Source organism: Idiotropiscis lumnitzeri, chromosome 2, assembly GCF_059441095.1.
Source record: "Idiotropiscis lumnitzeri isolate Australia: NSW breed Sydney's pygmy pipehorse chromosome 2, RoL_Ilum_1.0, whole genome shotgun sequence".
Classification (NCBI taxonomy): Eukaryota; Metazoa; Chordata; class Actinopteri; order Syngnathiformes; family Syngnathidae; genus Idiotropiscis; species Idiotropiscis lumnitzeri.
Window position 1 is genome coordinate 25,901,155 of NC_142392.1, and position 72,089 is coordinate 25,973,243.

Genomic DNA, 72,089 nt, shown 5'->3' on the forward strand with positions numbered 1-72,089 from the left:
CTCTATGTCATTCACAGTGTCCTCAGCGACCAATCCCAATTATAAATACCAAATACAAGATGCCTTTACAGCTAAAGAGCTAGCTCTAGGAAGTCATTCCTACCCAGTAGCCGCCCTCAAGACGAAATATCATCACCTGAGAGAGTTGCCAATCCCTGAAATAAATAATGCACAACCACTGCTCCTAATAGGGTCGGACCATCCACACCTCATCCTACCAACAGAGCGTGTCCGGCGCGGACCACTTGACGGTCCAGCTGCAATTAAGACAGCGATGGGCTGGACCCTGCAAGGTCCTTCCAGGTACCTGAAGCATTCCCCCCACTCCGCGCAATGCCATTTCACCTCCACTCAGCCACCCCAAGCCAATCTTCTTACTCATGTCGAACGTTTATGGCAGTTGGACATCTTGCCTTATCGAAGTGAGAGGGTGGTTACCAGGTCCAGGGATGACACTGAAGCACTCGAGACGTTATCCCAAAAACCTGTCAAGGGTGACGTAAATGGTGCCTCCAGATATGCCACACTCTTGTCGTGGAGAAAGAATCTGCCACAGCTGGTCGCACCCAAAGAAGCTGTTCTACCTCATTCACGCAGTATGGAGAAAAGGTTAACAAAGGATAATAGTAAGTTGAGAGCTTATAAAAACGAGATCAACAAGCTACCCACCTTGGGATACATCAAGAAAATCACACCTGACGAAGTCGATTCCAGCGAAGGTTGGTACATTCCCCATCACACGGTAACGCACAATGCCAAAAACCGAATAGTGTTTAACTGTTCACTCAAGTATAAAGGACTATCACCGAATGAACATCTGCTGCCCGGCCCCAGACTCACCTCAAGTCTTTTGGGGATCTTGTTGCGGTTCAGAAAGAATATGGTGTCCATTAGCAGCGACATAAAGGGAATGTCCCACCAGATCCGTCTCCTTCCCGAAGATCAGTCGTACCTGAGATTTCTCTGGCGGAACACAGTGACTGAACCCCCTGAAGTGTACCATTGGTTAGTTCTGTTGTTCGGAACCGTCTCAAGCCCTTGCTGTGCTACGTTTGCTTTGCAAACTCATGTGACAAATAACAGTCAACCTAATGAAGATGTGCATGCGGCAATTGAGCGTCGTTTCTACGTAGACAATTGGCTGAAAAGTTTACCATCAGTCGAGAAAGCTAAGTCACTAGCCAACAAACTACGAGATTTGCTGGCAGAAGGTGGATTTGAACTCAGGCAGTGGGCAACCAGTCACCCAGAAACGCTTGAACACCTTCCCGTTGAGTGCGCATCGGAAAGTACAAAACTTTGGGTCACTCAAACCCATCATGACCCATCTGACATCGCAGATCCCGATCCCATTACACCAAATACACTCTTGACGGGGCGGCATGATTCATCTCTGCCACAGGTGGTGTACCCCGAATCCGATCTTCTGAGCAGGAAGCGTTGGAGACATAGTCAAATTCTCGGTGACCAGTTTTGGAAATGCTTCACACAAAATCACCTGCCCGCCTTAAAAACTCGTAACAAATGGACAGAGGACAAGGATGACCTCAGGGTCGGATCTGTGATGATGTTGGTGGACCCACAGTCTCCGAGAGCCCTTTGGCTTGTCGGAATAGTTAAGACTACTATACAGGGAAGAGACAATAGGATCCGACCGGCAGAGGTTCGCGTGAATGACAAAATTTTCGTAAGACTGATGTCTCGCCTCATGAAGTTGCCCGCCTTTCCACCAGAAGAAGACAATTAACTGGCTTCAAGGGATACAAATCTGCTTCTCAGATTTGGGGGCGGCTGTTAAAAGGGTCAGGTTGTTTTGTAGTATGCCGTTGTAGCACCCTCTGGTGGCTGGCCTGTTCATACAATTGAATTTTAGATGGGCATGTTTTTAGCCACCTATTTTAGGACCCACGAAAGGTAACAGACAAGGGATGTACAGTCATTCTCTCCGAAGCCATCCAACCACAAGGTGTGTGTGCATTAGCATGTAAGTGACCCAACATAAAATATCCTTTTTTGTGGGAACGCGATTTGTTTGTGGGCATTTCAGTTAATGTTGCTTGTGCTGTTTTGTTGATTTGTTATGGTTATGACTACGGCAAATTAGTATTGTGTTGATGAGGTTTTCCATTGTATCCGCTCATGTTTTCTTTTTATTTGTTCTACAGAAACCACACACACATCCATATCGAAACAAATTAAAGATTACATGGACCAAACTGGTTTGATTATTCCTCATCTGGACAATATTGTGTTCTAACTGGACATACTGCAGCGGTTATCAACTCCTGAAAATCAGTCCGACAAGCAAATATTTTACAGTCATTGATAAAATAGGAATCCTTCAAGCGAAGTACGTTTTCAAGTATTTCTTTTTGCATTTATAGATAGTTTCATCGTGGGTACTTTTTGCTTCCATTATAATCTGGATCCCTCAAAGAATTAAAGGGGCCCTGGAATCAGAGTCGCTATTTATTGCATGAGTAACGTTTGTTTTTTTTGTTGTTTTTTTTTACCCAAAATGACATTTATCCTGCTAGTACGTTCTGACATTACTGTTTTTATTTTTATAAAATTTCTGTTTCTAAATAAATTTTAAAACAAGATTACGTTTGAAGAGTAAAAGTTCTTACACATAAGCATTCAGCAACAACACTTTCACTCTGACTTTCATGTTGACATATTTGAATAATGACTGTATATTTTAAAGTTATCCAATATGTATTCAAATTTGACGAAGATACACCAAAATATTTTAAGAGTTCACTGAATTATTTTGTAACCGCAATGATGTATAACAGCCATAGGGTGTCAGTAATGAGTAACAAAGTAACACAACACCTCCCATTGTTCCGTCATCATTGTCATTTGCAAAAATTACCAGGAACTATAAGTTGCGGGGGAGATGCAAACCACCTGGGCCACAGGAACTTTATCAGGAACTAAATGTTCCTGGACTTGTAGGTAGAAAAGGGGGTTGTGACGTTCTCCCTTTTTAAGCCCATAGCAAGCCAAAGATGCAGATGCATTCCGTGCAGCATGCGCTTGATCACTGATGAGAACCGTGCAACCCTGGATGGATGCATTCAATGTATTTTAAATGTTTGGATGGGGTGAAACTACGCACATGTGCACAAAACAGTGCAGGGCCACCGGAGGTTCATTGACCGAGCCAGTAAAAATTTCATAAATAAGACCAATACGTACTTGATTTCTTAAAAAAAACTTAATCCATTGTGTTATAGCCACTAAAATTCATCACCCGCCATTGATCATTTTGCCGCAGTGTGCACAGTTTTTATAGTCCGGTTGAATCATTCCATAAGGAATTGCTTGAACATGATATGTCAGAGTTTTTGTCAAAAACGAGACAAGCCTGCACAAATGAATCATCCAGCCAAGATTGTCTTTGTCACTTGCGAGGAGCAGTCCGGCAAAGAGAAAAGCGTTCCCGCTCCTGTGCGGCCTTTTATTGAAGCACAGCAAAGCATTTTGAATATGCAAACTCATAAAGAATGGAAAACCATGAACACTTTGACTTTATCACACCCATCCACACTCTTCCTGTTGTTTGAACGGTTTCAGCTTACAACACATGTTTGGGTCACACTTCTGTTAAATGCGAGCTAAACGGTTTCCTGTCAAACACGGTTCAAGACGTGCATCTGTTTTTGTGGCTTCCTGCTGCCAGGATGGCCGAGTGGTCTAAGGCGCCGCGTTTCGGTCCCAGTCTCCCCAGGAGGCCTGGGTTCGAATCTCGAATTTCCCCATTGTGCGACTAATAAAGGGAATCTTATCTTATCTTAAACTGCCAGCATGGACACAACTCTGTTACCACTGAACTCACGTTTTCCTGTTTAAGAGGTCCATGTTTTTGTGACCTTCTATTAACCCGTAAGCATAGTTTTGAAACATGATGACATGACAAACTTAATTTCTTTCACAATAAAATAAAAACTTTCGCAGATATAGCAAAAACAAATTGGAGAAGCTGTGGAGCAGAGCACAACATCAGTCAGACCCCGGGTCCACAACCCCTCTGGCAGAGACGCAAACAGAGCTTTTGCTTCAGAGTGACCCATTCACTGCCTACCATAGTGCCGAGAAATTCGGAAAACAGAAGAATTCGGAATGGGTGCTGAAACACCACACCCTGCTCGTGACATGGGGTATTCTACATCTGAAATTAACCAAAAGTCTTCACCAATGGGCTGAAATCTTGAGTATGATGATGCGCACAATAGTGAATGTGATTTGTGGCTCAGCGAACAGAGACAATTCATAGCGTTTCCTCTGCTCTGGGGCAAGGCACACATGCGAGGCAGCACCGGTAGACATCACAAATACATAATCCTAATGCAAGATGCACTTCTGACCCTCGAAATTGGGTGAATGCATCCTGACAAACCAAATCATCAGAACTCAGTGTTCAATGCAAAGGACCAATTGGTGGTTTGAATGGGTGGAGGCGGCTACACCACGCAGACCAGAGCAGGAACAAGACGTACCAGCTGCGGGAGGATGGAGATCCTGGTCTCAGAGCTGCCCAGTCTACTGGAACGGAGGACAACATATGCTTCCCCCGACGGAAGTGCACAGTCAAATTCAGTCCCTTCTGGAAATTTTAGTCCCATTCGAATTCCAGTGTTTGTTTCACAGGTGCGGGTTCGGTCCTTGGCAGTGACTCAGCCAATCTCAAGAGTCCTACAAGCGTAACAGTGTTGTTGCTCACTGGGATATGCAGAAGGAGCTTGCAAAGCCTGGAATATCTTGTTCCACCATCAAAAACTGTTGTCCATCAATCGTCACCGGAATGCCAAGACCTGCCGGTCGTTGAATGCTGAGGCTCCGCGGGCACCCCTATCGTGGAATGTGGTCCCAATCGGGTTGAGGCGTCAACTGTGCGTTTGGAAGCCATAGAAGCGTTGTCGGAGGAGCGGGTAGCGGTGGCGCCCCTGTGCTAGTGGACCTCTTTGTGACAGGCATGGCGCTGGACCACAGGATGGCACATTTCAGGAAGTGGCTCGGTTTGGACCGCTCATCACCCAGTGACCCCACAGCAAAAGCACGTCCCACTCACAACCCGTCTATAACCACCCCTACTTCTGTTACGTGACCTTGTTGACCGGCAGGTGCGGACAACAAGCCTGCTGTGGCACTGCGTCACCAGAACCTGGCCCAGGAGCAGCGGAAACGGAAAGAGCAGACGCAATGGGAGCTGCATGCGTCGGCTGCTGCATTAGCTGCTTCCCCCCTGCTTTATTTTATTTTTTTCCCCCCATATTCTTTTTTCCGATCCCGGTGAATTAGCACTCTTGGCGCCCTGGACCCGCAAGTGTAACAATTCTTATTCTACATACAATACAATATTTTCTTTCATCGATGCAAAAACGGGGGTTCTACTCATTCTGATTAGCAGTTTCTCATTGACGGACTGTTTCGCTTGATGTCAGTAACTGGGAGGCGCACGCCCTCGAGGACGGCCACCAGCACAGCTGTGTGGTGGTGACACTATTGGACGTGTCACTGGCGGAAGCTTCAATCCATTCACGTCTCGCCCCGTCTCCCATAAGAGCTCACCAACTTAATCCCTCATCATATTTTACAAATGCCAATGCCAATTGGTTTTGTCTTCTGTTTATGATTCATATTCAATCCCCATAAACAGGTCAATTATAATGTAGCTATTCTTTTTTAACTAACTAATATAACCCCGTTTTCCTCAACCAATGAGTCAGTATTCTTTGAAGTGGATTATGCGCAGACTAAAAATTTCAAATTTAATTTATATCAATTTACTGTATCTCAAAAGTCCGCTCATAACATGATAATTCATGACATTCCTGTCATTTCCATCTCAAAATGTTGTTCCATTAATTGAATTACCGTAGTACATCCGTCGCCAAACTGAAGTATGGAACATTAGATGTTTTTTTTTCGTTTTGCATGACCTTTAACCTTGCATGTTCCGTTTCAACAAAATTGTATCTTTTATCAGTTTCCCTGTTTCATGAGTTGCTGCCGGGGGCACAAAGGAGGAGTTCAGAGAGGAATTTCACCCTCAGGGACAATCCCAAACTTTTGTTTCCAGGACATTGTAACACTCTAGGCTGGTTTATTGTTCTTCTTATTGCAATTTTACTGCGTTCAGTCTTCTTCGAGACTGAATACGTTCTCGTGTTTGCCAAATAGTTAATCCTAGTTTCTCACTTTAGCTTTTCACAGTCAAGATATGAACTGTTTCAACTCCACAATCACTTCATTGAGGTCTAATTATCAATTGTTTACCATAGTCAGACTTTTGCAGTCAAAGAGACCTGTTCCTTCACCGTACGTTAACGTTTTTATCACTCAGGGCGTTTCCGTGTTGTAAAATCACATTCCACGGAACATGCATTCATCCTTTTATGATCTTAGATTTCTCTATTTATATGACCGCTTCTTGCAATGAAGAATAATTTCACCCCAATGATTATGTAGCCAATTATCTTTCTCATTCTAATTTTGCTTTAGTTATTATGCAAATTTTTAAACAGATTTTTTATGCTGCATCTTTCAATGCACACTAGGACGCACACGCGTTAGTTGAACTGATAAAACGGAATATTAATGCAATAACATTTGGGTTTTAGAAGGGGCATTTCTTTCTACAAAGAAGGGACTGGCACCGGTTTATAACTATCACCCCTTATCTCCTGCGTGGCGGCTGCCTGACTTACTGGTCCCACAGTAGATGGAGGTGAGAACACAGCGCTCTGCTTGCATTCTTCCTGCTGGGCCCAATCTTCAACTCTTTCACCTCTGCATGATCATTGTTGACATGTCATATTAAAAATCCTTACATGCAAAAAACAATTATGAGAACAAAATACTGCACCTATCTCCCCCCTTTGACACATGCCCCACATGTGTCAACACAAATAACAATAAAAACAAACGAAGCAGCAACCCCCCTAATTAGGCCGAACTTCCACGTACTTTCATCTCATCTCTTCACAAACCCCTGCGTACATCCTGTGCCAATACGGGGCGGACCACAGCCAGATTTTTGATTTTGCGTGGCCTTGACCAGAACACGATTAATCACAGGGAACGTATCTGAACAGCGGAGTCAAACCGGCCCAGACTTAATTCCTTACTCTTGCTACGTACCAGCAAAACCGTCGGGCCCTCCACACAACGGTACGCCTCGATCCTTACTGTGTTCCATGCCACAAAGTGCCCAATACGATACGTGGAAGCGCGCTGCTCTTCATTATTTCTATTTTCAGCTCATCATTTTCCTGCTAAAATTTACACCCTGGCCAGGGTCTGTGCTCAAACTGAGCTTATTCACGACTATGTTGTCTATAGCTATAATTGTACACTTCTTATTTCTCATCTCTTTAACCACAAGACCTTTCTTTTCTTTACCTTCTGCACATTTCTCCCGCGCTAGTCCCCATTTACATAGTTCCTATCATTATTTTTTTTCATTTATTTATTTATTTTTTATACATTTCCGTATGTTCTTTCACAGTGCGGTTACTTTGACATCTTTTAATGTCTTAATCAGTCATGATAGAGGCCTCTTGTTAAAACAATAATTGAAACTAACACAGGGACATTTTCCACGACCAATCAGCCAGCAGACCCACATGCACAAGCTCTCTTTAATGACCCCAAAAGCCCCGACCGCTTGGACATAGGCGCACAACACCCATTGTGAGTAAAAGCATCTCACCTAAAGTTCAGCCGGCCGGCTGTTGAACGCCTGCGCCCCAGCACCCTGAGACCCTCAATGGAGCAAAATGCCAAAAATGAGGTATATTTTGTTGTTGTCAGCTTCCCTCCGGACAGGTCGCCGAGCATGGCAGAATTGGTGATGGAAAAAGATTCTCTGACACAGTCATTTTGGTTAGAAAGAGATTTTATTCTCGTCACATGCTGATGTCAAAAGAAGTCTCCCCAAAAAGAAAAAAGGGAAAGGTGTCCCCTTTCTCCGGCCTTCCCTTCTAATGGCCACACGGGACATGAATATTGAAGGTTTGTATTACGATTGCTGGCATTATTTTAAACACTTACGGGACAAAAGGTCAATTATTTAATTTAGCAGGTTCATATTTACTGAATATGTTCAACATTGATTAAACAAAAAGCATTTATCAAATGAAAGTAGAAGTGCAGTGCATCGATAAGATTGACTGGGATTGTAGTCATGGTGTTTACTGATGCATTCATATGCTAAATTTATATGACTTAGTTTAAATGTAAGACCTCAAAATTGCACACATCGTATTTTCATGACCCACACTCTCATTCAGAACAAACAGATTCAGTCTGCTCAGGTCAAACTGATGACAAACCAGATAGCACTTCATGGACAAATACAACAAAACACATTCTCCACATAGGCCATCGAAGATTCAAACATATCAAGTTGGGCCGGGGAGGACGACACAGGGACGCGATCAGGAACACCAAAAATACATAATTTGATCTGGGAAAACATACACCACACAATCTGTACACTGACGAGATTACAGGGGAATGTGAGCAGGAGAGACGCAGAGACTGCCGCCTGCCTGAGAAGGTCAGCCTTGGACGTGGAACGTGGACCGGGGGAAGGAGCAAGGACGACCGATTCAACCTACATGACCCTTGACATAGGAAACCTATAAAATGTGAGGCTGGGCTGAGATCAGCTCGCCATTTTTCGATTGTGCTCGTCTGATTATAGTTTCTCGTGAGATTAAGAAAAAGCCACCCAGATATCTGTATTTGTACTATTTCCTGAACGCCAGAAATTGAAGAAACTAAATTTCGGAACTCTAATCAGTTGTTGTTGAGTCTTTATTTGACCCTATTCTTCTTGAGTACAAAAAACGAACATGCATTGGAGTAAGTTTGGCTTTGAAGATTCATTTACTAAATGTTTCTCATTTTCTCGGTGGCTCAACTCCAACAGTGGATATAAACATAAACTACATCTGTCAGCATAGTTTTGAAACCTGACATGACAAACTTAATTTCTTTCACAACGTATAAAAACCGGAATATATAAAACGTTAAATAATCAGTTCAAATTTTAAACTGGGAAAAAAAACACGGAGTTTACCCCCCACTAATGGTTATTCTTTGGCATCCATTTTCTGCACTGATTTCATTTGGCATAAACAAATGTTCAGCAAACCGGCAAGTAAAAGGCAATATTTAAAAATAAAGCGGCAATAACCTTGGACGCATTTCCCCAAACAACTTAATGTTGTGATGCATATTTTTAACGATAGAAAGTCGTTCTTTACAAAGCAAATGAGCGTAAGACGTGTACAAACCTGCTTTGTGTAGCACAACACGAGGCTGGTTGCAAACTTCGCCCAGCAGTTGAAGATGTTGCTCGTTCTCTTCTTTTATTCCACAAAGTTCATCTTTGTAATTGGGTGTCGTTCTAGCACACATTTTCAAATGATAATTCCAAAAAATCCGCACTTGGTCTCTGCTTGGCGATAACTCGCGTGCTTCTCTTTGTTCGACGAGACGAATGAAAGATGGCGTCGTTTTTTTCCTTCGAGAAAACCGCAGTCTGGACCGCACTAGAGCGGAAGAACAGGACACACCCCGCTGTGATATGATTGGCTGCTGGCTGTGTGGAGCACTGTCACCAACTCACCGACAGATGTCGCCATTTGCGATGCAAATCATTGTTATCTTCTTCTAAACATTGGAAAGCGTACGATTTGAACCGTGTGCACATGAACAAAGATTTTTGTTCCCAAATATGAACTTGAGAGATGTATTGAATTTTACTTTTGTTGCTGGTTTTGTTTATACATCTGACACCATGTTGTTGGTTGGATAGTATTCCAAATGTATTTCCCTTTTATTATCAGTTGACATGATAAAGTGATACTTTATGTCAACATATTTGCCTTTTTACAGGGTTTTTCACCAGGTTGTGATGTGGTTGCGAATTTTAAATTAAAATATGTCACTCTTTTATTACCTAACTGTTATTGTGTTCGAAAATGATTTCGGTATTTATTTAAAGTACTTTAATATTTCATTATTCGTTTCAGTATTCATTAAACTACAATAATTCACTATTAATTTCAAGATTCATTGAACTGTTTTAGGAATAATTTTGTATTCAATGTTTAATCGTTACAGTATTTAATTTTTACATTTTTGTTTCACCATTTTGTTCAATCTTAATCTTATGGAAAATTATTTAGCAAGCACCAACACAAGGTTTTTAAAGATAAAGATAAAGATGTCCTTCAATAGTCCCACAATGGGGAAATTTGCAGTGTTACGACGGCAAAGAAATAGATCACACAGAGGCGGCGGCGTAATGTAGCAGTTTATGTATAACATTAGCAGCAGACATTCAGAAAAAAGCAAACCTATGCAAATATACACAGTATATACGTAAATACACAAATCCCCATGTGTGTATACACACTTACATCCCACAACATATACAAGTGTAAGGAAACACTCCGAATGTCTGTCTATGGTACAGAGGGGAAATTAATAAAAATGCTGCAATGATAAAAAAATACTGCAATGATAGAAAATACTGCAATGATAAATGAAGGATTGTATTATGATTGCTGGCATTATTTTAAACACTTACAGGACAGAAGGTCAATTATTTAAATTAGCAGGTTCATATTTAGGGAATATGTTAAACATTGATGAAACAAAAAGCATTTATCAAATGGAACTAGAAGCACGGGTCACAAGAATGACTGGGATGGTAGGCCTGATGTTTACTGATTTATTATATTATTCTCATATGCTAAATTTATAGTACTTAGTTTAAATGTATGAACTTGAGTGAAATTCTCAGTAGTGAGAATAGATTTGCACACATAGCATTTCCATGAGCTGTCCTCACATTCACAGCACTTCATGGACAGATACGATGAAGCACATTCTCCACATTGGCTGTAGAGATGCAAACATACCAAATTGGGTACTGGAGGATTCACATAGAAGCCATCGCAAAAAACACATTCTGAAAGACATAACAATTGGAGATCGGAGCACATGCACATACGCATACACACACAGAGACATATACATACACCTGCACATACACTTGCACATACACGCGCACACACCGACAAGATTCCAGAGCAATGCCAGCGGAGAGAGAGACGGAGGGACTGCCCGCCGGAGAAGGCCAGCCTTGGCGTGCCAGTCTTGGGGACCAGACGGGAATCAACTATCCAGACGATGACTAACCTGGGGAGGACCTTCCCTTGGACGTGGACCCGTGCCGTGGGAGGGAGCGAGGACGACAGATTCAACCTACATTACCCTTGACATAAAAAACTCCTATAAAAACTGAAGCTGGGCGGAAAGATGGCGCGCATTTTTCGACTGTGCTCGCCCGAGTGCAGTTTCTCGTAAGATTAAGAAAAAGCCGCCCAGATATCTGTCTTTGTACTATTTCCTGAACTCCAGAAATTGAAGAAACTAAATATCGGAACTCTAATCAGTTGTTGAGTCTTTATTTGACCCTTTTCTTCTTGAGCACAAAAAACGAACACGCATTGGAGGAAGTTTGGCTTTTAAAGGTTGATTTACTAACTACTTCTTATTTCCACGGTGACCCAACTCCAACAATAACAAGACAAATATTTGTCATCTCATCAATATTTGCACAACAGAGTACTGAGTTTCGAGATCATCACTATAATAGTTCTCAAAATTATATTTCTTATCAAATTAGCTTAGTTAAGGGATATTTTATTGACAATCTAACATCAATCTACAAAGACAGAAAACAAATTGGTGGTGGGGAGGCGCGAATCTTTTTCTTCTTGGGAGGGGCGGGGGTGAAATAATTGAGAAGCACTGCTAGTATATGCAGACATTATATTCATACAATCTTGCAGCCCGAGTGAACCACAGCATTGTTGCTTCGTTCGTTAGGAGAAACGTAAACGTCCCACTGCAGATCCAGCAGCGGCTTCTCGGGGTATAGGCGGAAGTGACGCGCGAGATGACTCGCCAATGTGGCGTCAATTTAATTATTTTGTTACATTTTTTTATCAACCGAATTAAAATATTATATAAATAATATATTAAAATAGAACAGCCAGGGGTAAAAACAAACACAGAGGCAAAGAAATATATTTGAAAAATACGTGCTTAAAGCATGACGTCATAAGCAAGCGCGCAGCTTCCGAAGGACCTCGACCACATCCTAACCGAAACAAACACACCCACCGCTAAATTCTTCTGATTTAGTGTGGAACTGACTGTAAGTTTCTCGCAGGATTTCCAGTGCTACTCTAAAGGATGTCGACATAATTCATTAAGTCTTTGTGTCCCGATAACCTCATCTTCGCTCGTTGATCCTTTTCGGCGTAATTAGCTTAGCTTGTTAGCTAGCTAGCCGCTAACGAAAAGAGGCACATGACTCATCGCCGAGCAGAGCTCAAGGGCGGATTTTTTGGGATTGGCGTTTGAAAATGTGTGAAAGAACGACACCCAAGTACAAAGAGGAACTTTGTGGAATAAAAGAAGAGAACGAGCAACATCATCAACTGCTGGGCGAAGTTTGCAACAAGCCTCGTGTTGTGCCACTCAAAGCAGGTTTGTACACACTTACTCTCATTTGCTTTGTAAAGAACGACATTGCATGCATCACAACATTAAGTTGTTTGGGGAAATGCGTTCAAGGTTATTGCCGTTTTATTTTTAAATATTGCTTGTCGGTTTGCCAAACATTTGTTTATGCCAAATAAAATCAGTGCAGAAAATATATGCCAAGGAATAACCAATATTGGGGGGTGAACTCCATGTTTTCCCAGTATAAAATTTGAACTGATTATTTTAAATTTTCTGGTTTTTATATCTTGTTCTAGCAATTCCTTACGGAAGGAATTCAGCCTAACTCTACATAATGTGCACACTGCGGCAAAAACATCAATGGCGGTTGATCAATTTTAGTGGATACAACACAAAATATTAAGTTCTTTTAAAAAATCAAGTACGTATTGGTCTTTTTTATTTATGAACTTTGTACTGGCTCCGTCGGGTGAGAGTCAATGAACCTCAGGTGGCCCTGCACTGTTTTGTGCACATGTGCGCAGTTTCACCTCATCCAAACATTAAAAATACATTGAATGCATCCATCCAAGGTTGCACGGATCTCATCGGTGAACAAGCGCATGCTGCAAGGAATGTGTCTGCATCTTTGGCTTACTATAGGCTTAAAAAGGGAGAATGTCACGACCCCCTTTTCTACCAACAAGCCCAGGAACATTTAGTTCTATCTCTAAATGCAATAAGAAATACTTGTAAACATATTTCACTTGAAGGATTTATTTTCTATCAATGTCATTATGTTGCGATGGCCCCCAGTGGTCTGCATCAATATGTTAGGGTCCCACAACAGGTGTTCCATCAGACGCACACAATAGCCTGTGTGTACTAACTTCAGCTCGCTTCTAGAAACGTCTGTGACGATGTCAGAAATGAAATTGGGCATCAAAAGGGAGGTTTACATTGTAGGATGTAATTTTGTGAAATGCCCTCATGGTCCGGTCCAATTCGGGGTCGCACGCGTTGCTCCGTGTGCAGCAGGCTCAAGTCAAGGTAGCACTGTAGAAAATAGGACAAAGTCGCCGCATGAGCTTTGACTTGACCAAACCAAATGTGTGTTTGTCTTTTTGTGACCTACAGACGTCTGTGAAAACGATCTCCGTTCTGTGAAAGATGAGCCAGACTTGACTCACATCAAAAAGGAGGAGGAGGAGGAGATCAACAAGTCACCAGTGAATGTTCTCCCTATAAAGACTGAAGATGTAAACAAGGATGAGAGTAAGGACAACAGAGGGGCGGAGCCTCCAAGCAGCAGCTCAAGTCATCACGTGACAACAGAAGGAGACGAAGACCACGGGGGGCCATCACAAGTACATAATGAGGACACATTATCACGCTCTCTTGATGATAATGATGATGGGCAAGCCAAACGTGAAAGGGCATGTCACACTGACAGTTGGATATGTTCTCACTGTGGGAAATCATTAACTTCAAAATTCTCTTTAAAACGGCACATAAGAACACATAGTGGAGAAAAACATTTTTCCTGCTCAGTTTGTGGAAAATGCTTCTCTCAAAAGACGAGTTTAACAGAACACACAAGAACACACACTGGAGAAAAACCTTTTTCCTGCTCAGTTTGTGCCAAGAGTTTCTCTCAAAAGTCAAATTTACGAAGCCACACAAGAACACACAGTGGAGAAACCCCTTTTTCCTGCTCAGTTTGTGGCAAGAGTTGCTCTCAAAAGTCGCATTTAACAAGCCACATAAGAACACACACTGGAGAAAAACCTTTTTCTTGCTCATTTTGTGGCAAGTGTTTCACTCAAAAGTCAAGTTTAACACAACACACAAGAACACACAGTGGAGAAAAGCCTTTTTCCTGCTCAGTTTGTGGCAAGAGTCTCTCTCATAAGGCGCGTTTAACAGAACACACAAGAACACACAGCGGAGAAAAGCCTTTTTCCTGCTCAGTTTGTGGCAAGAGTCTCTCTCATAAGGCGCGTTTAACAGAACACACAAGAACACACACTGGAGAAAAACCCTTTTCCTGCTCAGTTTGCGGAAAAAGTTTCTCTCGAAAGTCTACTTTAGTAAAGCACTCCAGAACACACAGTGGTGAAAAACCTTTTGCTTGCTCGGTTTGTGGCAAAAGCTTTACTGTAAAGTCAACTTTAACATATCACACAAGAACGCACAGTCGAGAGCAGCCTTTTTCCTGCTCAGTTTGTGGCAAGAGTTTCTCTCTAAAGGCAAATTTAACAAGCCACACAATAACACATAGTGGTGAAAAACCTTTTCCTGCTCGATTTGCGGAAAAAGTTTCTCTCGAAAGTCACAATTAACAGCGCACTCAAGAGCACACACTGGTGAAAAACCTTTTTCCTGCTCAGTTTGTGGAAAATGCTTCTCTGTAAAGTCAACATTAACAAGCCACACAAGAAAGCACGCTGTAGAAAAACCTTTTTCCTGCTCAGTTTGTGCCAAGAGTTTCTCTCAAAAGTCGCATTTACGAAGCCACACAAGAACACACAGTGGAGAAAAGCCATTCAGTTGCAGCGTTTCTGCTAAAGAATTCTTTTCTAAAAACGGTGCTGAGAGACACGATTGTGATGGCGAGAATAGCAGCGATCGTTGAAGCTTAAAAAAAAGACGAAAAAAACTCAAGGAACTGACTGTTTGTGGTAAGATGTAAATGTGATTTTGAATAAAATATGATAAATTGAATTTTGCAAAGCTCTTTTATTGACACTAAGCCAATGTGATCAGTGCCAGAAGAACCATTGTGTCTGAGTGATGATGATTTTTTTGTGTTTACATCAGACATTTCAGTTGTCTTTTTGTCATGTTTAAATGCCCTGACGCCTTTTGGGAGAGCTTACTGAAATAACTTACTAAAGGTAACGGCCGAAATAAAAATATGGCTGAGAGGCCAGGAGGAACCAGACATGGCGTTCATTTTCACCGGCCGGCGGGGGAAAGAGTGGGACAAAGCAGAAGCGGGCAGGCAGCTCCGCGTGACTCCTTCCTCTCTCTTCCTCCCTGCTCTGCTCTGCTTTTATTAGCTTGACCCAAGAATCACCAGGAGACAAGAAATTAAAATACAATGAAAGTCTGTTTTAGACTAAACTAATCACCAGAAGACTCCAACAGGCAGGAAATCACAACTCACTGTGTTAAGGTTACTTTAACTAAACACATCTTCAGGATACTGTGTGTGTGTGTGTGTTAAAATAACAAGTAAGTGTCTATGTGTGTGTATTAAACATTAATGAGTGTATAAAAACATGATTATGAATACACAAACTGATTACCTATCCTCAGCGCATCTTACATTTCCCCCCGTTTGTGGGTTTAAATCATGGCCTTACGGCTTTAAGACAGATCATCATAATGAAATCATACAACAGTGTGATTATCAGTGGAGGGGCGAAAACCCTCAGTAGGGACAAAATTCCCCTCCTCCCTTCCGGCGTGGAACGAGATCCTCATAATTTGATGACCATCAGGGAATAGAACATATATATATATTTAAAAAACATTTCAATATGCCGAGTGAGAAATAACAAAACTGTCTCCACGCAGAGCTTGTCTCTGGGGTGACTTGATGAAGGCCCCTTGCCTTGTTGTAAGAGGAGACAGCCTCTCGGATCTTCATGTATGGTGTGTGTGTGCACATGTTGGGGCAGGGGCAAAAAAGGTCCATGTGGTTTTTTTAGGTTTCAGTGTCCAGTTTGAGTTCGTCATTCTCAACATCAACCAGGTTGGAATGGTACATGTGGGCAACAAACATACGATTAACCATAGTCTTTGTCATAGGAACAATGCAACATGAACAAACTACACACAACAAAATGAAAACTATGATTATCCCGATAAATTGTGTCTTTCAAATTTTTCATAGTGGTCATAACATCAATAATTGTTTCATTTTACTAAAAATTTAAATGCAGTAATGTTCTCCAATCAAGGCTGAAATTTCTTTGTTATGTACGTCATTAATGTCCAAACAATATCTGATCTTTTTATTCTGTGGCTTCAACATTCGTATCTGTGGCTGGTTGTGTGGTTCTGATGTGCGTGTGGTCCGAGATTGTGACTCAGGTGGGCTCCTTTTCGAGGGATTCGCGTCGCTAGGCCTTTAGCTGGAAACCGGTGAAGCTTGTACTGCAACTGGTGGATCCAGTCGCCACGCCCCGCGACCTTTGCTGCGTCGGGGTCACTGCCATCATCTGGCAAGGGCCATCTCAGCATTCACTTGTCCCAACGAGGTCGTCTCAATACCTTGAAGAAGAGTTGGTCTCCCACACGGACGTGATTTCTCTGTGGATCAGAACACACTGACCAGTAATTGTGTCTTTGCATCTTTTTCGGTCAAACATGTTTTTCATGTGGACTGGGACCGATGTGCCAGTCGCTGGTGGTTCTGATGAGTCAAGATCTGGGAATCTATATGGGTGGCCATATAGGATTTAAAAAGGGGATAATGTCCTTCCTTCGGCTGGCACTATCCTCATTGCTTCTGATTGAAACACAGTCAGGCCATTGTCTCTTTGTTTCTCTCATTGTCTTAATATTGTCTGGCCATAACAGTTCAATTAGTGCGTTCCACAAGTCCTGCAGACTGTATGCAAAATGACGCTTTGAGTCAATTTTGCGGCAACTGTCCCATTTTGTTACAACATCATTCACAAAATGCATCATTTTCACTTTAAATCACTCTTGCAATTCCAAATATCAAGATAATAATTTGATGACACAATACTTATTCCGACTGTTTTAGCATCATGTGTTGTTGGAAACAACTTAACCCATTTTGAAAACATATTAATTACAACCAAACAATATTGCATCTCAAACAAATAACATTTTGCCTTAAAAAAAATGTTTTTCTTTTGTTGAAAAGTCTGTATGTGGGAACAATTTCATATCACACTTCCCCTCTCTTGACACACGGCTATGCTCGTGTGTCACTCTTGTTACTTTTCCAATCAATGAATTCGGCAGCCAGGATTTGCCTTCTTCTAATTTGCTGATCCTGTCCTCAGCAATGTTTGCACCTTTGTTCTCCCAATGTGTGCATTCAATTAGTCGTGTATTTTTCCTGGCGTGATATCAAATTGTCAAGTTGAGTTGCTGCGTGTGTGCGTGTGTGTGTGTGTGTGTGTATGTGTTCATTTTCCCTTATAGAAATGCAGTGCCGACTTTGAGGTCATGCTTTGGGCTGCAGCCTTCGCTGCATTGTCAGCGAGGCAGTTTCCAATTGGGTCATTTTTATGAAGTAAGTTTTGCTTTTTCAAATAACTATTTAGACGTGCTTTATGCACAACTTTTCTTTTCCTGTTGTGGTTTTAAAAGCCCTTGTCTGCACAATGTCGACAGAACACATTGTTGGAATTTAGCTTTATATCAATGTTAGAATTTAATTTTAACCCAATGTAAACTTAAATTAGAAATCTGACTCCAATTTGCGACCTTACCCAACTCTCACTCATCCAACAATATGCGCGCTCGTTCTGCAATAGAAAGGTATCAGGAAGCCGGCATTTTCACGCACAAGTGGGTTTATTCCCAATACACAGATTTCTACATGGCACCTGGGTCTCGGGTCCCTCTCAATACAACTCTACACCTCTCTTGCCACCAGCGAATGTGTTCTACCTCCGAGTTGCCCAGTAATGATTCATACTATACAATATGCAAATGGCACAGAGACAAAGGCATCCTGGCATGATTCTATTGGCTATGTGTATCCTGCAGTTAACTTTAGCTTGCTCTCATTGGTCTTTCTCCCCCGGCGAATCCCGTGGCTCCTCCTGCGTGTGATCTTTTGATGGCTGCTCCTTCATCCACTGCCCCCCGAGTCATCTTGTCTGCTCTCTCCTTGCGGCTATCACCAAATGTCCTGAAACATTCCATTCTCGCACCCCACACACCGTTCCGCTCCACCAGTCACACGCTCAGCACTTTACAGTTTCACATTTTCATACACTGGATGCAGCAACATCTAATGAACTATGTTAAGCTCAAACTCTTATATTCCTTTAATAGTCAAATGTATGAAATCCTTTAAGTGTAACCGAAGTTTGGACCATGCTAATGACAAGACCCTCAGGAGAGGAATGCAGGAAGATTGGATCACGGCTGCAACACAGGAGGTGTGAACGAGACACCTCTGAAACAATGGACTTTCATGCCGGGACAACAAAAGTCATGCTGGTGGCTCCTAGCAGTCTACCCTTTGCTCTGTGTTTAGATCATGACTGCCATGATTACATTATCCTTTAGCGGTGTCAGGTTTCGCCGTTCGGCGAAGAGGTGGGTGGACCCAAAGAGCGAGGAAGCAGGAGAAGGGTAAACTAAGGGAGTTTATTAAATAAATCTAACGAGGACAAACAACGGGGCGTGGACAAACAAACGTGGCAGGATGAAAAATAACAAGGACGCAACCAAAACGTGACTAACAGAAAAGGAAGACGAGGAACATAAGCCGGGGGCAAAACGCTGAGGGGCGTGACGGGAACGAGGACGTGAACAAGAGCATGAACTTGACAGGAACAAACGTGGTCGTGGAAGTCCGGAAAGTGCGGCAGCAATTGCATAGGGCAGGCGTAGCAGGGGCAATGTTCCGACAATGAGTTGTTGGGATGAGGTGTTTATATAGTCCAGTCATTAGGAGTGCGGATGGGCATCAGGTGTGTGAGCTGACGGGGAACAGGTGCGTGGCTGGTGAGGGCGAGGTGCTGAGGGGAAACGCCCCTACTCAGCAGATCAAAACAAAAACAAAGTGCACATGGCAGGGAGGTGACAAAAACAATAACAAAAGCGCATGCAGACGAAAACAATGACAAAACCCCTGTCATGCCCGACGCGGATCATGACAAGAGGTAATTTACCCGTTCTCGCTTGCAAGTGCCACTCGTCCAGTTCTCTCTGTGGGTGGGGTGTGCTCTTGCTGCGGGGTCACTGGGTGATGAAATGTCCATACCGAGCCACTTCCTGGAATGTGCCATCCTCTGGTCCGGTGCCATACCTGTCGCCCAGAGCTCAACCAGCGCAGGGGGCGCCACCGTTACCCACTCCCAACGCACTCTTGACACCAACCCGCTGGTACCCCATTCCATGACAGGGGGCCGCGGAGCATATGTGGTGCTCTCCTCCATTCCAGTGGCTGAACTGAAACATCTGAGGGCAGCTCTGAAACCTGGTTCTCCATCCTCCCGCGGTGGGTATGCCCTGTTCCTGATCCAACCTCCACCCATTCACCAATTGACCCAGTACATTGTACACTGTACATATGATCGCACACATGATTTGGTTTATCAAAATGCATTCATCCAAATTTAGTCAGGAGTTCATCTTGGATTAGGATTATATATGTGTGTTATGTCTACCGGCGTTGCCTCGCATGCGTGCCTTGTCCCTGAGCAGCAGAAATGGTATGAATTGTTTACTTTCGCTGAGCCACAATTCACATTGACTATTGATGCGCGTCTTCATACTAAAGATCTAGGCCCCATGGTAAAGCGGTGTGTAGAGGCGGTTGGCTGGGTTCAGACGTCTATTACGGATGTTGAATACTCCGCGTCACTATCAGAATATCATATTTCAACACCCACTACAAATTCTTCGGTTTTGGGAACGTGACTTAATTTCAAAATTTCACGAGACGGGTCACTCGGGAGAGGTAGCTCTGTGTGCATCTCTGCCGGAGGGTTTGTGGACACGGGGCCCGACTGATTTTGGGCTCTGCTCCACAGCTCCCCCAATTGTTTTACTGTCTCTACACCCTCGCCCAGTTGACAGAATCAGAGTTGGCACAGCCTGGAGGTGGAGGGAGGCCTTCGGGAGACAATAGGAGGTGAAGACTGCAGCGGTCTTGGAGCTGTCTACGTCTTGGAGAGCACCTATTCTTCCCGTAAAAAATGGTTTAATTTGGTATCTGCGTAATTCTAGTTGTGGGATTTTTATTTTATTTTTTATTCTCATAAATGGTTGCTATTTCATTTGGCTTGCTTTAAAGATTTGCCAAAAAACAGTCAAAATTGGAGCGTTAGCTCAGGGCTTAATTTATAATCTCTAAACAGTTAGATATTTGAACTCAGTGAACTACATTTTCTTGAATTCAGGAATAATTTGCCCATCTTGCAAAGCCAAATTCTAACATTGTGCCATATTAGCTGGATATCATTAGGACATTATTGCGAACCAACACTGCTGGATTGTGGTGATTATCGGCAAAACTAAATGTATACGTTGGAAAATTGTTTCTGGGGGCAATGCCTGTGAGGATGCCACTGTCTAAATTATATTCAAAAAAAGCTTTTACAAGAGTCTGGGAATTGAAATAGATATAAAATTTGGTGGGTCTACGTTAATTACAATATCTTATTCAAGTGACTGATACAAGCTTCACAAACAAGTTTAAAAAGGTGATTGAGTGCAATTAATGACGGTAGTGTTGCAATTATTTAGTTAAGAATTGTAATTGCGGGACGGCACTAGTTAATTTGTTACTTTTTGTTGTCTAATATAACTTTGATTGGGATCGACCCCACTAGGGGGTGGGGTCATAGTATATTTCTTGCCGCATGCATTTTTTTGTGGCCACAGGTTGCGTTTTCATTTTCATGGTAAGATATTTTTTCGGCGGGGATTGAAGGATTGTATTACGATTACTGGCATTATTTTAAACACATACGGGACAGAATGTCGATTATTAAAGTTAGCAGGTTCATATTCACTGAATATTTTAAACATTGATGAAACAAAAAGCATTTATCAAATTGAATTAGAAGCACGGGTCACAAGAATGACTGGGATTGTAGTCCTGATGTTTACTGATTTATTATATTATTCTTATATGCTAAATTTATAGTACTTAGTTTAAATGTGTGAACTTTATTGAAATTCTCAGTCGTGAGAACAAATTTGCCTACATAGCATTTCCATGAGCTACATTCACAGCACTTCATGGTCGAATACGACGCTCATTCTCCACATTGGCTGTAGAGATGCAAACATACCAAATTTGGCACTAGAGGTGTCACATAGACACTATCGCAAAAAATACATTCCGAAAGACATAACAATTGGAGATCGGAGCACATGAACACGCATGCATACACACAGGCACGTACTTACACCTGCACATACACGTGCACATACACACGTACACATGCACATCGACAAGATTACAGAGGAATGCCAGCGAGGAGAGCGACGGAGAGACTGCCCGCCGGAGAAGGCCAGCCTTGGCGTGCCAGTCTTGGGGACAAGACGGGAATCAACTATCCAGACGATGACTAACCTGGGGAGGACCTTCCCTTGGACGTGGACCCGTGCCGTGGGAGGGAGCGAGGACAACCGATTCAATCTACATTACCGTTGACGTAAAAAACTCCTATAAAAACTGAAGCTGGGCTGAAAGATGGTGCACATTTTTCGACTGTGCTCGCCCGAGTGCAGTTTTCTCGTGAGATTAAGAAAAAGCCGCCCAGATATCTGTCTTTGTACTATTTCCTGAACTCCAGAAATGCAAGAAACTAAATATCGGAACTCTAATCAGTTGTTGAGTCTCTATTTGACCCTTTTCTTCTTGAGTACAAAAAAACGAAGACGTACTGGCGTAAGTTTGGCTTTTAAAGGTTGATTTACTAAATACTTCTCATTTCCATGGTGACCCAACTCCAACAGTAACTGTAATGATAGCAGTTATATCATTAGTCACTAGTTAGCAGTATTGCCTGACGTGTGTTTGGTTACCAGACGAACAAGTGTGTCTGCACATAGACGAGAATGCAAGTCAGTAAATAAAGATGAACAAGCTTGCAGCATCACGTTACCTGCGTGACTTCTTAAGATAGAAGACAGAACATTACATGGTACCAGGTCGCGGGTCAAGAAAAGGACTGACGCGAGATGGACTCCGTAAGGCCACCAGAAGCGCTGAAAATGACGGGAAATGTGGACGTGAGTTGGCGGGCTTTCAAGCAACAATTCCTGCTCTACCTTGCCGCCGCGGGAGTCGGAAACAGAGTGGACGAAAGAAAAATAGCCCTTTTGCGAACCAATGCTGGAGACGTGGCCATCGAGGTATTCAATGAACCCGAAGATAAAGACAAGTTTGAAAAGGTCCTGTGGATTTAATTGCAGATACACTTGCAAGGACATTTTCAAGTCGGACCTTTCAAGAGAAGCTATATCGTCCAACACTCACTCAGTGGTGCGTAAGTGTGTTTCTGGATATTATTTGTCCAGCCGTGGTGTCATAAATGATGGTATTTTGATGGGGATTCATTCAAGCAGAACAAAGTAGGACTTCACTGAAGGCACAGGTGTGAAATGCACTGAAGTAACTTAAAAAGTAAAAGTAAAAAAAATTATGATTGTTTAAGAATTTGCAAGAAAGAACTCAATCTGATCGAAATGTTGTGCTTTGACAAATGTTGATAAATAATGATATTTTCCAGGAGGTATTTATTTCTTTGTTGTTTATTCATTCAATTCTATACTTATTTCAATATTTGAGTATTATTTTTCTTTCAATATGTCGTATATTTTGTCTTTGAAGTGTGGGTCCTTGCTGCCTTCCGGAGAGGCAGCCGAGCAAGGCTGGATTGGTGATGGAAAAGAACTGGTTCGAAAAAGATTTTATTCTCGTCACATGCTGATATCAAAAGAAGTCTCCCCAAAAACGTGCGAGCCCCCTCTCAGACATTCCCTTCTTATAGGGAATGCCCAAATTGGACATGAATATCTCATTTTCCCTTGTTGCATATGCATTCCCATCCCGCTAGTCTTCGGGATTTCCCTCCAAAAGTCCCCCAGAGGGAGAGCAGATGCGTCTCCCCGTTGATACGACCAGTCTACGAGTGACCAACTTAAATTACTCTCATACCCTGGAAGGTCACTGACCTGGCGAGAGAATTAAAATTTATTTCAATGTATATTTAAGCTTGCTTATATAATACTACAATATTTATTCAATTATTTTTATGTGAAATTATATCAATATTAATTTAAACCTTTTTTTTTCACTCTTGAATATTTCTGAACAAATTTGTTCATTTGAATATGTATGCAATTTAAATTATTCCATCTATCCAGCCATTTTCTGCCGCTCATCCGGGGTCGGGTAATTGAATTTATTTAATATAATTCAATATTTATTTCAAGATTAGGACTCTTCTCAATGAGTTTAATATTTATAAAATGTTTCTATATTTCTTATTAATTGAATTAAGTCTGTATGTGGTTTCCAATTTTAATATTTCCCTATATCAATATATAAATAATCCAATGTATAAAAAATATAATATCGCATGAAAAAAAATATCTGGTATATTTGACAAAATTATTTCCAAAGTGAGATTCTGCTTAGCAACAAACCCCAAACACTTGATAGAGCTCAACCTAGAAAGTGTTTTTTGCAAGTCAGAAATTTATTCAGAAAGCGAAATATTAAATGTATGTGAGGGGATATTTGAAGAGTTTGAGTTTTGTTCAATGGACCATACATATACGAGCCAGCCAAACACAGCGAGAAAACCAGCGCTGACTCCAGTCGCCATCAAGTTGCCAACTCCTGACATTCCAAAACCTTTGAGAGAAACTGAGACTATTTGCGTTTCTCTTTCTTGTTCTATTTATAGTTCAACTTCTACATCTGTTTATCACCTTTTCACGCAGTGTAATGAAGGCCAGTTGAGCAAGTGGAACAAGTCATTTTATTGATGATTGTGGAAGGCACCGATTTCATAAGCACAGTTTCTTCTCACACCTTTTCCATTAGGTACGATTAAAAAGACAACTGAAAAGCATAACGTTAACAAATGTTATTCCAGGCAAAGGCAATTAATTTTATTTACATGTTTGATGTAAACACCAAAACAAATCATCATCACTCAGACACATTGGTTCTTCTGGCACTGATCACATTGGCTAAATGTCAATAAAAGAGCTTTGCAAAATTCTTTTTTTCATATTTTATTCAAAATCAAAATTTACATCTTACCACTAAGAGTCAGTTCCTTCAGTTTTTTTTGTCTTTTATTTAAGTTTCAAGGATCGCAGCAATTGTCGCCAGCACAATCGTGTCTCTCAGCTCCCTGTTTCGTGGCAAATTTTTTAGAACAAACGCTGCAACTGAATGGCTTGTCTCCATTGTGTGTTCTTGTGTGGCTTCGTAAACTTGACCTCACAGAAAAGCCTTTGCCACAAACTGAGCAGGAAAAAGGGTTTTCTCCAGTGTGTGTTGTTGTGTGGATTGTTAAATGAGAATTTTGGGAGAAACTCTTGCCACAAACTGAGCAAGAAAAAGGTTGTTCTCCAGTGTGTGTTCTTGTGTGACAAGTTAAATTTGACTTTACAGAGAAGAGTCTTCCACAAACTGAGCAGGAAAAAGGTTTTTCTCCACTGTGCGTTCTTGTGTGGATTGTTAAACTTGAATTTTGAGAGAAGCTTTTACCACAAACTGAGCAAGTAAAAGGTTTTTCTCCAGTGTGTAATCGTATATGTGTTTTTAAATTTGTCTTAAAAGAAAAGCTTTTGCCACAAACTGAACAAGAAAAAGGGTTTTCTCCAGTGTGTGTTCTTGTGTGACAAGTTAAATTTGACTTTTCAGAGAAGCGTCTACCACAAACTGAGCAGGAAAAAGGTTTTTCTCCACTGTGCGTTCTTGTGTGGATTGTTAAACTTGAATTTTGAGAGAAGCTTTTACCACAAACTGAGCAAGTAAAAGGTTTTTCTCCAGTGTGTGTTCTTGCGTGTTCTGTTAAATTTGCCTTTTGAGAGAAGCATTTTCCACAAACTGAGCAAGAAAAAGGGTTTTCTCTACTATGTATTCTTGTGTGACTTGTTAAATTTGACTTAAAAGAGAAGCTTTTGCCACAAACTGAGCAAGAAAAAGGTTTTTCTCCACTGTGCGTTCTTGTGTGTATTGTTAAATAAAACTTTCGAGAGAAGCTTTTGCCACAAACTGAGCAAGAAAAAGGTTTTTCTCCACTGTGCGTTCTTGTGTGCCTTACTAAATAAGACTTTCGAGAGAAGCTTTTGCCACAAACTGAGCAGGAAAAAGGTTTTTCACCACTGTGTGTTTTTCTGTGCCCTTTTAAAGACAGCTTTGAAGTGAACGAGTCGGTGTGACATGCCCTTTCACCTTTGGCTTGCCCATCATCATCATCATCATTAGTCTCATCATCGTCATGAGCGTCTTATAATGTCTCCTCATTATGTGCTTGTGATGGCCCCCAGTGGTCTTCATCACCTTCTGTTATCACATGATGACTTGAGCTGCTGCTTGGAGGCTCCGCCCCTCTGTTGTCCTCACTCTCATCCTTGTTTTCATCTTCAGTCTTTATAGGGAGAACATTCACTGGTGACTTGTTGATCTCCTCCTCCTCCTCCTCCTCCTTTTTGATGTGAGTCAAGTCTGGCTCCTCTTTCACAGAACGGAGATCGTTTTCACTGACGTCTGTAGGACACAGAAAGACAAATTTGGTTTGGTCAAGTCAAACCTCAGGCGGTGACTTTCTCTTATTTTCTACCGTGCTATCTTGACTTGTGCCTGCCGCATATGCAGCAATGCGTGCAACCCCAACTTGGACTGGACCATGGGGGCATTTCACAAAATTACGTCCTCCGACGTAAACCTCCCTTTAGCAGCACAACAGTGATAAACGAGCATTTAAAAAGGAAGCACGTTGCGGCTGATGCCCGATTTCATTCCTGACATAGTCACAGACGTTTCTGGAATATGTATTCAAATTCAACTAAGATACACGATAATATTTTTTTAGAGTTCACTGAATTATTTTCGAACTGCAATGATGCTTAACAGCCATAGGGTGTCAGTAATGAGTAACAAAGTAACACAAGACCTCCCACTGATACATCATCATTGTCATTTGGATAAATTACCAGGAACTATGAGTTGTGGGGGAGATCCAAACCACCTGGGCCACAGGAATTTTATTACCAGGAACTAATTGTTCCTGTACTTGTAGGTAGAAAAGGGGGTTGTGACGTTCTTCCTTTTTAAGCCCATAGTAAGACAAAGATGCAGATGGATTCCTTGCAGCATGCGCTTGTTCACTGATGAGATCCGTGCAACCCTGGATGGATGCATTAAATGTATTTTAAATATTTGGATGAGGTGAAACTATGCACACGTGCACAAAACAGTGCAGGGCCACCCGAGGTTCTTTGACTCTCACCCGACCAAGACAGTACAAAGTTAATAAATAAATAAGACCAATACGTACTTGTTTTTTTTTTAAAACTTAATATTTTGTGTTTTATTCACTAAAATTGATCAACCGCCATTGATGTTTTCGCCGCAGTGTGCACATTGTTTAGAGTCAGGCAGAATTCTTTCCGTAAGGAATTGCTTGAGCAAGATATAAAAACCAGAAAATGTAAAATGTTAAATAATCAGTTCAAATTTGATACTTGGAAAAACATGGAGTTCACCCCCCACTAATGGTTTTTCTTTGGCATTTATTTCCTGCACTGATTTCATTTGGCATCAACAAATGTTCAGCAGACCTGCAAGTAAAAGGCAATATTTAAAAATAAAACGGCAATAACCTTGAACGCATTTCCCCAAACAACTTAATGTTGTGATGCATATTCCGAACGATAGAAAGTCGTTCTTTACAAAGCAAATAAGAGTAAGACGTGTACAAACCTGCTTTGTGTAGCACAACAGGAGGCTGCTTGTTAACTTCGCCCAGAAGTTGAAGATGTTGCTCGTTCTCTTCTTTTATTCCACAAAGTTCCTCTTCGTACTTGGGTGTCGTTCTTGCACACATTTTCAAAAGATAATTCCAAAAAATCCACACTTGATCTCTGCTTGGCGATGAGTCATGTGCCTCTTTTCGTTAGCGGCTAGCTAGCTATCAAGCTAAGCTAACTACGCCGAAAAGGATCAACGAGCGAAGATGAGGTTATCGGCACACAAAGACTTAATGAATTATGTCGTGGTACTTTAGAGTAGCACTGGACATTCTGTGAAAAATTTACAGTCAGTTCCACACTAAATCAGAAGAATTTAGCGGTGGGTGTTTTTGTTCCGTAGTGGACGGGTCGGTGGATGTGGTCGAGGTCCTTCGGAAGCTGCGCGCTTGCTTATGACGTCATGCTTTAAGCGCGTATTTTTCAAATATATTTCTTTGCCTCTGTGTTTGTTTTTACCCCTGGCTGTTCTATTTCAATATATATTTTATATAATATTTTAAATCGGTTGATAAAAAAAATAACAAAATAACTAAATTAACGCCACATTGGCGAGTCAGCTCCTACGTCACTTCCGCCGATGCCTCGAGAAGCCGCTGCTGCAACAGCAGTGGGACGTTTACGTTTCTCCTACCGAACGAAGCAACAATGCTGTGGTTCACTCGGGCTGCAAGATTGTATGAATATGATGTCTGCATATACTAGCAGTGCCTCTCAATTATTTCACGCCCGCCCCTTCCAAGAAGAAAAAGATTCGCGCCCCACCACCACCAATTTTTTTCTGTCTTTGTATATTGATGTTAGATTGTCAATAAAATATCCATAAACTAAGCTAAATTGATAAGATATATAATTTTGAGAACTATTATTGTGAGGATCTCGAAACTCGGTACTCTGTTTTGCAAATATTGATGAGATGATAAATATTTACTCATAGTTTTTTGTATAAACTTTATTGACATTTGCAAACCAAACACAGCTATTAATACGTACATAATATAGAAAAGACAAAAAGAAGAGCCAGGGGGATTGTAAACAAAAATTCTTTGTAAATAACATAAAGCAACAGCTTTAGTATGTTTACGATACGTTTTTTTAAAAAACAATTTTATGGTTACTATACGGTTTTTTTTAATGGTTACTGTAATGTTCCGTCTTCTATCTTAAGAAGTCACGCAGGTCCAGTGATGCTGCAAGCTTGTGTCTCTTTATTTATTGACTTGCATTCTCGTCTATGTGCGTACACACGAGTTCGTCTGGTGACCACACACACATCAGGCAATACTGCTAACTAGTGACTAATGATATAACGGCTATCATTACATCTCCCTTTCAAACGTTAATCAATGCCTATGCCTTTTTTTTAATAAAGCTTTTTTATTTTATAATTATTATTATAATAATTTTGTTTTGTTCGCAATTATTTTCACTTCTTTTCAATATCTACCCATTTTTTTCTGACAACAAGCAGCTCTACAACAATTTTAGCAACAATAACACAACATTAAACATTTTCAATCAGCCTGTCCGGTTGTCGTCTAACTCTTGTTGATCTTCGAAGAGGTTCAGTAATCCCAGAAGTTGCTGGTGGTTTTGGTCTGTGCTCCTTCGATGTATCCACCTGCTTTGCAGCCTCAGCCTTATCAGAAGATTTCTTACAGTTCCCGGGAACCTTCAGCAAACTCCTCCTGTTCCTCCTCACTCTTTGTCCATCCTTTGTTTCCACAATGTAAGATCTCGGTTCGGCTTCGCTGAGGACAGTCGCTTTTCTGTCCCAACAATTAGGTCCCTCAATCCTTACAGTGTCTTTCTCAGAAAGAGGTTCCAGATGTTTTGTAGCTCTGTCATATGCAATTTTCTGTTTGAGTTTGAGCATTCTCTTATTTTCAAACCAAATGTTGTTGTCATGTCCTTGTGGTATTTGTGGAAGCGTGGTGCGAAGCTTACGGCACATGAGTAGGTCAGCAGGCGAAGAAGCTCCACACTACAGAGGTGCAGCTCTGTAACTCAATAGGGCAAGGTAAGGATCAGATGCATCATCCTTGGCCTTCCTTAGCAGTCTCTTGATGATTTGCACTCCCTTCTCAGCCTGGCCATTTGCCTGTCGGTATAAAGGGCTTGAAGTGATGATGTGAGCCTCAGCCTCCTCCGCCGTAACGCAGTCCTTGATGTCACTGTTAGGGTGCGGCACTCGGGATAACGCATCAGCAAGCACAATGTATTTTTCAGGCGTGTATATTAGCTCAAAATCATAGCGCTGCAATGTCATCATCATGCGTTGAATTCTGGGCGTCATGTCATTGAGATTTTTCTTCCTAATTGAAATCAGTGGCTTATGATCAGTCTCTGCTATGAATGTGGGCAGTCCATAAACATACGTGTGAAATTTGCCAAATCCAAACACTAGACCCAGTGACTCCTTTTCGATCTGAGCAGAGCGTTTTTCAGTCTCTGACATTGACCTGGATGCATCGGCTACAGGTTGCCATGTGTCTCTCGCCTTTTGCAGCCGTACGGCACCTAGCCCATCTTTCGACGCATCCGTGGAAATTTTGGTTGGTTTTGATGGATCAAAGGAGGCAAGGACTGGCTCAGCTGTCACAGTTCTCTTTAGATCTTGCCATTCTTCGTCATGTTTTGTTGTCCACTCAAAGACTATGTTGTGATGCAGCAGCAAACTTAGGGACTTTGTTCTTGAAGAGAGGTTTGGAATGAACTTGCCCAGGAAGTTTATCATCCCCATTGCTCGCAGAAGTCACTTTTTCTCAGTTGGAAATGGCATGTCCAGTATTGCTTGCACTTTGGTTCTGCCTGGCACCACTCCATCTGCCGTGAGCTTGTCTCCCAAGAATGTCAATTCTGTAACTCCAAACAGACATTTCTCTCGTTTTAGTTTAAGTCCATTCATTTTAACTCTTTGTAGCAGTTCCTCAAGTCTTTCATTGTGTTCTTGTTCCGTGTTTCCCCAGACAACCAAATCATCAATGTACACACGGGTTCCTTCCAGACCTTCTATGATTGACTCCATAGCTCTGTGAAAGATCTCAGGCGCAGACTTTATGCCAAATGGCAGTCTCAGAAAACAGAAACGCCCAAATGGTGTGTTGAAGGTGGTGTACCTGCTGCTTTCAGTGTCCAGCTTCAGCTGCCAAAATCCATGCGATGCTTCTAATTTGCTGAAGAATTTAGCACCTGCCATGTCACTCAGGATTTCTTCACGCTTGGGAATCTGATAATGTTCTCTTTTAATGTTTTTATTCAGATCTTTGGGGTCGAGGCAAACACGTAACTCTGGGAAGTTCCTCTTTTTAACACACGTGACGGAATTTACCCAGTCGGTGGGTTCTTCCACTTTCTCTATGACTCCGATCGGTGTCATTCTGCTCAGTTCCTTTTTTAATCTCTCTTTGAGAGGGGCTGGAACTCTTCTCGGGGCATGTACTACAGGTTTAGCATCTTCCTTGAGATGTATTTTATAAGTGTAAGGTAGCGTCCCTTGTCCTTTGAAGACAGAAAAGTATTTGTTCACTATACTCTTACTACCTTCACTCTTCAACACTTTGTTGTTCTTATTGACATCCTTGCTGTTGATTTGGTAAATTCTTTTTACCAGTCCAAGCTCTTCAGACGCCTAGTCTCCAAGGATTGACTCCAGTCCACTTGGCACAATTTTGAACGTTAATTTGTGTTGTCTTCCCTTTGCTGTCACTTTTAGCCTACAACATCCCTTTGTTTTGATTGGCTGATTGTTGTAGGTTTTCAATTTCACAGCCTTGTTAGACGGTTGCGATAGCCAATCAGATCACGAGTTGGTTACAGTGAGCCTTCTCGCTGGCCTTATGCTGAGGGTGATGAACGCGTTTTGTGATTGGATACTCACTCGTGAGGGGGCAGCGCAATGCCGAATCAACACACTCGAAAGTCGTAATTGGCGGCCGTTCGAAAATCTAAAATATATTCTTGCTTTTTTTTAACCACAATGGCCGAAGGAGGGAAAAGTGTGGATTTAATTGCAGATACACTTGCAAGGACATTTTCAAGTCGGACCTTTCAAGAGAAGCTATATCGTCCAACACTCACTCAGTGGTGCGTAAGTGTGTTTCTGGATATTATTTGTCCAGCCGTGGTGTCATAAATGATGGTATTTTGATGGGGATTCATTCTAGTAGAACAAAGTAGGACTTCACTGAAGGCACCTTAAATTACTTCCATACCCTGGAAGGTCACTGACCTGGCGAGAGAATTGCCCCCACCATAAACAATGCTCAGGCCTATTTTCTCTCAGGGCAGTATCTGGTTACATCGGAACTTCAGAACCAAGACTGGTCACTTCTGTGAGCTCCAGTCCCTTCATAGTTTCATAAAGAGAGTTACTTCCCATATCTATATTAGGCCATTTAAAAAAAACATGAATTTTTTAAAAATGTATTTCAATGTATATTTAAGCTTGCTGATGTAATACTACAATATTTATTCAATTATTATAATATGCAACATTATATCAATATTAATTTAAACTTTTTCATTTCACTCTTGAATATTTCTTAACATATTTGTTCATTTGAATATGTATGCAATTTAAATTATTCCATCCATCCAGCCATTTTCTGCCGCTCATCCGGGGTCGGGTTATTGAATTAATTTAATACATAAGTATTTTTTATATTTCAATATTTATTTCAATACTGGGACTCTTCTCAATGAGTTCAATATTTATAAAATGTTTCGATATTTCTTCTTAATTGAATTAAGTCTGTATGTGGTTTCCAATTTTAATATTTCCCTATTTAATTATATAACTAATCCAAAGTATAAAAAATATAATATAGCATGAAAAAAGTATTTAGTATATTTGACAAAATTATAGTTTTTCCGAAGTGAGATTCTGTTTAGCAACAAACCCCACACACTTAATAGAGCTCAACCTAGAAAGTGATTTTAGCTCGTCAGAAATTTATTCAGAAAGCGAAATATTAAATATATCTGAGGGGATATTTGAAGAGTTTGAATTTTGTTCAATGGACCATACATATACGAACCAGCCAAACACAGTGAGAAAACCAGCGCTGACTCCAGTCGCCATCAAGTTGCCAACTCCTGACATACCAAAACCTTTGAGAGAAACTGAGACTATTCGCGTTTCTCCTTCTGGCTCTTTTTATCGTTCAACTTCTAGATCAGTTTTTCACCTTTTCACACAGCGTAATGAAGGCCAGTTGAGCAAGTGGAACAAGTGATTTTATTGATGATTGTGGAAGGCACCGATTTCATAAGCACCGTTTCTTCTCACACCTTTCCCATTAAGTACGTTTAAAAAGAAAACTGAAAAGCATAATGTTCACAAATGTTGTTCCATGCAAAGGCAATTAATTTTATTTACATGTTTGATGTAAACACACAAAAAAATCATCACACAAACACATTGATAATTCTGGCTCTGACCCCATTGGCTTAGTGCCAATAAAAGAGCTTTGCAAAATAAAATTTTTCAGATTTTATTCAAAATCTAAATTTACATCTTACCACAAAGAGTCAGTTCCTTCATTTTTTTGTTGTCTTTTTTTAAGCTTCAAGGATCGCTGCTTTTGTCACCAGCACAATTGTGTCTCGCAGCACCCTTTTTAGAAAAGAATTTTTTTGCACAAACGCTGCAACTGAATGGCTTGTCTCCACTGTGTGCTCTTGTGTGGCGTCGTAAATGCGACTTTTGAGAGAAACTCTTGCCACAAATTGAGCAGAAAAAAGGTTTTTCACCAGTGTGTGTTCTTGTGTGTTTTGTGAAACTTGCCTTATGAGAGAAGCTTTTGCCACATACTGAGCAAGAAAAAGGGTTTTCTCCAGTGTGTGTTCTTGTGTGACAAGTTAAATTTGACTTTACAGAGAAGCGTCTACCACAAACTGAGCAGGGAAAAGGGTTTTCTCCAGTGTGCTTTCTTGTGTGGCTTGTTAAACTTGACTTTTGTGAGAAGCATTTTCCACAAACTGAGCAAGAAAAAGGTTTTTCTCCACTGTGTGTTCTTGTGTGTTCTGTTAAACTTGACTTTTGAGAGAAGCATTTTCCACAAACTGAGCAAGAAAAAGGTTTTTCTCCACTGTGCGTTCTTGTGTGCCTTACTAAATGAGACTTCCGAGAGAAGCTTTTGCCACAAACTGAGCAAGAAAAAGGTTTTTCTCCACTGTGCGTTCCTGTGTGCCTTACTAAATGAGACTTCCGAGAGAAGCTTTTGCCGCAAACTGAGCAAGAAAAAGGTTTTTCTCCACTGTGCATTCTTGTGTGGATTGTTAAATCAAACTTTTGATAGAAGCTTTTGCCACATACTGAGCAGGTAAAAGATGTTTCTCCACTGTGTGTTCTTGTGTGGATTGTTAAATGAAACTTTCGAGAGAAGCTTTTGCCACAAACCGAGCAAGAAAAAGGTTTTTCACCACTGTGAGTTTTTCCGTGCCCTTTTAAAGACAGCTTTGAAGTGAATGAGTCAGTGTGACATGCCCTTTCACCTTTGGCTTGCCCATCATCATCATCATCATCATCGTCATGAGCGTCTGATAATGTGTCCTTATTATGTACTTGTGATGGCCCCCAGTGGTCTTCATCACCTTCTGTTATCACGTGATGACTTGAGCTGCTGCTTGTAGGCTCCGCCCCTTTGTTGTCGTCACTCTCATCCTTGTTTTCATCTTCAGTCTTGATAGGGAGAACGTTCACTGGTGACTTGTTGATCTCCTCCTCCTCCTTCTTTTTGATGTGAGTCAAGTCTGGCTCCTCTTTCACAGAAAGGAAATCGTTTTCACTGACGTCTGCAGGACACAATAAGACAAATTTGGTTTGGTCAAGTCAAAGCTCAGGCAACAACTTTGTCTTATTTTCTACCGTGCTACCTTGACTTGTGCCTGCCGCATACGGAGCAATGCGTGGTCCCCAACTTGGACCGGACCATGGGGGCATTTCACAAAATTACGTCCTACGATGTAAACCTCCCTTTCGCAGCACAACTGTGCTCAACGAGCATTTAAAAAGGAAGCACGTTGCAGCTGATGCCCGATTTCATTCCTGACATAGTCACAGACGTTTCTGGAATATGTATTATAATTCAACTAAGATACACCATAATATTTTAAGAGTTCACTGAATTATTTTGGAACTGCAATGATGCTTAACAGCCATAGGGTGTCAGTAATGAGTAATAAAGGAACACAAGACCTCCCACTGATACATCATCATTGACATTTGCATAAATTATCAAGAACTTTGACTTGTGGGGGAGATGCAAACCACCTGGGCCACAGGAACTTTATTACCAGGAAATAAATGTTCCTGGCCTTGTTGGTAGAAAAGGGGGTTGTGGCATACTCCCTTTTTAAGCCCATAGTAAGACAAAGATGCAGATGGATTCCTTGCAGCATGCGCTTGTTCACTGATAAGATCCGTGCAACCTTGGGTGGATGCATTCAATGTATTTTAATTGTTTGGATGAGGTGAAACTATGCACACGTGCACAGAACAGTGCAGGGCCACCCGAGGTTCATTGACCGAGCCAGTAAAAAGTTAATAAATAAATAATACCAATACGTACTTGATTTTTTTAAAAAAAACTTAATATTTTGTGTTTTATTCACTAAAATTGATCAACCGCCATTTACCTTTTCGCGGCAGTGTGCACATTTTTAGTAAGAAATTGCTTGAACAAAATATAAAAACCATAAAATGTAAAATGTTAAATAATCAGTTCAAATTTTATACTGGGAAAAACATGGAGTTCACCCCCCACTATTGGTTATTCTTTGGCAAACGTTTTCCGCACTGATTTCATTTGGCATCAACAAATGTTCAGCAACCCGGCAAGTAAAAGGCAATATTTAAAAAAAAAAACGGCAATAACCTTGAACGATTTCCCCAAACAACTTAATGTTGTGATGCATATTTTTAAAGATAGAAAGTCGTTCTTTACAAAGCAAATGAGAGTAAAACGTGTACAAACCTGCTTCGTTTTCTTCTTTTATTCCACAAAGTTCCTCTTTGTCCTTGGGTGTCGTTCTTTCGCACATTTTCAAATAATAATTCCAAAAAATCCGCACTTGATCTCTGCTTGGCGATGAGTCATGTGCCTCATTTCGTTAGCGGCTAGCTAGCTAACAAGATAAGCTAACTACGCCGAAAAGCATCAACGCGCGAAGATGAGGTTATCGGGACACAAAGACTTGATGAATTATATCGTAGTCCTTTAGAGTAGCACTGGACATTCTGTGATAAATTTACATTCAGTTATACACTAAATCAGAAGAGTTTAGCGGTGGGTGTTTTTGTTCCGGTGTGGACGGGTCGGTGGATGTGGTCGAGGCCCTTTTTTTTTTTTTGAACAAACTTTATTGAACATTTTGAATAGACAGTACAACAGTATCACAAGTTCACTTCAGGTATTAAACTAACATATACATTTCCTACGTATCACCTTTCCCTTTTTGGGGAGACTTCTTTTGACATCAGCATGTGACAAAAATAACCAAAATGGCTGTGTCAGAGAATTTTTTTCCATCACCAATTCTGCCATGCTCAGCGACCTGTCCGGAGGGAAGCTGAGCCAGACCCACACATCAACAACAAAATATACCAAATTTTTGGCGTCACAAACAGGATTCTTGCTCCATTGATGGTCTCAAGGGTGCTGGGGCGCAGGCGTTCAACAGCCGGCCGGCTGAACTTTAGGTGAGATGCTTTTACTCACAATGGGTGTTGTGCGCCTGTGTCCAAGCGGTCGGGGCTTTTGGGGTCGTTAAAGAGAGCTTGTGCGTGTGGGTCTGCTGGCTGATTGGTCATGGAAAATGTCCCTGTGTTAGTTTCAATTATTGTTTAAACAAGAGGCCTCTATAATGATTAAGACATTAAAAGATGTCAAAGTAACCGCACTGTGAAAGAACATACGAAAATTTATTAAAAAATAAATAAATAAATGAAAAAAAATAATGATAGGAACTATGTAAATGGGGACTAGCGCGGGAGAAATGTGCAGAGGATAAAGAAAAGAAAGGTCTAGTGGTTAAAGAGATGAGAAATAAGAAGTGTAAAACTATAGCTATAGACAACATAGTCGTGAATAAGCTCAGTTTGAGCACAGACCCTGGCCATGGTGTAAATTTTAGCAGGAAAATTATGAGCTGATAACAGAAATAATGAAGAGAAGCACACTTCCACGTATCGTATTGGGCACTTTGTGGCATGGAACACAGTAAGGATCGAGGCGTACCGTTGTGTGGAGGGCCTGGGGCTGAGCCGACAGTTTCGCTGGTACGTAGCAAGAGATACGCTGTTCAGATACGTACCCTATGATTACTCGTGTTCTGGTCGGATAATTCTGTCAGGGTCTTGCCAGCGAAACGCTGGGAAGAAGGTGGCAGGACTCTCCAAACGCGGACACAGGAAAATCAGTTTAACAAAGAGTGTTTATTGATTCACAATAGTGGAAGTCCAATCATCAATTAAGGCAAATATATCTATCTTAGCATTACATCCGTCGATAAATCAGGAGAAAACACAAAGCGCTGGCGGAGAAAAGCTAACACCAGGAAGGAGATAAACGACGGAACGAAAAGCGCTTGCACCGGCAAGGAAAAGGAAAAACGATCAACATAAATAGCTTGCCAAAAGGGCAAGAGGGAAAACCAATTGGAGAAAACGAGGAACAAAAAGAGACCGAGCAATAGCTGGCAAAACGTGGAACACAGAGATCGCAAGAGCAAAAATGCATGAACATGAGAACAATCGATACCAGGGTCATGAACGTGAGCAGTGCAGGAAAATTATCCGACGCCGGGCAGTCAGTGTAGGTGGCTTAAATAGTGTGTGTAATTAGTCAGTGGATGGATGTCAGGTGCGGCGCCGGTGGGCTGGTCTCCCACTCGTGATGACGCGGGCGGAGTCGGTTGTCGGAGGAGATGCCTCTGCTCAGCTGAGAAACATAAACAAAAGTGCACATGGCAGGGAGGTGACGAAAACAACAACAAAACAGGCGTGACCGGCACGGGTCACGACAACTGGGGGAAGCAGTTAATCCAGCAGCCGACGCATGCAGCTCCCATTGCGTCTGCTCTTTCCATTTCCGCTGCTCCTAGGCCAGGTTCTGGTGACGCAGTGCCCACAGCAGGCTTGTTGTCCGCACATGCCGGTCAACAAGGTCACGTAACAGAAGTAGGGGTGGTTATAGACATGGGTTGTGAGTGGGACGTGCTCTTGCTGTGGGGTCACTGGGTGATGAGCGGTCCAAACCGAGCCACTTCCTGAAATGTGCCATTCTGTGGTCCAGCGCCATGCCTGTCACAAAGAGCTCCTCTAGCACGGGGCGCCATCGCTACCCCCTCCTCCGACAACGCTTCTATGGCTTCCAAATGCACACTTGACGCCTCAACCCGATTGGGAACCCATTCCACGATAGGGGTGCCCGCGGAGCCTCCGCATTCAAGGACTCGCAGGTCTTGGCATTCCGTTGACGACTGATGGACAACAGTTTTTGATGGTGGAACAAGATATTCCACACTTTGCAAGCTTCTTCTGCATATCCCAGTGAGCAACAACACTGTCACGCTTGTGGGACTCTTGAGATTGGCTGAGTCACTGCCATGGACCGAACCCGCACCTGTGAAACAAACACTGGAATTCGAGTGGGACTGAATTTCCAGTTGGACTGAATTTGACTGTGCACATCCGCCGGGGGAAGCATATGTTGTCCTCCGTTCCAGTCGACTGGGCAGCTCTGAGACCAGGGTGGTGCTTCAGCACCCATTACGAATTCCTCTGTTATGGAACATTTTCAGAATTTCTCGGCACTGTGGTAGACAATGAATGGGCCACTCTGAAGCGAAAGCTCTGTTTCCGTCTCTGCCAGAGGGGTCGTGGACCCGGGGTCTCACTGACGTTGTGCTCTGCTCCACCGCGTCTCCAATTTGTTTTTGCTATATCTGCGCCTTCCCCATTTGACAGAGTTAATGCCGGCACAGCTTGGGGGCGAAGGAGGGCATTCTGGCGATGATGGCTGGGATGAGGACTGCACCAGTCTTGGTGCCCTCCACATCCTGGAATGGACTCTTTCCTGTGGAAAATGGATTTCATTGGCCTCTCTGGTGCTCAATATTTGTGTGGAGTGTGTCTGCTTGTTGTATTTCAGGTGAAGTGTAGATGGAGTTGGATGCAGACTGGAATCTCACTTGGAGCAAGCGACGAGGAGGACTCCTATGAGGGTCATAAGATGTGGACGTGATCATCTGAAACAATACTGTTAGCAAGAGCTCGTCGGTGACGAGGGCTTGGCAGCTCTCGAGTGACACGATGTCATCGGATTCTCTTGCTGGAGCGTGGCCTCAACTATGTTTTTGCATATCATTTGACTCGTATTTGTATTTTGTGTGTTTGTTTCTTGTCCTATCATGCCTTTATCACGCTGTGGATTTATTCTGTTCTGTAACGGTGTTCCATCATCCTACTTGCCTTGTGGAAGCAGGTTCACGAGAAAAGTTCAGCGAAGCTTTGATTCCTCCATATGGACTAAACTGGAAAGTGTTACTGCCGGTTTGCTTAAAGATCTAACATTGCGGGGGGAACTCCTTCGTGACCGAGGTGGTTGATTTGGGATTTTTTGGAATTATTGCTGGATTTATGTGTGGTCCTGCAGGAGGTGTGAGTGACACCAGGGAGCAATTTGGCCATACACTTAGTTTTCCTAGTTAAACTACCCTTATGTAGCATGCCTTGAACATGATTTAGGTTTTAGTCAATTAGGTTTCCCAAATTTTAGGCAATGGATTCATATAAAAGGTTGGAATGGGATTTTTGGTGACATGCTGGTGTCGTTTTTGCTTTATCAGGACAAGATTGCCTCGAGGGGGGGGAAATATGTAGTGTATTTTTTTATTCACTCTTATGAACATTTTAGTAATTCTCTTTAACTATGAGGGGATTGGAGACTAAAGAAGTGACCAGTTTTGGTTTTGAAATTCCAATGTGAATGAGATAGTGTCCAGGAGGACAAAAGGCTTGACCAGCTCTAGGTGTGGAGCACTCGAGGTGATAGAAGCAGTCAAGATGGCACCGGAAGGCCACTTCAAAGAGCAACCACATCTGCTCTCGCCGTAGGGAGCTTTGGGGGAAAAATCAAAGACTAGTACAATGAGAATGCATATGCAACAAGGTAAAGTTAGACATTCATGTCCAGTTTGGCCATTCCCGATAAGAAGGAAAGTGAGGGGACACCCTTTCCCTTTTCTCTTTTTTGGGGAGACTTCTTTTGACATCAGCATGTGACGAGAATAAAATCTCTTTCGAACCAAAATGGCTGTGTCAGAGAGGTTCTTACCATCACCAATTCTGTCATGCCCAGCGACCTGTGCGGAGGGAAGCTGAGCCAGACCCACACATCAACCACACAGGTTAATAGAAGGTCACAAAAACATGGACTTCTTAAACAGGAAAACGTGAGTTCAGTGGTAACAGGGTTGTGTCTATGCTGGCAGTTTAGCAGGAAGTCACGAAAACAGATGCACGTCTTGAACCGTGTTTGACAGGAAACCGTTTAGCTCGCATTTAACAGAAGTGTGACCCAAACATTGTGTTGTAAGCTGAAACCGTTCGAACAACAGGAAGCGTGTGGACGGGTGTGATAAAGTCAGTGTTCATGTTTTTCCATTCTTTATGGGTTGTCATATACAAATTTGCTTTGCTGTGCTTCAATAAAACGCCGCACAGGAGCGGGAAAGCTTTTCTCTTTGCCGGACTGCTCCTCGCAAGTGACAAAGACAATCTTGGTTGGGTGATTTATTTGTGCAGGCGTGTCTCGTTTTTGAAAACTTCTTTGACAAATCTTGTTCCTTCTGGAATGATTCAATCTGACTCTAAAAACTGTACACACTGGGGCAAAATGATCAATGGCGGTTGATGAATTTTCGTGGATATAACACAAAGGATTACGTTTTTTAAAAAATCAAGTACGTGTTGGTCTTATTTATGAAAATTTTACTGGCTCGGTCAATGAACCTCGGGTGGCCCTGCACAGTTTTGTGCACATGTGCATAGTTTCACCTCATCCAAACATTTAAAATACATTGAATGCATCCATCCAGGGTTGCACGGATCTCATCAGTGAACAAGCGCATGCTGCAAGGAATGCATCTGCATCTTTGGCTTACTATGGGTTTAAAAAGGGAGAATGTCACAACCCCCTGTTCTACCAGGGCCCCTTTAATTCTTTCAGGTATCCAAATTATAATGGAACCAAAAAGTACCCACGATGAAACTACAGTGGAACCTCGGTTCTCGACCATAATCCGTTCCAGAACCCTGTTCGAAAAGCGAATTGTTCGAACACCGAAACCATTCCTTTGCTGCTTGCACTGACTTTCTTTGGAGGCATGATTAGGGGCTAAAACACTTCGTACACCTATATAAAACGCGAGAGCAAAACGCAGCACGTCCGCACGCGACAACAGTTGGTCACGAAGAGAGAGAGAGAGCGATCTACACCCGTACGCCGTTCAGCATCCCACCCTCGCGTGCGCACTCACGCGTCGTACCGGCGTTCGAACTCCGAGGTTTGTTCGAACTGCGAAGCAAGAATTTCTCTTTTTTTTGTTGGACCTCAGAGTCGTTCGAGAACCGAGGTTCCACTGTATCTCTGAATGCAAAATGAAAAACTTGAAGGATTCCTATTCTATCAATGACATTATGTTGCGATGGCCCCCAGTGGCCCCCATCAATAAGTTAGGGTCCCACAACAGGTGTTCCATCAGACGCACACAATAGCCTGTGTGTGCTAACTTCAGCTCGCTTCCAGAAACGTCTGTGACGATGTCCGGAATGAAATTGGGCATCAGCCGCAACGTGCTTCCTTTTTAAATGCGCGTTTATCACCGTTGTGCTGCGAAAGGGAGGTTTACATCGTAGGACGGAATTTTGTGAAGTGTCCCCATGGTCTGGTCCAAGTTGGGGTCGCATGCATTGCTCCGTGTGCGGCAGGCACAAGGCAAGGTAGTACGGTAGAAACAATATTAGACAAAGTCACCGCTTGAGGTTTGACTTGACCAAACCAAATTTGTCTATTTGTGTCCTACAGACGTCAGTGAAAACGATCTCCGTTCTGTGAAAGAGGAGCCAGACTTGACTCACATCAAAAAGGAGGAGGAGGAGGAGGAGATCAACAAGTCACCAGTGAACGTTCTCCCTATAAAGGCTGAAGATGAAAACAAGGATGTGAGTGAGGACAACAGAGGGGCGGAGCCTACAAGCAGCAGCTCAAGTCATCACGTGACAACAGAAGGTGATGAAGACCACTGGGGGCCATCACAAGCCCATAATGAGGACACATTATCAGACGCTCATGACGATGATGATGATGATGACGATGATGGGCAAGCCATAGGTGAAAGGGCACGTCACACTGACTCATTAACTTCAAAGTTGTCTTTAAAACCGCACACAAGAACACACAGTGGAGAAAAAACATTTTCATGCTCATTTTGTCGCAAAAGCTTCTCACAAAAGGCACAATTTATAAGGCACACAAGAACACACAGTGGAGAGAAGCCTTTTTCATGCTCGGTTTGTGGCAAAAGCTTTTCTTTAAAGTCATATTTAATAAAACACACAACAATACACAGTGGAGAAAAACATTTTTCCTGCTCAGTTTGCGGAAAAAGTTTCTCTCAAAAGTCACATTTAACAGAACACACAAGAACACACAGTGGAGAGAAGCCTTTTTCCTGCTCAGTTTGTGGCAAAAGCTTTTCTTTTAAGTCATATTTAAGAAAACACACAACAATACACAGTGGAGAAAACCCTTTTTCCTGCTCAGTTTGTGGAAAACACTTCTCCATAAACTCAAGTTTAACAGAACACTCAAGAACACACAGTGGAGAAAAACCTTTTTTCTGCTCAATTTGTAGGAAAAGTTTCTCTCAAAAGTCACGATTAACAGAACATACAAGAACACACAGTGGTGAAAAACCTTTTTCCTGCTCAATTTGTGGAAAGAATTTCTATCGTAAGTCGCATTTAATAAAACACACAACCATCCATAGTGGAGAAAAACCTTTTTCTTGCTCAGTTTGTGGCAAAATCTTCTCTCAAAAGTCTAATTTAACAATCCACACAAGAAAACACAGTGGAGAAAAACCTTTTTCTTGCTCAGTTTGTGGCAAAAGCTTCTCTCAAAAGTCTAATTTAACAATCCACTTAAGAACACACAGTGGAGAAAAGCCTTTTTCCTGCTCAGTTTGTGGAAAGAGTTTCTATCGTAAGTCGCTTTTAACGAACCACACAAGAACACACAGTGGAGAAAAGCCATTCAGTTGCAGCGTTTGTGCTAAAAAATTCTTCACTAAACAGGGTGCTGAGAGTCACAATTGTGCTGGTGAGAATTGCAGCAATCCTTGAAGCTTAAAAAAAAAAAAAAAAAAAAAAACGGAAGGAATTGACTCTTTGTGGTAAGATGTAAATGTGATTTTGAATAAAATATGATAAATTTAATTTTGAAAAGCTTTTTTTATTGACATTAAGCCAATGTGATCAGTGCCAGAATAACCATTGTCTCTGAGTGATGATGAGTTGTTTTGTTTTTATATCAAACATTATCAATGAAATTAATTACCTTTTCCTGGAACAACATTTGTTAACGTTATGCTTTTCAGTTGTCTTTTTAATCGTACTTAATGGAAAAGGTGTGAGAAGAAACTGTGCTTATGAAATCGTTGCCTTCCACAATCATCAATAAAATCACTTGTTCCACTTGCTCAACTGGCCTTCATTACGCTGTGTGAAAAGGTGAAAAACTGAACAAGAAGTTGAACTCTAAAAAGAACCAGAAAGAGAAACGCAAATCGTCTCAGTTTCTCTCAAAGGTTTTGGAATGTCAGGAGTTGGCAACTTGATGGCGACTGGAGTCAGCGTTTATTTGTCACCACGGAGGAGATGATCCGCATCACGCAGTTCATTGCTGCTGCTGTCTTAATTGAACCCCGGAGGTTACCTGCCAGCATCCCTGAATTTCACCGGCGGATCTTCAGCTATCCCACGTCTGACCCCAGATTGTTGTGGAATTTTCAGCAGTTAGGGAAGATCAATGAGATAGTCTGGAAAATAAATTGTCTTTTGGGTCAGTCTGCTGAGTGATCTCAATGGGTGCGTGGGAAGATACTGATGCACACAGGAAGATGAAGATTTATTTGACAGGAACTGTGTAATCTTAAAACAAAAATATATTTTTTCTGCGTTGAGCCCACTTATCAGTCAAGGTCGTGTTGTTTTGGCTTCACAAAGAATCCTCTCGTACAAGAAGCGAAAGGCACTTTCTTCAAAAGCAAGTGGCCACAATAAATAACAAAAACCTTACTTGCAAAATAATTGTCCATAATATTAAGATTGAACAAAATAGTGACACAAATATTGAAAAAGTAAACAATGTCACGATTAAACATTGAATACTAAATTATTACTAAAACAGTTCAATGAATCTTGAAATAAATAATGAATCACCGTAGTTTAATGAATACTGAAACGAATAATGAAATATTTAAGTTAGTTAAGTTATAAACACTGAAATCATTTTTTAAGACTCTAACATTTAGAGAATAAAACAGTGATGTATTTTAATTTAAAATTCGCAACCACGTCGCTGGCGACAAACCCTGTAAAAAGGCAAATATGTTGACATAAAGTTTCACTTTATCATGTCAACTGTTAATAATAGAGAAATACATTTGGAATACTGTCCAACCAACAACATGGTGTCAGATGTGAAAACAAAACCAGCAACAAAAGTAAAATTCAATACATCTCTCAAGTTCATATTTGGGAACTAAAATGTTTGTTCATGTGCATACGGTTCAAATCGCACGTTTTTCCAATGTTTAGAAGAAGATAACGATGATTTGCATCGCAAATGGTGACATCTGTCTGTGAGTTGGTGACAGTGCTCCACAAAGCCAGCTCTCTCTCTCTCTTGTAGTTCCGTAGCCGATTCGGCCTTAGAATCCATGAGGTTTCGAATAGAGGAAATCAAAATACGCGTTGACGGGCTGCGTCCCAGATTTCACGAGCACTGTTGTGGGGTAGCTTAAAGATGATCCGCTGACCCCCTGGTGCTTTTTTCCCTTGAATCCGTCCGCTCAGACTTAGGTTCTCGACTTCACCTTTCCTAATTGAATGGCCAAGGAACTTTGTCTGTCTGTTTTGGATTACCCGGATGAGCTCACGATTTCGTCCGACCCGTTGTAAGACTGACTCGTTGGTTTCATGAGTGGTGTATGACACACGTAGCATCCGACGGTACATCCACATTTCAGCAGCTTCTAGATTCTTTGTTGTCTTGGCGTTTAATGTCCAAGACTCGCACCCGTAGAGCAGGATTGACCAGATGAAACATCGTAGAAGTCGGTTCTTAAGATCAAGTGTGAGTTTGCGGTCTGTGAACAAGCTTCTCATTCGGTTGAAACCGTCCTTCGCCAGCGAAATTCTACGTCTAATTTCTTTTTCACAACGGCCATCATGGTTGATGACGGAGCCTAAGTAGTTGAAGCTTCGCACCTGTTCGATCTCTGAGGCCTGACATTGGAGTCTGCAAATGGGCTCTGGTTCACTCTTGGAGATGGTCATGCACTTGGTCTTTTTCTCGTTGGTTTCGAGTCCAAAACGTAGGCTTTCCTCACGTAGTGCGTCAAGGAGCTTCTGGAGCCCCTCTTCCGAATCTGCCATGAGGACGGTGTCGTCAGCGTAACGTATGTTGTTAAGCCTTCGACCACCACACAGAATCCCTATACGTATATACAGTGTATATTCGCATAGGTTTGCTTTTTCTGAATGTCTGCTGCTGTTATACATTAACGGCTACATTACGCCGCCGCCTCTGTGTGATCTATACCTTTGCTGCTGTAACACTGCAAATTTCCCCATTGTGGGAATATGAAAGGACATCTTTATCTTTAAAAACCTTGTGTTGGTGCTTCTTAAATAATTTTCCACACGAGTAAGATTGAACAAAATGGTGAAACAAAAATTTAAAAAGTAAATTTTGTAACAATTAAACATTGAATACTAAATTATTCCTAAAACAGTTCACTAAATCTTATAATTAATAGTGAATTATTGTAGTTTAATGAATACTAAAACGAATAATGAAACATTAAAGTACTTAAATACCGAAATCATTTTCGAACACAATAACAGTTAAGTCATAGAACAGTGACATATTTTAATTTAAAATTCGCAATCACAACCTGGTGAAAAACCCTGTAAAAAGGCAAATATGTTGACATAAAGTATCACTTTATCATGTCAACTGTTAATAAAAGGGAAATGCATTTGGAATACTATCCAACCAACAACATGGTGTCAGATATATAAACAAAACCAGCAACAAAAGTAAAATTCAATACATCTCTCAAGTTCATATTTGGGAACAAAAATGTTTGTTCATGTGCATCTTAGGTTTTTCTCTATGTTTAGAAGAAGATAACAATGATTTGCATCGCAAATGGCGACATCTGTCGGTGAATTGGTGACAGTGCGCCACACAGCCAGCAGCCAATCATATCACAGCGGGGTGTGTCCTGTTCTTCCGCTTTCGTGACGAACAGGAAATCCTTTCTGTGCGACTTTGAAGAACGTCGCTCTTTCATTCGTCTCGTCAAACAAAGAGAAGCACACGAGTTATCGCCAAGCAAAGATCAAGTGCGGATTTTTTGGAATTATCATTTGAAAATGTGTGCAAGAACGACACCCAAGTACAAAGAGGAACTTTGGGGAATAAAAGAAGAGAACGAGCAACATCTTCAACTGCTGGACGAAGTTTGCAAGCAGCCTCGTGTTGTGCTACACAAAGCAGGTTTGTACACGTCTTACTCTCATTTGCTTTGTAAAGAACGACTTTCTATCGTTAAAAATGTGCATCACAACATTAAGTTGTTTGGGGAAATCGTTCAAGGTTATTGGCGTTTTATTTTTTAATCTTGCCTTTTATTTGCAGGTCTGCTGAACATTTGTTGATGCCAAATAAAATCAGTGCAGGAAATAAATGCCAAAGAAAAAACAATAGTGGGGGCTGAACTCCATGTTTTTTCCAGTATAAAATTTGAACTGATTATTTAACATTTTACATTTTCTGGTTTTTATATCTTGTTAAAGCAATTCCTTACGGAAGGAATTCTGCCTGACTCTAAAAAATGTGCACACTGCGGCAAAAACATCAATGGCGGATGATCAATTTTAGTGGATAAAACACAAAATATTAAGTTATTTTAAAAAATCAAGTACGTATTGGTCTTATTTATTTATTATCTTTGTACTGCCTCGGTCAATAAACCTCGGGTGGCCCAGCACTGTTTTATGCACGTGTGCGTAGTTTCACCCCATCCAAACATTTAAATTACATTTAATGCATCCATCCAGGGTTGCACGGATCTCATCAGTGAACAAGCCCATGCTGCAAGAAATGCATCTGCATCTTTGGCTTACTGTGGTGTTAGAATAATATTAAGAGGTTATTATACATTTGCCGTGATGCAGCTTATTTTAATATGTAGTGCATAAAACATGTTGCAGTTTAATAGAGTGAACTATGCTTGAGTGTTTACAGTTTGAGTGTGGCAGGGCGGTGGCACTTCTTCAGAAGTGCCGATGAAGTAAACAACACCGTGATGAGCCCTGATAAGAAGAAGTTGGCCCCAAAGTCTGACGCAAACAGCATCGTGCTGGGTCCTGATAGAAGATGTTAACGACAAAGTCCGCTGCGACCCATGGCGGCACGCCAATGATAAACCGGACTAAACCAGCTTTTGAGAAGACGAACTGTACCACCCTTGAGTGTAATCTGATTTCTTAAAGTGTAATCTTATTTCCCGATGTTATAAAAGGGAATGTGTGAAAAGCATCGGGGAACAGAGGGGAGATAAAGTTGTCAAATAAACTTTGTTAACCTTTCTGTAGCCACTTGGGCTGCATCTCTCTCTCCTTCCAGCTATGAACCCTATATGTCAAATTGGCGAACCTGACATATGGGCTTAAAAAGGGAGACCGCCACAACCCCCTTTTCGACCAACAAGCCCAGGAACATTTAAAGATAAAGATGAAGATGTCCTTTATTAGTCCCACAATGGGGAAATTTGAAGTGTTACAGCAGCAAAGATATAGATCACACAGAGTCGGCGGCGTAATGTAGCCGTTAATGTATAACATTAGCAGCAGACATTCAGAAAAAGCATGCAAATATACACAGTATAAACGTATCTAAGTGTAAGGAAACACTCCTAATGTTTGTCCATTATACGGAGGGGGAAACGCTGTAATGATAAAAACTACTGAATGATTGAAAATACTGCAATCATAAAAATATTGCAATGATAAGAGTACTGTAATGGTAAGAGTACTGAAATGATAGAAAAGTACTGCATGATAGAAAATACTGCAATGGTAAAAGTACTGTAATCGTAAAAGTACTGCAACGATAGAAAAATACTGCAATGATGAAAGTACTGCAATGGTAAAAGTACTGCAATGGTAAAAGTACTGTAATAGTAAAAGTACCGCAATGATAGAAAAATACTGCAATGATAAAAGTACTGCAATGATAAAAGTACTGCAATGATAAAAGTACTGCAATGATAAAAGTACTGTAATAGTGAACATCCTGCAGTGGTAGAAATACTACAGTGATAGAAGTATTGTAATAAGAATACTGTAATGGTAAACAAAATACATCATTGGTCAATATTTAAGTACACCCTTGGCTGAAAGTACAGTAGTAGTTAATATTGCATCCAAGGACTGCACAATTGCACTAATGCCCTCCCGTTTGTAGGCCTGACCCAATGTTCTTGTTAAAAAGTCTGACAGCAGTTGGCAGGAAGGAGCGGCGAAATCTCTCTTTGGTACAGCGAGGGTGTAAAAGTCTGTCACTGAAGGAGCTGTAAAGTGTTCTCAGAGTGTCATTGAATGGGTGGGCTGGTTTGTCCAGCATTGATGACAGTTTTGCCGTCATCCTTCTGCCCCCCACTGAGTCCACAGAGTCCAGGGAGCAGCCCAGGACAGAGCTGGCCCTCCTCACCAGTTTGTCCAGTCTCTTTTTGTCTCGGCCCGAGATGCCTCCTGCCCAGGAGACCACTCCATAGAAGATGACTGATGAAACCACCGAGTCATAGAAGTTCCTGAGGAGTGTTCCCCGAACGCCAAAGGACCTCAGCCGCCTGAGTAGGAAGAGTCTGCTCTGACCCTTCCTATAGAGAGCGTCTGTGTTGTCGCTCCAGTCCAGTTTATTGTTCAGATGAACACCCAGGTACTTGTAAGTTGAGACCCTCTCAACGTCTGTTCCCTGGATATTCACTGGTGCAGGTGGAGAGTGCCGACGCTTGCGGAAATCCACCACCAGCTCTTTGGATTTCCCAGCGTTGATTTGGAGGCGGTTCTGCTGACACCAGTCCACGAACCCCTGCGTAACCCCTCTGTACTCCCGATCGTCATCGTCAGTGATGAGGCCGACAATCGCAGAGTCATCAGAGAACTTCTGCAGGTGACAGGTTGTGGAATTGTATTTGTAGTCCGAGGTGTAGAGGGTGAACAGGAAGGGAGCCAGAACAGTTCCCTGCGGCGCTCCCGTGCTGCAGAGGAGCACGTCAGACACACAGCCCTGTGTCCTCACGTACTGTGGCCGGTTTGTGAGGTAGTCGTGGATCCATGTGATGAGGTGGTGGGCCACTCCCGCCTGCTCCAGCTTGTCTCCCAATAAGGCGGGCTGGATGGTGTTGAAAGCACTTGAGAAATCAAAGAACATGATCCTCACCGTGCCCCCCGCCTTCTCCAGGTGGGAGAATGAAGTGTGGAGCAGGTAGATGATAGCATCATCCACACTGATGCCAGGCTGGTATGCAAACTGGAGTGGGTCCATTGAGGAGCTGACCAGGGGGCGCAGATGGACGAGGACCAGTCTCTCCAGGGTCTTCATCAGATGAGACGTCAGCGCCACTGGTCTGAAGTTGTTGAGCTCCTTCGGATGGAGTGTCTTTGGAACCGGAACCAGGCAGGATGTTTTCCACAGCTGGGGGACTCTGCCCAGCTTCAAGCTCAGGTTGAACATGTGCTGGACGATTCCACACAGCTGGTCTGCGCAGGATTTGAGGAGCTGGGAGCTGATCCCATCTGGGCCTGCCGCCTTCCTCGCCTTCATCTTCCTCAGCTGGTTCTTCACCTGAGATGTTGTGAGGAACAAGGCTGAGCAGGAGGAAGTGGTGGTTGTCTGATGAGGCTGGGAACTGGAGCCTGTGGAGAGAGAGAGGGGCGAGAGAGGGGGAGAGAGGGTCTTGTTCGCAGTGGCAGGAGGGGTGGGTGGGGGCTGCATCAGGGAAGCCTGAGCGGGGTCAGACATTTGATCAAACCTATTGAAAAATAGGTTCAACTCATTTGCCCACTGAAGCCCCCCCCCCTTCTGGGTCTTACCTGCTTGTCCGTGGCCTGAGATGGTCTTCAGGCCCCTCCAGACATCCCTGGCATTGTTCCGCTGCAGTTGTTCTTCCATCCGCATCCTGTAGGACTTTTTCCCCTCACGGATCCTCCTTCTCAGCTGACGCTGCACTCTCTTCAGCTCGTCCTTGTCGCCTGAAACAAAAGCCCTCTTTTTCTCCTTCAGGAGAGCTTTAATGTCCGGTGTGATCCAGGGTTTGTTCATCTTACAGTCCTGGTGGGAATGGTGTTCTCCATGCAGAAGTTAATATAGTCTGTAACTGTGTCTGTTAGACCATTAATGTCCTCACCGTGAGCTTCGCTGAATACCTCCCACACAGTTCAAGGCCTCCTCGGCTTCTCTGGACCATCGCTGAACTGTGCGTGTCACAGCTGGCTGCCTGCGGACGAGAGGTTTGTACACAGGCAGGAGAGCAACCAAGTTGTGGTCAGCTTTGCCCAGCGGGGGGAGGGGCAGTGACGTGTACGCCTCCTTGGTGTTGGCATAGAAGAGGTCCAATATTTTATTGTCTCTGGTTTGGCATGTTACATATTGTGTGAATGAAGGCAGAGAGGAGGAAGGAGAAGCATGATTGAAGTCACCAGAGATAAGGAACAAGGCATTTGGGTGCTGTGTTTGTAGCCTGCTCACAGCTGCATTCAGTACATCACAGGCTGTCTCACCGTTAGCAGAGGGAGGCACGTACGCCGCCACCGCGATCACATGACTGAACTCTCGCGGTAAATAGACCGGACGCATGCTAACAGCTATCATCTCAATGTCCCGACTGCAAAGTTGATCCTTAACAGTTATGTGCCCAGGGTTACACCATCTATCATTAACAAACACAGCCAGCCCTCCCCCCTTTCTCTTACCGCTCTCCAGTGTCCTGTCCGCGCGTAGTATTTGAAAGCCGTCCAATTCCACGACGGCGTCCGGCGTTAGCTCTGTTAGCCACGACTCCGTGAACACCAGCAAGCTAGCCTCCCGGACAATCCTCTCGTGCCGGGTTAGCGCTGTTAGCTCGTCCATTTTGTTGGAGAGGGATCGAACATTCCCCATAATAACGGACGGGAGGACGGGGTGATATCGTCTCCTCCTTGCCTGGCGTTTAGCCCCCGCACGACATCCCCGTCTCTTCCTCCTCAGCTCGCGGGGAATATCGGGTCTCGCTCCGGGAGCCCACGCGGGGTTAGCACGGAGTGCTAACAGCTGATCTCTTGTGTACACGATCGATCCGTAGCTCCGAGTTTCGTCTCCGGACACGATCGCGCAAAAAACAGCCCCCAACAGTAGTAAAACCACCGCAAGTTGGATGTCCATTGCTGAGGTGAGGTAAAAATAAAATAAAAAAGGGTAAAGGGAAAAAACACACGAAAAAGGCTCAATAGTGAGCCACGCTGCTGTAAACAGGCAGCCACTCGCGCGGCGCCGGAACCGGAAGATTTTACATTTTCTGGTTTTTATATCTTGTTCAAGCAATGACTTAGGGAAGGAATTCTGCCTGACTCTAAAAAATGTGCACACTGCGGCGAAAACATCAATGGCGGTTGATCAATTTTAGTGGATAAAACGCAAAATATTACGTTAAAAAAAAAACTAGTACGTATTGGTCTTATTTATTTATTAACTTTTTACTGGATTGGTCGGGTGACAGTCAATGGACCTCGGGTGTGTAGTTTCACCCCATCCAAACATTTAAAATACATTGAATGCATCCATCCAGGGTTGCAAGGATCTCATCAATGAACAAACGCATGCTGCAAGGAATGCATCTGCATCTTTGGCTTACTATGGGCTTAAAAGGGAGAACGTCACAAACCCCTTTTCCACCAACAAGTCCAGGAACATTTAGTTCCTGGTAATAAAGTTCCTGTGGCCCAGGTGGTTTGCATCTCCCCCACAACTCATAGTTCTTGATAATTTATGCAAATGACAATGATGATGTATCAGTGCGAGGTCTTGTGTTACTTTGTTACACATTAGTGACATTCTATGGCTGTTCAGCATCATTGCAGTTACAAAATAATTCAGTGAACTCTAATAATATTATGGTGTATCTTAGTCTAATTTTAATTCATATTGGATAACTTTTAAATATACATTATTCAAATATGTCAACATGAAAGTCAGAGGGAAAGTGTTGTTGCTTAATTTATGTGTAGGGATTTTGATTCTTCACACGTAATTTTGTTTAAAAATGTATTTAGAAACAGAAATTTAACAAAAAATCAAAAGGGGAATGTTGGAACGTACTAGCAGGCTAAATGTCATTTTGGGAAAAAACAAAAAAACAAACATAAATCATGCAATAAATAGCGACTATGATGCCAGGGCCCCTTTAATTCTTTTAGGCATACAGATTAGAATGGAAGCAAAAAGTACCCACGATGAAACTATCTCTAAATGCAAAATGAAAAATTTGTAAACATATTTCACTTGAAGGATTTCTATTCTATTAATGACATAATGTTGCGATGGCCCCCAGTGGTCTCCATCAATATGTTAGGGTCCCACAACAGGTGTTCCATCAGACGCACACAAAAGCCTGTGTGTGCTAACTTCAGCTCGCTTCCAGTAACGTCTGTGACTATGTCAGGAATGAAATCGGGCATCAGCCGCAACATGCTTCCTTTTTAAATGCTCGTTTATCACCGTTGTGCTGCGAAAGGAGGTTTACATCGTAGGACGGAATTTTGTGAAATGCCCCCATGGTCCGGTCCAAGTTGGGGTCGCACGCATTGCTCCGTGTGCGGCGGGCACAAGTCAAGGTAGCATGGTAGAAACAATATAAGACAAAGTCGCCGCCTGACCTTTGACTTGGCCAAACCAAATTAGTCTTTTTGTGTCCTGCAGACGTCAGTGAAAACGATCTGTGTTCTGTGAAAGAGGAGCCAGACTTGACTCGCATCAAAGAGGAGGAGGAGGAGGAGATCAACAAGTCACCAGTGAACGTTCTCCCTATAAAGACTGAAGATGAAAACAAGGATGTGAGTGAGGACAACAGAGGGGCGGAGCCTACAAGCAGCAGTTCAAGACATCACGTGACAACAGAAGGTGATGAAGACCACTGGGGGCCATCACAAGCACATAATGAGGACACATTATCAGACGCTCATGACGATGATGATGATGATGATGACGATGATGGGCAAGCCAAAGGTGAAAGGGCACGTCACACTGATTCATTAACTTCAAAGTTGTCTTTAAAACCACACACAAGAACACACAGTGGAGAAAAAACATTTTCATGCTCATTTTGTCGCAAAAGCTTCTCACAAAAGGCACAATTTACAAGGCACACAAGAACACACAGTGGAGAGAAGCCTTTTTCATGCTCGGTTTGTGGCAAAGGATTCTCTCAAAAGGCATATTTAACAGAACACACAAGAATACACAGTGGAGAGAAGCCTTTTTCCTGCTCAGTTTGTGGCAAAAGCTTTTCTTTAAAGTCATATTTAATAAAACACACAACAATACACAGTGGAGAAAAACATTTTTCCTGCTCAGTTTGCGGAAAAAGTTTCTCTCAAAAGTCACATTTAACAGAACACACAAGAACACACAGTGGAGAGAAGCCTTTTTCCTGCTCAGTTTGTGGCAAAAGCTTTTCTTTAAAGTCATATTTAAGAAAACACACAACAATACACAGTGGAGAAAAACCTTTTTCCTGCTCAGTTTGTAGGAAAAGTTTCTCTCAAAAGTCACGATTAACAGAACATACAAGAACACACAGTGGTGAAAAACCTTATTCCTGCTCAATTTGTGGAAATAATTTCTATCGTAAGTCGCATTTAATAAAACACACAACAATACATAGTGGAGAAAAACCTTTTTCCTGCTCAGTTTGTGGAAAATGCTTCTCTCAAAAGTATAATTTAACAAGCCACTTAAGAAGACACAGTGGAGAAAAGCCTTTTTCCTGCTCAGTTTGTGGCAAAAGCTTCTCTGGAAAGTTTAATTTAATAGAACACACAACAACACACAGTGGAGAAAAACCCTTTTCATGCTCAGTTTGTGGCAAAAGCTTCTCTGGAAAGTCAACTTTAACAAAACATAAAAGAATACACAGTGGTGAAAAACCTTTTTCCTGCTCAGTTTGTAGGAAAGGTTTCACTCAAAAATCAACTTTAACAAATCATAGAAGAACACACGGTGGCGAAAAGCCATTCAGTTGCAGTGTTTGTGCTAAAAAATTCTTCACTAAACAGGGTGCTGAGAGTCACAATTGTGCTGGTGAGAATTGCAGCAATCCTTGAAGCTTAAAAAAAAAACGATGTAAATGTGATTTTGAATAAAATATGATAAATTTAATTTTGAAAAGCTTTTTTTATTGACATTAAGCCAATGTGATCAGTGCCAGAATAACCATTGTCTCTGAGTGATGATGAGTTGTTTTGTTTTTATATCAAACATTATCAATGAAATTAATTGCCTTTGCCTGGAACAACATTTGTTAACGTTATGCTTTTCAATTGTCTTTTTAATCCTAATGGAAAAGGTGTGAGATGAAACGGTGCTTATGAAATCGGTATCTTCCACAATCATCAATAAAATCACTTGTTCCACTTGCTCAACTGGCCTTCATTACGCTGTGTGAAAAGGTGAAAACCTGAACAAGAAGTTGAACTATAAAAAGAACCAGAAAGAGAAACGCAAGTAGTCTCAGTTTCTCTCAAAGGATTTGGAATGTCAGGAGTTGGCAACTTGATGGTGACTGGAGTCAACGTTTATTTGTCACCACGGAGGAGATGATCCGCATCACGCAGTTCGTTGCTGCTGCTGTCTGAATTTGCGTCCTGAATTTCACCGGCAGATCTTCAGCTATCCCACGTCTGACCCCAAATTGTTGTGGAATTTTCAGCAGTAAGGGAAGATCAATGAGATAGTCTGGAAAATAAATTGTCTTTTGGGTCAGTCTGTAGAGTGATCTCAGTGGGAGAAGTGCGTGGGAAGATACTGATGCACACAGGAAGATGAAGATTTATTTGACAGTGGAATCTTAAAACAGAGATATTTTTTCTGCATTGAGCATACTTTTCAGTCAAAGTCGTGTTGTACAAGAAGCGAAAGGCACTTTCTCAAAAGCAGGTGGCCACAATAAATAACAAAAACCTTACTTGCTAAATAGTTTTCCATAACATTAAGATTGAACAAAATATTGACATGAATATTTAAAAAGAAACGATTAAACGTTGAATACTAAATTATTACTAAAACAGTTGAATGAATTTTGAAATAATAGTGAATAGGCGTAGTTTAATGAATACTGAGACGAATAATGAAATATTTCAGTGCTTATATCAACACTGAAATCATTTTTAACACTCTAATATTTAGATAATGAAACAGTGACGTATTTTAATTTAAAATTCGCAACAACGTCGCTGGCGAAAAACCCTGTAAAGAGGCAAAGGTGCAAACATGTTGACATAAAGTATCACTTTATCATGTCAACTCTTAATAATAGGGAAATACATTTGGAATACTGTCCAGCCGACGACATGGTGTCAGATGTTTTAACAAAGCCAGCAACAAAAGTAAAATTCAATACATCTGTAAAGTTCATATTTGGGAACTAAAATGTTTGGTCAAATGCATACGGTTTAAATCTTTCGTTTTTTCTTTTTTCAAATCGTACGTTTTTCCAATGTTTAGAAAAAGATAACAATGATTTGCATCGCAAATGGCGACATCTGTCGGTGAGCGGTGACAGTGCCACATGGCCAGCAGCCAATCATATCACAGCGGGGTGTGTCCTGTTCTTCGGATTTCGTGCGGAACAGACTGCAGTTTTCACGCAGGAAATCCATTCAGCGCTACTTTAAAAATCGATGCCATCTTTAATTCGTCTCGTCGAACAAAGAGAAGCTCACGAGTTATCGCCAAGCAGAGATCAAGTGCGGATTTGTTGGGATTGGCGTTTGAAAATGTGTGAAAAAACGACACCCAAGTACAAAGAGGAACTTTGTGGAATAAAAGAAGAGAACGAGCAACATCTTCCACTGCTGGACGAAGTTTGCAACCAGCCTCGTGTTGTGCCACTCAAAGCAGGTTTGTACACGTTTTACTCTCATTTGCTTTGTAAAGAACGACTTTCTATCGTTAAAAATATGCATCACAACATTAAGTTGTTTGGGGAAAGCGTTCAAGGTTAATTGCCTCTCTCATGTCTTGAATAGACATTAATGTTTCACAAGTTTGTTTAAGTCAAAGATTTTGAATTTGTTCACCTTTCCTCCTAAGCAAGTATATTATTTTTGTTTTCTTGGTGCCGTTGGAATTTAACTCTAAGACTGAAGCATAACTTTTACCAAATTATTCGAATTAATTATCTGATTCCATTAATGATTAACCAAACATGACCGACATTCATCCAACAATTTATGCGCGCTCGTTTTGAGAGAAAGACGACCAGGAAGCCGGCAACTTCACACAGGAGCCGATTTATTCCTCACAGGAGATCTAGTACAAAAGCCCCTCTCAACACAGTTCTGCGCGCCTCTGTACCCAACAGAAGACAAAGTTTTGTTACCTCTTTTGGATTTCACCTGGACAGGTAGTATTGATAACACACAGTCCTGTTTACTGATCCCAGTCAAGCCACTGTGGATTGAATTGACACCACAGCACCGTCTCTGACACTTTCTAAATCAACATCGGCCAGTGTTGAACTTATTTGCTTCGTTTGGGAATAAATATGCAACAAGGTAGGGTGCTTCTTATTGCATACTCTACACACCAAACGTCCTTTGCATTCTCTGCTTCTGTGCCCAATGCACAAACAACCAAAGCACATTCCTTTTTCCCTCAAAAAAGACATCTTTTCGACTTGCGTCTTTTTATCCAATAGAAGGCAAACATCCAAAGAATGTCCAGCTCCACAAAACAAGCATGCCTTTACAGGTAAGTTCTTCTCCATTTTATTTACAGGCTCCATTTTCTTTTCCACATGTAGTGGCAAAGCTACTCCCTTTAGCTTTGGTACCAGTCCGAAATGTCCCAGCTCTAAACTCTTTTTCCTGTTGCAGGCAAATCTTGTATATCTCCAAAGAGAGGGTCACATGCAATCTTAACTTGCTTCTCCACAAACTCCACAATGTCATGAAATGTGGCTCTGCAATGGTACGTTTCTTGCAGATGGCAGACCACACTTCTCCACTTATCTCTAAGCTTGTAAGCCAGTTTTTTAACCATAATTTGCATATTGGTGGGCACGTTTAGGTCACCTACAGAATCTCCCGTTGAATTACAGCATTCACGAAGCAATAAACTGTAGGCCTGCAATGCCTTGAGATTTTCTCCCTTTATCAAAGGCCATGAAAGTACCTTGTCCATGTATGCAGAAGCTACTTTAAACGGATCTCCAAAATGTTCTTGTAGCAAAGCCGTCGCTTTAATGAATCCACGAGAAGGTGGCAGATGCTGACAGCTTCGGACCAGATCCAGGGACTGGCCTCTGGTATATTGCTCGAGGTAGTACAAACAGTCCTTGTGATTTGGAGTTCTTTCTTCGATGTTGTGTTCAAAGGCTCTTATGAAACTTAGGTATTGTAATGGATCTCCATCAAAAACTTGCAAATCTCGTTTGGGTAACAGCAAAAGTAATTGTTTGAAAAGTGAAGATGTTATTTCATTTTGCTTCTCCAGTGCTGTAAGCAAACGATCAGGTTGTTGGTGAAGCTTGGTCACTCTGTATTGTTGGAATAGTTTCACGTTGTACACCTGCTGGTAGTGATGACAGACCGGCCCCAGTTAAGACAGAATGAAGCTCAGGTTGAGGATACACTTTGGGTCTGACAGTAGCACCTCCTGTTGAAATTATGTACGGCTTTCAAGCAACAATTCCAGCTCTCCTTTGTTGCCGTGGGAGTCGGAAACAGAACGGACGAAAGAAAAATAGCCCTTTTGCGAACCAATGCCGGAGCCGAGGCCATCGAGGTAGTCAATGAACCCGAAGATAAAGACAAGTTTGAAAAGGTCCTACAAAAATTTGATCAACACTGTCTAGCTAAGAAAAACGGAACTTATGAGAGATACGTGTTTCGTTCAAGACTCCAACAGCCCGGTGAGTCCTTTGACAATTTCCCCACTGATCTCAAAATTGAAGCTAAGTCTTGTAACTTTGGTGATCTGAAAAACTCAATGATAAGGGATCAGATTGTGTTCGGGACTAACGAAAAGAAACTAAGAGAGGCTGTTGAGGAAGGCGGACCTAACATTGGAAAATGCAATAAAGACTTGCCAAGCTAACGAGCTAGCAAATCAGCACGTGCTAACTTCCCAAGCAGCACCATCTTATGAAAAAACAGAGTCCGTGAAGGCAGTGACGAGCAAAGGTAAACTGCGATTCAAGAAAAAGACCAAAAACAATGAAAATGATCAAGCTCATTTCAGCTGTAAAAAGTGTGGAGAAATGCATGAGCCAAAACGGTGTCCTGCATTTGGGAGAACATGTGCTAAGTGTAAAAAGCAAAATCACTATGCTAAGATGTGCAACACCAAGAAGAACGTGCACACCGTGCAGGAAGACTCAGATGATAGTGATGACCTTAGTGACACTTTTTTCATCAAAATCGTGTCATATGACGAAAGCGATGTGCAACAACAAACTAGAGGAGACCCAGAGCAAGCTGTTAATGCAGTAAAAGAAGATAAATGGATTGCACCACTGCTTGTCAATGGGACACTTGTTACTTTTAAAATTTACACAGGAGCAAAAGCAAACATAATTAACGAAAAAGAGTTGAAATCACTTGAAGAGAAACCGGAAAGAGTCACAGACAAGGCCGTGAAATTGAAAACTTACAACAATCAGCCAATAAAAACAAAGGGATGTTGTAGGCTAAAAGTGACAGCAAAGGGAAGACAACACAAGTTAACGTTCAAAATTGTGTCAAGTGGACTGGAGTCAATCCTTGGAGACAAGACATCTGAAGAGCTTGGATTGATAAAAATAATTTACTAAATCAACAGCAAGGATGTCAATCAGAAGAACAAAGTGTTGAAGAGTGAAGGTAGTAAGAGTATAGTGAACAAATACTTTTCTGTCTTCAAAGGACAAGGGACGCTACCTTACACTTATAAAATACATCTCAAGGAAGATGCTAAACCTGTAGTACATGCCCCGAGAAGAGTTCCAGCCCCTCTCAAAGAGAGATTAAAAATGGAACTGAGCAGAATGACACCAATAAGAGTCAGAGAGAAAGTGAAAGAAAATTCCATCACGTGTGTTAAAAAGAGGAACTCCCCAGAGTTACGTGTTTGCCTCGACTTCAAGGATCTGAATGAAAACATGATAAGAGAACATTATCAAATTCCCAAGCATGAAGAAATCCTGAGTGACATGGCAGGTGCTAAGTAGGTTAGCAAATGAGATGCATCGCATGGATTTTGGCAGGTGAAGCTGGACACCGAAAGCAGCAGGTACACCACCTTCAACACACCATTTGGGCGTTTCTGTTTTCTGAGACTGCCATTTGGCATAAAGTCTGTGCCTGAGATCTTTCACAGAGCTATGGAGTCAATCATAGAAGGTCTGGAAGGAACCCGTGTGTTCATTGATGATTTGGTTGTGTGGGGAAACACGGAACAAGAACACAATGAGAGACTTGAGGAACTGCTACAAAGAGTTAAAATGAATGGACTAAAACTAAAACGAGAGAAATCTCTAATCTCGTTGCACACTTGAGTACAATGTCAATAAAGGGATTTCTGATTTCTGAAATGTCTGTTTGGAGTTACAGAATTGACACAGCAGATGGAGTGGTGCCAGACAGAACCAAAGTGCAAGCAATACTGGACATGCCAGCTCCAACCGAAAAAAAAAGGACTTCTGCGAGCAATGGGGATGATAAACTTCCTGGGCAAGTTCATTCCAAACCTCTCGTCGAGGACAAAGTCCTTAAGTTTGCTGCTGCATCACGACGTAGTCTTTGAGTGGACAACAAAACATGACAAAGAATGGCAAGATCTAAAGAGAACTGTGACAGCTGAACCAGTCCTTGCCTACTTTGATCCATCAAAACCAACCAAAATTTCCACGGATGCGTCAAAAGATGGGCTAGGTGCCGTACTGCTGCAAAAGGCGAGAGACACATGGCAACCTGTAGCCTATGCATCCAGGTCAATGTCAGAGACTGAAAAACGCTCTGCTCAGATCGAAAAGGAGTCACTGGGTTTAGTGTTTGGATTTGGCAAATTTCACACGTATGTTTATGGACTGCCCACGTTCATAGCAGAGACTGATCATAAGCCACTGATTTCAACTAGGATGAAAAATCTCAATGACATGACGCCCAGAATTCAACGCATGATGACGTTGCAGCGCTATGATTTTGAGCTAATATACACGCCTGGAAAATACATCGTGCTTGCTGATGCGTTATCCCGAGCGCCGCACCATAACAGTGACATCAAGGACTGCGTTACGGCGGAGGAGGCTGAGGCTCACATCATCACTTCAAGCCCTTTATACCGACAGGCAAATAGGCAGGCTGAGAAGGGAGTGCAAATCATCAAGAGACTGCTAAGGAAGGCCAAGGATGATGCATCTGATCCTTACCTTGCCCTATTGAGTGACAGAGCTGCACCTCTGGAGTGGGGAGCTTCGCCTGCTGACCTACTCATGTGCCGTAAGCTTCGCACCACAAATACCACAAGGACATGACAACAACATTTGGTTTGAAAATAAGAGAATGCTCAAACTCAAACAGAAAATTGCATATGACAGAGCTCCAAAACATCTGGAACCTCTTTCTGAGAAAGACACTGTAAGGATCGATGGACCTAATTGTTGGGACAGAAAAGTGACTGTCCTTATCGAAGCCGGACCGAGATCTTACATTGTGGAAACAAAGCATGGACAAAGAGTGAGGAGGAACAGGAGGAGTCTTCTGAAGGTTCCCGGGAACTGTAAGAAATCTTCTGATGCGGCTGAGGCTGCAAAGCAGGCGGATACATCGAAGGAGCACAGACCTCAACCACCAGCAATTTCTGGGAGTACTGAACCTCTTCAAAGATCAACAAGAGTTAGACAACAACCGGACAGGCTGATTGAAAATGTTTAATGTTGTGTTATTGTTGCTAAAATTGTTGTAGAGCTGCTTGTTGTCAGAAAAAAAAATGGGTAGATATTGAAAAGAAGTGAAAATAATTGCGAACAAAACTAAATTATTATAATAATAATTATAAAATAAAAAATGTTTATTAAAAAAAAGGCATAGGCATTGATTAACGTTTGAAAGGGAGATGTAATGATAGCCGTTATATCATTAGTCACTAGTTGGCAGTATTGCCTGATGTGTGCGTGGTTACCAGACGAACTCGTGTGTCTGCACATAGACGAGAATGCAAGTCAATAAATAAAGAGACACAAGCCTGCAGCATCACTGTACCAGCGTGACTTCTTAAGATAGAAGACGGAACATTACAGTAACATTAAAAAAAAACGTATAGTAACCATAAAATTGTTTTTTAAAAAAACGTATCGTAAACATACTAAAGCTGTTGCTTTATGTTATTTACAAAGAATTTTTGTTTAAAATCCCCCTGGCTCTTCTTTTTGTCTTTTCTAAATTATGTACGTATTAATAACTGTGTTTGGTTTGCAAATGTCAATAAAGTTGATACAAAAACTATGAGTAAATATTTATCATCTCATCAATATTTGCAAAACAGAGTACCGACTTTCGAGATCCTCACAATAATAGTTCTCAAAATTATATTTCTTATAAATTTAGCTTAGTTTATGGATATTTTATTGACAATCTAACATCAATATACAAAGACAGAAAAAAATTGGTGGTGGTGGGGCGCGAATCTTTTTCTTCTTGGAAGGGGCGGGCGTGAAATAATTGAGAGGCACTGCTAGTATATGCAGACATCATATTCATACAATCTTGCAGCCCGAGTGAACCACAGCATTGTTGCAAGTTTGGTCGGAGAAACGTAAACGTCCCACTGCTGTTGCAGCAGCGGCTTCTCGAGGCATCGGCGGAAGTGACGTGGAAGCCGACTCGCCAATGTGGCGTTAATTTAGTTATTTTTTTTTTTTTTTTATCAACCGATTTAAAATATTATATAAAATATATATTGAAATAGAACAGCCAGGGGTAAAAACAAAAACAGAGGCAAAGAAATATATTTGAAAAATACGTGCTTAAAGCATGACGTCATTAGCAAGCGCGCAGCTTCCGAAGGACCTCGACCACATCCACCGACCCGTCCACACCGGAACAAAAACACCCACCGCTAAATTCTTCTGATTTAGTGTGGAACTGACTGTAATTTTCTCACAGAATGTCCAGTGCTACTCTAAAGTACCACGACATAATTCATTAAGTCTTTGTGTGCCGATAACCTCATTTTCGCGCGTTGATGCTTTTCGGCGTAGTTAGCTTAGCTTGTTAGCTAGCTAGCCGCTAACGAAAAGAGGCACATGACTCATCGCCAAGCAGAGATCAAGGGCGGATTTTTTGGAATTATCATTTGAAAATGTGTGAAAGAACAACACCCAAGAACAAAGAGGAACTTTGTGGAATAAAAGAAGAGAACGAGCAACATCTTCAACTTCTGGGCGAAGGTTGCGAGCAGCCTCGTGTTGTGCTACACAAAGCAGGTTTGTACACGTTTTACTCTCATTTGCTTTGTAAAGAATGACTTTCTATCGTTAAAAATATGCATCACAACATTAAGTTGTTTGGGGAAAGTCAGAGGGAAAGTGTTGTTGCTTAATTTATGTGTAGGGATTTTGATTCTTCACACGTAATTTTGTTTTAAAATTTATTTAGAAACAAAAATTTTATAAAAAAAAAAAAGGGGGAATGTTGGAACGTACTAGCAGGCTAAATGTCAGTTTGGGAAAAAAAACAAACATAAATCATGCAATAAATAGCGACTATGATGTCAGGGTGGCAGGGCCCCTTTAATTCTTTTAGGCATACAGATTAGAATGGAAGCAAAAAGTACCCACGATGAAACTATCTCTAAATGCAAAATGAAAAACTTGTAAACATATTTCACTTGAAGGATTCCTATTCTATCAATGACATTATGTTGCGATGGCCCCCAGTGGTCTGCATCAATATGTTAGGGTCCCACAACAGGTGTTCCATCAGACGCACACAAAAGCCGGTGTGTGCTAACTTCAGCTCGCTTCCAGAAACGTCTGTGACAATGTCAGGAATGAAATAGGGCATCGGCCGCAACGTGCTTCCTTTTTAAATGCTCGTTTATCACAGCTGTGCTGCGAGGAAAGGGAGGTTTACATCGTAGGACGTAATTTTGTGAAATGCCCCCATGGTCCGGTCCAAATCGGGGTCGCACGCATTCCTCCGTGTGCGGCAGGCACAAGTCAAGGTAGCACGGTAGAAACAATATAAGACAAAGTCGCCGCCTGACCTTTGACTTGACCAAATTAAATGTGTGTTTGTCTTTTTGTGTCCTGCAGACGTCAGTGAAAACGATCTCCGTTCTGTGAAAGAGGAGCCAGACTTGACTCACATCAAAAAGGAGGAGGAGATCAACAAGTCATCAGTGAACGTTCTCCCGATAAAGACTGAAGATGAAAACAAGGATGAGAGTGAGGACAAGAGAGGGGCGGAGCCTCCAAGCAGCAGTTCAAGTCATCACGTGAAAACAAAAGGTGATGAAGACCACTGGGGGCCATCACAAGCACACAGTGAGGACACATTATCAGACGCTCATGACAATGATGATGATAATGGGCAAGAAAACCCTTTTTCTTGCTCAGTTTGTGGTAAAAGCTTGTCTCAAAATTCAAGTTTTACAATCCACACAAGAATGCACATTGGAATGCATCTGCATCTTTGGCTTACTATGGGCTTAAAAAGGGAGACCGTCACAACCCCCTTTTCTACAAACAAGTCCAGGAACATTTAGTTCCTGGTAATAAAGTTCCTGTGGCCCAGGTGGTTTGCATCTCCCCCTCAACTCATAGTTCTTGATAATTTATGCAAATGAAAATGATGACGGAACAATCGGAGTTGTTGAGTTTCTTTGTCACTCATTACTGACACCCTATGGCTGTTAAGCATCATTGCAGTTCCAAAATAATTCAGTGAACTCTAAAAAAATATTTTGGTGTATCTTAGTTGAATTAGAATACATATTCCAGAAACGTCTGTGACTATGTCAGGAATGAAATCGGGCATCAGCCGCAGCGTGCTTCCTTTTTAAATGCTCGTTTATCACTGTTGTGCTGCTAAAAGGAGGTTTACATCGTAGGACGTAATTTTGTGAAATGCCCCCATGGTCGAGTCCAAGTTGAGGTCGCACGCATTGCTCCGTATGCGGCAGGCACAAGTCAAGATAGCACGGTAGAAAATAAGACAAAGTCGCCGCCTGAGGTTTGACTTGACCAAACCAAATTTGTCTTTCTCCAGACGTCAGTGAAAACGGTCTCCGTTCTGTGAAAGAGGAGCCAGACTTGACTCACATCAAAAAGGAAAAAAAAAAAAAAGAACCAGAAAGAGAAACGCAAATAGTCTCAGTTTCTCTTCAAGGTTTTGGTATGTCAGGAGTTGGCAATCTGATGGCAACTGGAGTCAGCGCTGGTTTTCTCGTTGTGTTTGGCTGGCTCGTATATGTATGGTCCATTGAACAAAACTCAAACTCTTCAAATATCCCCTCACATAAATTTAATATTTCGCTTTCTGAATAAATATCTGACTTGCTAAAACCTCTTTCTAGGTTGAGCTCTATCAAGTGTTTGGGGTGAATTGCTAAGCAGAATCTCACTTCGGAAAAAATATAATTTTGTAAAATATACCAAATATTTTTGTTCATGCTCTATTATATTTTTTATACTTTGGATTGCTTATATAATGAAATCGGGAAATATTAAAATGTAAAATTGGCAACGGCATACAGACTTAATGCAATTAATAAATATAGAAACATTTTATAAATATTGAACTAATTGAGAAGAGTCCTTGAAATAAATATTGAATTATAAAAAATACTTACGTATTAAATTAATTCAACTACCCGACCCCAGATGAGCGGCAGAAAATGGCTGGATGGATGGAATAATTTAAATTGCATACATATTGAAATGAACAAATTTGTTCAGAAATATTCAAGAGTGAAATAAAAAGGTTTAAATTAATATTTATATAATTTCACATTAAAATAATTGAATAAATATTGTAGTATTACATAAGCAAGCTTAAATATACATTGAAATAAATGAAAAAATAAGTTGTGTATTTTTAAATGGCCTAATTTAGATATGGGAAGTAATTCTCTTTATGAAACTATGAAGGGACTGGAGCTCACAGAAGTGACCAGTCTTGGTTCTGAAGTTCTGATGTAACCAGATACTGCCCTGAGAGAAAATAGGCCTGAGCATTGTTTATGGTGGGGGCAATTCTCTCCCGAGGTCAGTGACCTTCCAGGGTATGGAAGTAATTTAAGGTGGTCACGAGTAGACTGGTCGTATCAACGGGGAGACGCATCTGCTCTCCCTCTGGGGGACTTTTGGAGGGAAATCCCGAAGACTAGCGTGATGGGAATGCATATGCAACAAGGGAAAATTAGATATTCATGTCCTATTTGGGCATTCCCGATAAGAAGGGAATGTCTGAGAGGGGGCTCGCACGTTTTTGGGGAGACTTCTTTTGACATCAGCATGTGACGAGAATAAAATCTTTCTTCTTTCTTTTGTTCTTTTCCATCACCAATCCAGCCTTGCTCGGCTGCCTCTCCGGAAGGCAGCAAGGACCCACACTTCAAAGACAAAATATACTACATATTGAAAGAAAAATAATACTCAAATATTGAAATAAGTATAGAATTGAAAGAATAAACAACAAAGAAATAAATACCTCCTGGAAAATATCATTATTTTCAACATTTGTCAAAGCACAAAATTTCGATCAGATTGAGTTCTTTCTTGCACATTCTTAAACAATCATAATTTTTTTACTTTTACTTTTTAAGTTACTTCAGTGCATTTCACACCTGAGCCTTCAGGGAATTCCTACTTCGTCCTACTTGAATGAATCCACATCAAAATATCATCATTTATGACACCACGGCTGGACAAATAATATCCAGAAACACACTCCCGCACCACTGAGTGAGTGTTGGACGATATAGCTTCTCTTGAAAGGTCCGACTTGAAAATGTCCTTGCAAGTGGATCTGAAATTAAATCCACACTTTTCCCTCCTTCGGCCATTGTGGTTTAAAAAAATCAAGAATATAGTGTATTAGTCACGGTCAATTGTAAGCATGGACAACTCACTCTTTGCCCAGCAGGATGTGCTAACATGCACTCGCAACAGCCCGTTGATGACAAGAGCTGATGGTCGTGAGTGATACTTTGTCCATTTAATGAGCGTATCGCCTGACAAGGCGCTTTGTTTGTTTCGGAAAAAAATTGCGACTTTAAAGTGCGCTTTATGACTGCGAAAATACGGTCATTTTAGTTGTCCAACTTGTAAAATGGAAAAGAAAATTATGCACAAAAAGCATGAACGTGTTGAGCAGAAGGAAGAAAAAAAAGTGTCAGGTTTCGCCGTTCGGCGAAGAGGTGGGTGGACCCAAAGAGCGAGGAAGCAGGAGAAGGGTAAACTAAGGGAGTTTATTAAATAAATCTAACGAGGACAAACAACGGGGCGTGGACAAACAAACGTGGCAGGATGAAAAATAACAAGGACGCAACCAAAACGTGACTAACAGAAAAGGAAGACGAGGAACATAAGCCGGGGGCAAAACGCTGAGGGGCGTGACGGGAACGAGGACGTGAACAAGAGCATGAACTTGACAGGAACAACCGTGGTCGTGGAAGTCCGGAAAGTGCGGCAGCAATTGCATAGGGCAGGCGTAGCAGGGGCAATGTTCCGACACTGAGTTGTTGGGATGAGGTGTTTATATAGTCCAGTCATTAGGAGTGCGGATGGGCATCAGGTGTGTGAGCTGACGGGGAACAGGTGCGTGGCTGGTGAGGGCGAGGTGCTGAGGGGAAACGCCCCTACTCAGCAGATCAAAACAATAACAAGTGCACATGGCCGGGAGGTGAAGAAAACAATAACAAAACCGCATGAACATGAAAACAATAACAAAACCCCGGTCATGTCCGACGCGGATCATGACAAAAAGGGAGAAAGCAGTAAGTCTTGTTACAAACATTACTTTTTCAGGACGAGTTGTGGTAGCAACGGAGGATCACGTGACGTAAAAAACAAACATAAAAAGTGTGTGTAGAAGGAGTTCTACATCAACATGCGTTTTACTTATTAGTCCGCGATACACTGACACAATTGGACTTTAATACAGAATCAAAAAGCAAGGGCGAATTTACACAAATGTCAAAACTTTAAAAGGGCGCATTGTCAGTGATAAGCAAAACATTGCCAGAGCCTTAAAGCCAATAACAGACGAGTAAATGTTTTTATAGAAGTGTGTAATTCTTTTTGTAGCATGAATTGCAAATTACTCAGAAATCACACAAGCATTGCTGGACATCATTTATGACCAGGCAATGACATTTGCGGAAGAGAAAAATTGTTTGAACACTTAAGGCTGACAAAGCTTTTGAACTTGTCAAGCATGAACTCATTGATTACGATGTATTAGCACTACCAACTTGATATTTAACTGCTAAATTGAGTCATGGAAATTCCGATGTCTCAACAGGAGGGATTGATATCCATAGTACAGCTAGGACAACAAACCTTTTTAAAATTTTTGTAGATCATGTTTAGTGTGTAGTAAACATAATTTTCAAGTGAATATGAGACCAAAAAGGAGATTGTATGGACAAAGCATCTTAACGCACTACCAAATTACTATGAGCATTGAGCAAACAGTGACTGCAAAAAAATGGCTTCATGGACATGTGTTGCTGCAGAAACACAGGAAAGTGAATCCATTTGCATATTAGTCACAATAATTGGATCCCGTGGTGAGAGCCACGTCAGAGTGTGTTCAAGCAGTCTTGACTGCTGCTTCAGGAATTAAAAAATGACATTCTTGTCCACCACATTCACATTGCACGGCGACCTAATTGTCACTGGGACACATTACACTGATAAGGTGCGGTGCGTTTCAGCCCAGCGTCACTTTTTCCCGCACCACTAGAAGACGCCACACGACTGTGGAAGCCGCTCCAAATTATCACCAAACCGCGACTTGACCTTATGGACATTTTCTTTTAGGACATTTTTCTCCCGACTGGAGGAACATTTTTTGTTTTGGGGATTGCAAATGGAAATTTAGTTTCAAGGGATACTAGGTTCTGTATGTTCAGGACAAGCAGCATGATGTTTTGCACTGATTCAGGCGTGTAAGAAAAAAAAAAACAGGTGCACATTCCAGACTGACAAGAAGGAAATGAGGTGCACATTCCGAACTGATGAGGAGTAGAAGCGATTGAGAACCAAGGTCACAAAACAGATCATTTGTAAGAGATAAATTGTTAGAATGGGCAGGAAGAGCGTAGCAGGTGTGAGCTAATTAAAATTTAGGGTTTCCCATCTTGTATGGGTTGTATTTACAATGTGAACTGACAGTCAAGATAAAATGTTCGTGTATTCTGTCGACTTTGGGCGAACGGGTGCTTTAAAAATCACAAAGGATAAAAGAAAAGTTGTGCATAAAAGCACGTCTAAATAGTTATGTAAAAAAGCAAAACTTACTTAATAAAATGACCCAATTACAATTGGAAACTGCCTCGCTGACAATGCAGCGAAGGCTGCAGCCCAAGGCATGACCTCAAAGTCGGCACTGCATTACTATAAGGGAAAATGAACACACACACACACACACACACACACACCACGCACCCACGCACACACACACGCAGCAAATCAACTTGACAATTTGATATCACGCCAGGAAAAATACACCATTAATTGAATGCACACATTGGGATAACAAAGGTGCAAACAAATCCTATATGGCCACCCATATAGATTCCCAGATCTTGACTCATCAGAACCACCAGCGACTGGCACATCGGTCGCAGTCCACATGAAAAACATGTTTGACCGAAAAAGACGCAAAGACACAATTACTGGTCAGTGTGTTCTGATCCACAGAGAAATCACGTCCGTGTGGGAGACCAAATCTTCTTCAAGGTGTTGAAACGACTCCGTTGGGACAAGTGAATGCTGAGATGGCCCTCGCCAGATGATGGCAGTGACCCCGACGGCAGCAAAGGTCGCGGGGCGTGGCGACTGGATCCACCAGTCGCAGTACAAGCTGAAAGGCCTAGCGACGCGAATCCCTCGAAAAGGAGTCCACCTGAGTCACAATCTCGGACCACACGCACATCAGAACCACACAACCAGCCACAGATACGAATGTTGAAGCCACAGAAAAAAAAGATTAGATATTGTTTGGACATTAATGACGTACATAACAAAGAAATTTCAGCCTTGATTGGAGAACATTACTGCATTTAAATTTTTAGTAAAATGAAACAATTATTGATGTTATGACCACTATGAAAAATTTTAAAGACACAATTTATCGGGATAATCATAGTTTTCATTTTGTTATGTGTAGTTTGTTCATGTTGCATTGTTCCTATGACAAAGACTATGGTTAATCGTATGTTTGTTGCCCAAACGTACCATTCCAATCAAATTGATGTTGAGAATGATGAACTCGAACTGGACACTGAAACCTAAAAAACACATGGACCCTTTTTGCCCCTGCCCAAACATGTGCACACATACACCACACACGAAGATCCGGGAAGTAAGGACGGCCGTCCTCTCCTACAACGAGGCAAGGGCCTCCACCAAGTCACCCCAGGGACAAGCTCTGCGTGGAGACAGTTTTGTTATTTTTCACTAGGCATATTGAAATGTTTTTTTTAATATATATATATATATATATATGTTTTATTCCCTGATGGTCATCAAATTATGAGGATCTCGTTCCACGCCGGAAGGGAGGAGGGGAATTTTGTCCCTACTGAGGGTTTTCGCCCCTCCACTGATAATCACACTGTTGTATGATTTCATTATGATGATCTGTCTTAAAGCCGTAAGGCCATGATTTAAACCCACAAACGGGGGGAAATGTAAGATGCGCTGAGGATAGGTAATCAGTTTGTGTATTCATAATCATATTTTTATACACTCATTAATGTTTAATACACACACATAGACACTTACTTGTTATTTTAACACACACACACACTGTATCCTGAAGATGTGTGTCAGGTTCGCCAATTTGACATATAGGGTTCATAGCTGAAAGAAGAGAGGCACTCAGCTCAAGTGGAGACAGAGAGGTTAATAATGTTTACTTGGCAACTTCATCTCCCTTCTGTTCCTCGATGTTTTTCCACACATTCCCTTTTATAACATCGAGGAATCAGATTACACTCAAGGGTGGTACAGTTCGTCTTCTCAAAAGCTGGTTTAGTCCGGTTTATCATGAGCGTGCCGTCGTGGGTCGCAGCTGACTTTGACATCAACATCTTCTAACAGGACCCAGCACGATGCTGTTTGCGTCAGACTTTGGTGCCAACTTCTTCTATCAGGGCTCATCACGATGTTGTGTTACGGCCCTGGGCTCGGGCCCACCTACAAGGCCACGCCCTTGTTGTATTGCAGTAACTCTTCCACCCTTTTGTTTGTAAAGTCAATGGACTTGTGCCTCAGCGCTGGACTGCTTTCCCGCTCGTTCCCTGTTGGTGGACTGCTTTCCTGCTCGTTACTCATGGACGTCCCAACCAACGAGCTCCACCTGGGCAGCTGGGACCAATAAAAGGACCTCGGTTCTGCTGCTCAGGGCGGCTGGGACTTTAGAGTTCAGTTTGCCTCGCTTGCGCTTGTTGTGTCTCTTGTTTGGACTTTTGTGAATTTTGGAGACACTTGCTTTTGTTATTCATACACATTTGTCAACTTGGGTTAATACCTGTTGGTTGAGATCATTTGTTTAAACCCTACCTCTCTTCTTTACTAAAAATAAATTGTAAACTCTCTCCACACCATTTAACAGCTCGGTTTATGTTACTTCCCTCCTTCCCTAGCAGAGCCGGTCGTCACAGTTGTTTACTTCATCCTCACTTCTGAAGAAGTGCCGCCGCCCTGCCAATTGCAGACACCTCCCTGCAGTAAAGGTTTCCTCCTGTATCTCCACTCAAACTGTAAACACTCAAGCATAGTCCACTCCACTAATTTGCAACATGTCATGCGCACCATAAATTGAAATAAAGCTGTGTCATGGCAAATGTATAATAACCTCTAAATATTATTCGAACAATGTGTTTAGTTAAAGTAACCTTTACACCGTGAGTTGTGATTTCCTGCCTGTTGGAGTCTTCTGGTGATTAGTTTAGTCTAAAACAGACCACCATTGTCAGTTATTCTCCTGTCTTCTAGTGATTAGTTTAGACTAAACAGACTCTAATTGTATTTTAATTTCTTGTCTCCTGGTGATTCTTGAGTCAAGCTAATAAAATCAGAGCAGAGCAGAGCAGGGAGGAAGAGAGAGGAAGGAGTCACGCGGAGCTGCCTGCTCGCTTCTGCTTTGTCCCACTCTTTCCCCCACCGGCCGGTGAAAATGAACGCCATGTCTGGTTCCTCCTGGCCTCTCAGGCATATTTTTATTTCGGCCGTTACCTTTAGTAAGTTATTTCAGTAAGCTCTCCCAAAAGGCGTCAGGGCATTTAAACCTGACAAAAAGACAACTGAAAAGCATAATGTTCACAAATGTTGTTCCAGGCAAAAGCAATTTTATTTATAATTTTTGATGTAAACACAAAAAAACCCATCATCACTCAGACACAATGGTTCTTCTGGCACTGATCACATTGGCTTAGTGTCATTAAAAGAGCTTTGCAAAATTTAATTTATATTTTATTCAAAATCACATTTACATCTTACCACAAAGAGTCAGTTCCTTCAGTTTTTTGTTTTATTTTTTTTAAGCTTCAAGGATCGCTGCTATTCTCACCAGCACAATTGTGTCTCTCAGCACTATGTTTAGTGGAGAATTTTTTAGCACAAATGCTGCAACTGAATGGCTTGTCTCCACTGTGCGTTCTTGTGTGGCTTCGTAAATGCGACTTTTGAGAGAAACTCTTGGCACAAACTGAGCAGGAAAAAGGGTTTTCACCAGTGTGTGCTCTTGAGTGCACTGTTAATTGTGACTTTCGAGAGAAACTTTTTCCGCAAATTGAGCAGGAAAAAGGGTTTTCTCCAGTGTGTGTTCTTGCGTGACTTGTTAAATTTGACTTAAAAAAGAAGCTTTTGCCACAAACTGAGCAGGAAAAAGGTTTTTCACCACTGTGTGTTCTTCTATGTTTTGTTAAAGTTGACTTTTCAAAGAAGCTTCTGCCACAAACTGAGCAGGAAAAAGGTTTTTC

At 41.8% G+C, this 72,089-nt stretch overlaps 3 protein-coding genes across 3 annotated transcripts; 2 read left to right on the forward strand and 1 right to left on the reverse strand.

Moving 5' to 3' along the window:
- Nucleotides 1-24,294: 24,294 nt before the first annotated feature.
- On the reverse strand, nucleotides 24,295-35,514 carry LOC148342106 (uncharacterized). Its single transcript, XM_088288061.1, has 2 exons — nucleotides 35,473-35,514; nucleotides 24,295-25,730 (listed from the first exon to the last, which is right to left on the reverse strand). Exons 1-2 carry the CDS (start codon nucleotides 35,512-35,514, stop codon nucleotides 24,600-24,602), a joined length of 1,173 nt encoding a protein of 390 aa, XP_088144187.1. The 3' UTR covers nucleotides 24,295-24,599.
- A 1,658-nt stretch (nucleotides 35,515-37,172) lies between these two features.
- LOC148342107 (uncharacterized) lies at nucleotides 37,173-42,693 on the forward strand. Its single transcript, XM_088288062.1, has 2 exons — nucleotides 37,173-37,190; nucleotides 41,483-42,693. The coding sequence occupies exons 1-2, from the start codon at nucleotides 37,173-37,175 to the stop codon at nucleotides 42,683-42,685; spliced, it is 1,221 nt and encodes a 406-aa protein (XP_088144188.1). The 3' UTR covers nucleotides 42,686-42,693.
- A 3,194-nt stretch (nucleotides 42,694-45,887) lies between these two features.
- On the forward strand, nucleotides 45,888-54,313 carry LOC148342108 (uncharacterized). Its single transcript, XM_088286686.1, has 2 exons — nucleotides 45,888-46,130; nucleotides 52,593-54,313. Exons 1-2 carry the CDS (start codon nucleotides 46,007-46,009, stop codon nucleotides 53,993-53,995), a joined length of 1,527 nt encoding a protein of 508 aa, XP_088142812.1. The 5' UTR covers nucleotides 45,888-46,006; the 3' UTR covers nucleotides 53,996-54,313.
- Nucleotides 54,314-72,089: the final 17,776 nt, after the last annotated feature.

Bases quoted from the DNA above. Each gene is read 5' to 3' on its own strand.
- LOC148342106 (XM_088288061.1), bottom strand. From the start codon at position 35,514: ATGTCCAGTGCTACTCTAAAGGACTACGATATAATTCATCAA. The intron at 25,731-35,472 runs GTCTTTGTGTCC...GACGATGATGAG, and splicing joins ACTACGATATAATTCATCAA to ACTAATGATGATGATGATGA.
- LOC148342108 (XM_088286686.1), top strand. From the start codon at position 46,007: ATGTGTGCAAGAACGACACCCAAGTACAAAGAGGAACTTTGGGGAATA. The intron at 46,131-52,592 runs GTTTGTACACGT...TGTGTCCTGCAG, and splicing joins TGTTGTGCTACACAAAGCAG to ACGTCAGTGAAAACGATCTG.